Below are 72,089 nucleotides of genomic sequence, written 5' to 3'. Positions count from 1 at the left end.
AGTCACCCAATGCTATTCTCTGAGAATGACCCTGGAGATAGGATCAGAACCACTGTAAAACAGTGCCTCCAATACCCATCTCACCAAGTTGGCCCAGAAGGATACCATGGTCAATGGTATCAAAAGCCACCGAGAGATCAAGTAAGAACAACAGGGTCGCACTCCCCCTGTCCTTCTCCTGATAAAGGTCATCTATCAGGGTGACCAAGGCTGATTCAGTCCCATAACCAGACCTGAACCTGTAAAACACCCTCAAAGCAATTTACAGAATGGCCTGTGTTGGTATAAGGCAGATTCCTTTGTTCCTAAAAGAGGAAAAAGACTCTGAAATTTATTTATGTATTTCACTTACAACCACTTTATTGTAAAAAACCTCAAAGCAATTTACAGAAGAAATTAAAATAATAAAATTAGTAGCAAAAACAGTTAGACAGGTATTTAAAAACATTCAAAATAATAAAACCAACAATGAGTTAAAAACAGATAAAAAACGCAATAGCTCCTACATGCCTGGGTAGGCTAAACAAACATGTTTTTGCAGGTGCTGGAAAGAATACAATGAAGGCATCTGCCTAATGTCAATAGGCAGGGAGTTTCAAAGTGTAGGTACTGCCACACTAAAGGATTGATTTCTATGTAGCACCCATAACATGGAAAGCACACCTGGAACTTGGCCTGGTAGCAAATCGACAACCAGTGCAGATTTCAGAGCAGAGATATTATGTGCTGATAGGGTCTCACTCATGCCAGCAATTGTGCCACACCATTCTGCATTAACTGCAGTCCCCAGGTCAGGTTGTGCTGCATGGGGATTTATGTGACATTGGATGATGGGCTGCCAGGTTTTTTTTAGTTTTGGTTTTTGGTTGGGAACCCCGACTGGTTGAGGGATGCTGAGTTTTCTGCCTTACTCATAGGAATCTTGTTGTGGTTGGTATGGTATTGCATTTAGGAAATCATCACTGTCTTTTCTTTTTCTTTTTGTATTTGCATTTCATTTACCTCTTGCCTCACTCCCTTAAATCCATAGAAGCAAGTGGTTGTTGCTTCATAGAAGCACAGTGGTTCCATGCACTCAGCTCAACCCCCTTAAACCCACTGATGATGCACCTTGTTGGTTGCATGATGGCTCGTTCCTTGCCCAATACTGAAAAAAGAGAATTCACATACTGGAAAGTGTGGCTTCAATTGCTGTTGTTCCCAGGCTGCTGCCTGTGAAAGTAGACCAAACCATGTGTGTTTTCTCTCTGTCAATTATTACTCACTGGAATTGGGTTGGCTGTCAAAGTGAGTTTATAGCAGCCCATGGGGTAGGTAGGAAAGGGTACAGAATCTTCTTAACTCTTAATTATTTCTCAAACATCTCTCTGCAGTGAAGGGTCAAGTCTGTAAAGACGTTTGGAGCAGCTACGTTAAAAGGCAGGTAGTGCATTCCAGGCAGGCGTTTGCCAACCCTGCTTTGATATCAATATCTTTGCAGAGGATCCCTAGTCAAGCCTTACCAACAATACAATCCTAACCATATCTACTCAGAAGGAAGTCCTGTTGAGTTCTATGGGGCTTACTTACTAAGTGTGTTTAGAACTGCAACCTCCAGGGGTATCCATCTTTAGTCCTGAGTGCTCCTGTTTAACATCTCTACAACACTAGGCTCCCTTCTTCCTACAATGGCCTTCTGGTGAATGGCCTGGCCTGAGGGCACTTAAACCCTTCTTGCTAGAAGCAAGTAGGCTAGATTAAATGTTCCCTACCCAGGCTCCCTAAGCAGGTGAGAAGGAATGATTCTGTCATTTCAGCTGGACCTGGGAATACCCTTATTTAGCTAAGATTTCTATCTTAACTTCCAATCAGAGAAATGTTTTCATTTGAGTGGTATGCTCCAAGCAACTGTGGTTGATGCTTAACGTATCATGCTTAATGACATCACTAGGGCCCGCCCTGTGGCATCAATAGGGCCCACCTCATAACATCACTAGGACCTGCACCATGACATGACTAGGACTCATCCCTAAAATCTCAGGGTTTGGGATGCTTCTGACCTGGCAACCTATGTGAGCACCTTAAATTGGGCCTGGAGATGAACTAGCAACCAATGTAGCTGTTTTAAAACAAAGTTCATATGAGATCTAAATGAAACCCCAGCCAGTAATGTGGCTGCTGTGCTTTGGACCAGTTGAAGTTTCTGACTCGTCTTCAGAGGCAGCCCCATGCAGAACGCATTGCAATAACCCAATCTTGAAGTTACCAGAGCATGGAGTACTGTGGCCAAGTCATTTCTGTCCAAAAGGGGCTGAAGCTGCCAAAAGCCTTCCTGATTCACAGCAATAAATAGGTATCTACTGTCAATGTATTACATAATAATCACTGGGAAAGATCCCAATTTTAATGCCTTTACACCATAGAACCAACATAACTGGACCAGAGCTTGGAAAAGTTACTTTTTTGAACTATAACTCCCATCAGCCCAATCCAATGGCCATGCTGGCTGGGGCTGATGGGAGTTGTAGTTTTAAAAAGTAACTTTTCCAAGCTCTGCTTTCAACACATCATGTTTTATTTTCTATTTAAGGCACATTGGAAGTCAGTAAGTTATGAAAATAAACATAGGCTATTCTTAAAAAGATAACCAATTAGTAACAACTAGACATATGTAATGATTTCTTTAAAAAAATCAGGCTATATATCAATTTCATATGCATTGCAGTTCTCCCCCTCAGTGAAAACAATAAATTCCAGGAAGACAAAAATTCTTCCCTATTCAAATTCAATCATCAAAACAAAAATAACGTAGACAGGAAAAACAATCCGCTAAACACTCATAGCAATTAACCTTCATGAGGTTGAATTTATCATCCTTATTATTTCTTAACAGAAGTGCTTAATAAACATTCCATCAGAATATATTATCTTCTGTGAAGTTAAATCTTATTCTGATTTACACTATCTGACAAAAGTCTAACTATGTCTAATTAAGACTGATTAACCTCATGGAAAATGACTTGTGCAGGAAAAGCATTTTCTGATTTAGTTTTGCCTCCACAGTCATTTGAACATTCTTGGCTTTTTAAAAAAAAATAAAACTTACTGTGCAATCCTAGACATGTTTACTCAGAAGTATGTCAAGAAGTGCAATGAAGAAGTTCAATGGAGCTTATTCCCAGATTAGTGGATATAAGAGTGCAGCCTTAATTTCTGCAGCCTTTACATAAATTTAAAAGCACGAACCTAAAGAGACATATTTATGGCACATATGGATAGTTATCACATTTTCGTTGTAGGTTTTCACCTTCAGAGAAGTGCACTTTTACAGATATGATTTACAGTGCAATTCTAACCATTCCTGTTCAGAAAAAAGTCTTATTGAATTCAATGGAGCTTATTCCAGGTAAATGGGTTAAGATTACACACACATGTTGTATTCTGTGAATAATAAATTTGAGTCATAAAATTGGTCTGAACAGGGCCCTGTAGAAAGGGGGCGGGGAGAGAAGGAAGAAAAGGGAGGAGAGAGGAAAGTGAAAGAGTGCAGAAGAATAAAAGCTCTTTAAGACTCCACAGTGGTTTTGTCTCATGAATAAAAATGGGGTAATTACTAAACAAATGGCAATGAGCTTTACAAACAGCCCACAGTAACATCTGCTGCTTCTACTTCAATCCACTCAGTCTCGGTTTCTGCTGCTGCTTCCTACTCACCACAGTGGTAGGCCTCCAGCGGGATCTCTGAAGTTTGGGCAACTACTGCTGCTTCCAGGTACTTCAGTTCTTGTGCCAGAGCATTTTCCTTTGCTGCAGCCTCTCCTCACTATGTATCCTGTACCTCCACCACCTTTCTTCCTGCCTACCCCAGGGGACCCTCCTCTTCCGTGGAAACAGTGGAAGGCCTACTTTTGCAATTATCTTCTTACCATCCAGACTACAGATATAACCCCTGCAAAACAGAAGGCCTTACTGCTTCATTGTTTAGGTCCAGAGGGCCAGAGAATCTACACTCATCTACCCTCCCCTACTCAAGTAGCTCAGGATGTAAATCCTTACGAAGTAGCTCTCCAAATCTTGGATGATCACTTTAATCCTCCTTTAAATGTAATTGCTGAAAGGTATAAATTTTATTCAAGGATTCAATTGCCAGGAGAGCCAATAGATCAATATGTCACTGCATTACGTGCACTGAGTGCTACTTGTGAGTTTGGCAACATGGCTGCAGAAATGATTAGAGACCAAATTGTCATGAAAACCTCTTCTTCCAAACTTCAAGAAAAACTGTTAATGGAAAGGAAGCTTACTTTGACTACTGCAGTTGAAATAGCTAGAAGGGTTGAGACTGCCATTCACTATGCTAAATCACTCTCCTCAACTCCAAATACTTCTCAGGCTCCTCAAACCATAGAGGTGCAAGCTGTTCAAGACAATATTTCCAAGAACAAGACTTTCACTTCCGTTCTGTCTCGCAAGGCACATGTACAGGGCAAACAAAGTTATGTTTGCTACCGATGTGGGGATCCAAACCATAAAGCTGATTTTCAAAGGTGCCCTGTCCAAAAGGTGACTTGCAATAAGTGCCACAAGAAAGAACATTTTGCCAAAGTATGCAAGTCTACTAGACCAGTTGTGGCAGAAGTGTACTCTGAGGGTGAAGGTGATGCACAGCCTCAGGACAGTATTTTAAGTGTGACAATGCCCCATCACATGCCTCCATACTGTCAGTTGAAAATAAATGGACATGAACTAAGAATGTTAGCTGACCCCGGATCACCTTATACTATAATTCCTGCTCAGCTATACCAGGTACTATTTTCCAAGCCAGGCTTTACCTTGGAAGCTCCAGATATAAACCCAGGGGGTTATGGAGGATCTCCTATTGTCATCAATGGATATTTCCTAGCTACTTTGAACTACAAGGTCGCACTGTAGAAGGTAAAATGTATGTTGCAAAAAAAGGAGTCTCCATAATAGGATGGAATCATCAACGAGAACTTCACATGATTTTGGATCCCAATAGCAACGATCCTGTATTACAAATGAACAATGAGCCATATACAGACATGATCACTCAATTTTCAGATGTTTTCTCTGACTCTCCAGGTGTTGCCAAGCATTTCAAACATAAAATTCAACTGAAAGCTAATGCAGTCCCTGTACAACATAAAGTGAGGAAAGTCCCCATAGCATTGCAGCAAACACTAAAAGAAGAGATATTGAAGTTATGTAAAACTGACATCATAGAGCCTGTTGACTCATCTGAATGGGTTTCTCCCATTGTCTTGATACGGAAATAGAATGGATCTCTTCGCATGTGCATAGATCTGAGAGATGTAAACTCCAACATTGTAGCAGATTGTCATCCCTTACCCAATATCAATGAGATGTTGCTTACCTTGAAGGAGGCTTCAGTGTTTACAACTTTGCATATGTCTTCAGCATATCATCAGATTCCTTTGGTTACACGTTCTCGTAAATACACAACATTCATAACTCCTGAAGGACTGTTTCAACTCAAAAGAATGCCATTTGAATTAGTCTCAGCAGCCTCGGTTTTTCAAAGAATGATGCATGCAATATTTGGCAATATGTCAGGTGTCACATATTTTCAAGATGATATTTTAATATATGGAAAAACAGTTGCAGAACATGATGCTATTTTGAGAGTTGTTTTGGGAAAACTTCAACAACATGGTCTTACGGTCAATGCACAAAAGTGCCAATTCTGTACTAACTCAGTGACATATTTAGGACACACAATATCTCAGAAGGGTATACAACCTAAGTTGGACTTAGTGGAAGCTATAAAAGAAGCACCAGAACCCAAGAATAAAGACATGCTTCGGTCCTTCCTAGGCCTTTGTGAGTATTACTCCAAGTTTGTGAAACAATTTGCCATGAAAGTTGCTCCTTTACGTCTTCTCTTTAAAAAGGATATAGCCTTTCAATGGGATGAAATTTGCAGGGGCAGTTTTCGGGAAATCAAAATGGCTATATCAGAGTGTCCTGCACTTACTTCCTTTGATACTGGCAGAAAAACAATTCTCACCACTGATACTTCTGAGTATGGTTTAGGTTCAGTCTTAAGCCAGTTAAAAAATGGAAGAGAAGTTACAATTGCATTTGCTTCCAGGGCACTTACTGAATCAGAAAAAAAGTTTTCTGTTATAGAAAAAGAAGCTCTGGCATGTTTTTGGGCTGTACGGCACTTCCGGACATATTTGTGGGGTAGGAAGTTTATATTGCGTTCGGATCATAAACCATTATCTGCTTTGTTCACCACTCGAAGTTCTGGCCAAGCAACACCAAGAATTGCTAAGTGGACTGCTAAACTGATGGATTTTGATTTCCAAATGGAATATTTACCAGGTGCTCGGAACACCACTGCTGATTGCTTATCACGTCTCCCAATCCCAAACCAAAAGGACAATGTGATTGTTGATGATGACGATGGAGAAATAGTTATTGCACAAATAACCTCATCTACCCAAGGTGCAATCACTCCTTCTGAATGGAGGACATCCATAAGTGATGACCCGACACTTACTGATCTCAAAGCTTTTATACTGAATGGATGGCCATGTGTGCAAAGGACACCTGAACATCTTCTTTCGTATAGGCAAGTAGCCAGTGAATTATATCTCATTGATGATTGGATTATGAGAACAGACCGGCTGGTTGTCCCAACATCATTGCAAACAAAATTGATTAACTTAGCCCATGAAGGTCACCTGGATATGAGTTTGACTAAAAGACAACTCAGACAAACTTTTTGGTGGCCAGGAATGGACAAACAAGTTGAAGAAAGCATTTGGCATTGCATGGTTTGTGCTGCAAGTGATAACTCCCAGAAGGTCTTTTGTACTCCGTTAACTCCCGCCGGTCCATGGGAGAAATTGGCATTGGATATAATGGGTCCTTATGACGATCAACCTGTCTATCAACGATTTGTTATAGTAATGGTTGACTATTATTCTAAGTGGCCGGAACTTTCATTTTCTGATAAAGTGACCACAGATAAAGTGATTCAATTCATGGCATCTATTTTTGCTAGGGAAGGTCTTCCTAAAGAAATAATGACTGATAATGGGCAGCAGTTGACCTCTGATGACATGGAACAATATTTCTGCAATAATGGAATAAATCATAAACTGTTTCCTTGTATCATCCACGGGGAAATGGGTTAGTGGAAAGAATGAATACACTAATGAAGGAGAGTTTGTAATTAGCCAGTTTCCAACAACGACCCTGGAAGGAAGCAATTCGGGAAACTCTGTTTGTTTACAGAACTACTCCTCATTCTACTACAGGAGCATCACCTTTTGAATTGCTGAGAGGACGCAGAGCTAACACTAAACTTACAAAATGGAAAGACATCAAGGGTTCCTTTATCCAATTCAAATCTACAGATGAGGAGATTCGCAATCGAGTGAGGGAAAAGCAACATAAATACAAAGTGTATGTAGATAAAAAGAAGGGTGCCAAACCTCATACCTTTCAAAGAGGAGATTTAGTTTGAGTGCAACTGCCCTATAGGGTTAGGAAAGGACAATCCAAATATTCGGAACCCAAACAAATTAAAGAGATTATAGGACATTCTGTAATATTGAACGATGGCAAGAAATGGAATATGTCAAGATTGTCCAAAGTAAACATGCCAAAAAAAGTAGATGAGGAGTTTGATTTTTACTCTGATGTGGACCTATCCCATGAAACAGAAAAGATCTGAGAATCTGTCAGGACAAGCAGATCAATTGTCTGGTCTTGATCCCGATACAGGTGTCAGGAGAAGTTGCAGAGATAGAAGACCACCAAAAAGATTTCAGGACTTTGTTACCCAGTTTTCAGCAGGCAACTTATATAATGTTGGTTAATATAAAAAGGGAAGATGTGTTGTATTCTGTGAATAATAAGTTTGAGTCATAAAATTGGTCTGAACAGGGCCCTGTAGAAAGGGGGCAGGGAGAGAAGGAAGAAAAGGGAGGAGAGAGGAAAGTGAAAGAGTGCAGAAGAATAAAAGCTCTTTAAGACTCCACAGTGGTTTTGTCTCATGAATAAAAATGGGGTAATTACTAAACCACACACAAACTATTTTAGACCTCAGCCTTTGGCACTGTACTGCTAAGGTGGTGATATTGTCCAGTAAATTAACACAAAACAGGAGTTAGAAATTGGGGGTTATCTGGGGGGTTGTGTGTGTGGAATCCCAATGTTTGGCAAGAAAGCAGATCTCTTCATGATCCCATGCTATTCTGAACTGTCCTCACTGAATGTATTGGTGGGGTGAGAGGGTGAGAGGAACGCTGTATTGCATAGTGTTCAACTGTTTAGTTTTTTTAAAAGAAATGTTATACATGCCAGTGCCAGAAAGAAAGGAGCCCACAGTTCATACCAAATTTTAAGAGGGAAAAGGCAACTAAACAGTGGGTGATGCTGGACAGGTGCAAATAATTATAGCTTCCAACCCAAAAGTTAAATTTCCACAGTCTGCCTGAGCATTCACGCTGGAATACATATTCCTCAGCCTCAGGGGGGAAAAAGTAAAAAACAACAACAACACTACAGAGTGATGCAGACCTTGCAGTCTCTGGACTCTCTTAACAGCCTTACAATGATGAAGCATGGCTTCTGTCTCCAGTGATGCCACATACACCTGTGACTAGGCCCATCACAGGAAATACTCTACTTCAAAAGGAAAAAGGCAGGGCAAGGGAGAAGAAAAGCAACTTTTTCTCCAGCAACAAAATAATAAGAGTATGATCGCTGTTTGGAAATACAAGGTTTCCATGACCTTAGCGCTGATTAAAAAAAGACTGGATTCGCCACTAATTGAGAGAAGAGGGGAAACCCAGTTCTTCAGTAAGTTTCATCCAGAAAAAGCCTAAGTTGCTGAACGATAGCTTCTTGTGACATTATTGTACTGAAATATTAGCAAACACTTCAAGCTATTGGCCATCTAGAGATTGGCATACTCTGTGAGGGTTTACAGTTATTCGAAGTATCCCAAACTGTCAGCTACTATCTTACTGTCAACTAGAAGCTTGGTTAGGTGTATGGTCCAAACCATGTAAGACTGTTAAGAGAGTCCAGAGACTGTTCTCACAATAATACTTTTAAAAAATCATATCCAAGGCAAGTGGCTGAGAAAGCGATCTTTGAGAAGCACAGGTAGCCAGGCTGTAATTCTCACTCATTATGGATATTATTTTCTCCCACACAAGATTGATTATATATTGGCTTCTCACCTGATCTGCGTGCTCTTCATTCTTTTTGAAGAACAAATGAGATTTCTAAGGGAGCTGGCCAGATGGCAGTTTCTTTGCTATCGGTTAACAAAATGGCTGACATGAACAGAGGCAGCAGCAACTTAATCTGCAGCTTTTTTGACCTGTGTTTAAATAAGGGGCTTTCAAATGTTGTCACATTGACTACTGTCTTTAAAATATCTGCAAGATTCAAATGTTATCAGGTCTGAGAAAGAGCTAGCACCTTAGCAGTACCGTGCCTTCAGGGCTGGCCCTAGGATAAATAGCACCCTGGTCAAGGAGTGCCTTTGCCATCCCCACATGGTCAGCTTTGCAGGGCTACCCAGAGGGTGTATGGGGCCTGGTGCAGGTGTGATGTGGGCTCTGCTGCTGCTCCTTACAAGGACCCATGCATGTGTGTACAAAGCTGGGGGCCATGTGTGAGAATTATTATCTGCAGTTCCCCCTTGCCCTGGGATCAAGCAGAATGATGTATGTGCTTAATTTCTATCTTACAAGGGGACAGTACTTTTTTGCAATGGTACTCTTTGGTACTTGTATGGAGTACTGGCTCCTGGTTTTGTTTGTTTGTTGCCTATGGCAGCTATTTTGTGCTGCTGCTCATGGTGCTTTTATAAAGATATAAGTACTGGCACCTCATTTTTTCCAAAAAAAAAGTAAGCCCTGCATGGAGATAAGGGATCAGGTTGTGCTACTCCTGAGTACCACCCTGCAAATTCCAAACCCCTTCTGGCAGAGCTTCTTTCTGCTTCCTGGGCCTCAGTCTCACAGGTCTTCTGGTTGTGGCCTGCTGCTGGGTTTCTCCGCTACTCAGGAAAGAAGGAACTCTCCCTTAATGCCTGGCCTCACACCTATGCCTTTCCCTGTGGTAACTACCATAGAAATTACTCTCCAGTGGCACCTTGCCTGGAAATCTTAGGTGGTGTTCACTCACTCACTACTTGATTTTTTTTCCTGGTGGCCCTGGACAACCTCCACAGGTTTTTCTCCCTTTGAACTGATATACAGAAGGCACCCTCAAGGAGTATTGGATCCAGTGAGGGAAGAGTGGGAGAAAGACCCTCCCACAGTTAAGTCTCAATTGCAAAACATCCTGGAGTTGCAGCAGAAACTCAAGGACTTCAGCAGCTGGGCCTCAGAGCCTTCAGCAAATCCAGAAACAACAAAAATACTATTATGAGCAAAAGGTAAAAGCTAGGGAATTCCAACCTGGACAGCAGGTGCTACTGTTGTGGCCCTCAGGGACAGGTAAATGTCCACAGTGGTAGGGACATATGAGGTGCTACACCAAGTAGGCCCAGTGGACTATGAAATCTGGATCCCTGGCAAGAGGAAAGAAACCAAACTCTACTATATTAATTTATTGAAGGAGTGGTAGGCCTGGGAGGGTGTTGGTGGAAGAGGAAGATACCTTTGGTCCTAGCCCTATGCCTACAGAGAAGATACCCCCCCCCAGCCCTGGCCTTACTCCAAAGCAGTAAGGCCAGGAAAGACAAAATGAAGCCCAGTTCAGGGATGTATTTTCAACCCGCCCTGCTCTGACACATATGATAATTCACCATCTAGAGACTCTGCCAGGGGCTCTGGTGCATGTCCCAAACTGTGCAAGCAATGCTAGAGGTAGGGGTTATAGAGGAGTCCCAAAGTCCCAGGTGGAGTCAGCCTTTCCTGGTACCAAAACCAGAAGGGTTGCTATGCTTCTGTATTGACTTTTGGAAAGTGAATTCTGAGTCCAAATTTAATGCTTATCCAATGCCCAGGGTGGATGAGCTATTAGAGCTGTTCAGGCAAACCCAGTATTTAACCACCTTAGACTTAATGAAGGGTTACTATCAGATACCCTTGACCCTGGAATCATGGGAGAAAACCGCCTTTGTCACTCTAACAGGGTTGTACCACTTTACTTTCATGCCCTTTGGTTTGCACAGGATGGTGGTAACCTTCCAGGACCTCACGGATAGAGTTTTGCGGCCAGTGCAAGATTATGCAGCCACATATATAGATGAGATTGTCATTTACAGCCAAACCTGGCCAGAACATCTTTGCCATCTTCGGAGGGTTCTGGCCACCTTGAGGCAAGCAGGTTTAACAGCTAACCCAGTCAAGTACACTGTAGCTCAGTCACAGTGCAGTACTTAGGATTCATCGTGGAGAATGGCAGGGTGCGACTGTACCGGCCAAAGTAGAAGCAGTCAGCCAGTGGCAGCTACCCTGCACATAAAAAAAGTCCAACAACTTTTGGGTCTGACAGGTTATTATCGACAGCTCATTCTGCATTTTGCCACCTTTGCTGCACCCCTCCCTCACGGATATGGTTAAAAAGACAGTCCAGAAATATTTGATGGTCAGCCCTGGCTGAGTGGGCCTTCCAAATCCTGAAGTGACAGTTATGTACCACCCCAGTACTACACAACACTGACTTCCAGCAGCCTTTCATGTTTCAGATGCCTCAGATGCAAGATTAGCAGTTTTGTCTCAGGGACAAGGGGATGATGAATGGCCCATACTATACCTGAGCCGCCAGCTGGCTTTCCGTGAGCAATGCTATTCTACCATTGAAAGGGAGGCCCCGGCAGTCAGCCGGGATGTTAAAGCTTTCAAACAGTACATGTGGGGGACTCCCTTTGGTCACAGACCATGCACCCTTACAGTGACTCCAACCTCCATTTGACCCAATGGTAACCTTTTGCCTTCTCCATCCATCACTGCAACCTTTTGCCTTCTCCATCCATCACTGCAAGGGCAAGGATCATGCTAATGTGGATTTTTTTCTCTCTCAACAGGGTCCTTGGACAGGGGATCAGTGGGGCGATCCCCTCTTGGTGGGGGGGACATGTGAGAGACCATCACGGGCTGCCCCATTGCCCCCTTCAATCCTGTGTGGATGCAGGATCAGGTTTCCGGTCATGAACTGGCCCAGGAAGGGTTGGGAGACAAGCCAAATGAAGAACAGGTGGGGAGAAACCCAGCTGTGGGTATGAAGCCTTCAGAAGTGCACATAAGAGAAAGTCTGAATGAAGCTGAGGGGGTCTTCAGCCTGAGAAGGCACTGTCAAAGATCTTGAGGGTCTGGAAGGCTACACGATGAGGATTGAGGCCTCAGGACCCTCACTGGAGAAATGTGGAGTGATATAACTGCCTGTCCCCAATAAAATATAAGAAGCCAAGCTGCCTTGGGGTTGTGATTTCCCCATCCCTCAGCAAGAGAGACTCATGCCATGGAAACTGGGCCTTTTGATGTTCTCCTACCCATGGACGCCCAACAGTAAACTATTTCTTATTTGCTGCTCTGGTTTCAGTACACTCCTGCTCCAGCTCTGGCACAGGTTTTACTTTTAGTATTTTTCATTTTGTAGCAGTTCCTGTATTTTGGTAAGCATTCTTTACTTTAGAATATCTATTATTTTTATTTGTAAAAATAATAAAGAAATGTTTTAAATAAAAAAATATCAAGCTAACCTCTTACAGCTTTATTTTATTATTATTTATATACTGTTCATAGCATTTGAAGTAATAAGTGCTTGGTAACATTTCCTCAAAAGTAAAACTGTGTTCCAATGATTTTTACCTAGCACAAATGACATCAAAGTAGAAACTGAAAAAGCAGCATACTATACAGCTAACTGAAGGAGCATCGTTTTTGCAGTTAGTACCCAAACAACTTGTAGAACCTTGGAAAAAAGGTTATAGACACTTGCTTTTTGCAACCCTAGCTCACTGAAGCTAATACAGTAAAAAAGCACAGCCCCTTAGGTTCAGCATGACCCACCCCCCACTCAACATTCTGGGTGACCGCCCAGCTTACCTTCCACTGAGACTGGCCCTGTCTTCTCCTTACCCTAGAACAGCCTCTCCCAACCAGTGTGCCTCCAGATGTTGTTGGACCACAACACCCATCTTCCTGACCATTGGCAATGCTGGCTGAGGCTGATGGGAGTTGTGGTCCAACAACATCTGGAAGCACACTGGTTGGGAAAGGCTGCCCTAGAAGCACCTGTCTTAACCAAGTTCATTCACATGGTAACAAATTTATTTTGGGACTGTTTCTGATAAAGTATTTTTATGTATTAAATGTATATCCCACCCTTCCTCCCAAAGGAGGTCAGGGCAGCAAACACAACCAATAAAACAAAGCATCTAAAAACAATTCCAATACAAATGCAGACTGGAAAAGAGGAAGGTCTTCAGTAAGCACTGAAAAGACAAGAGACATCAAATATTTAACAGGAGGGAATTCCAAAAGGTAGGTGTTGTAACACCTGTATTGTAGGAACAGACCTCCTGATGTCTGCAAGAGACCCTCCTGCAGAACACAGTGATCAATTGTATATAGAAGGGGTGAGATGATTAAAAAAAAACTTGGGTAGATACCAGAGTGGAAAATATGTATTCCTTCAATTATAAAGGGTGAGCATACTTCTCTTACAAAATATATAAAACAACTTACACATGCACCTTTCATGACATACATAATTGGTAATTTAGTATTGTGGCCCCTGACTAGCAGATGTCTCACAAACAGCCACCCTCATTTTCTTTAACTATGAGGCATTTGTCCCAACAAGCTTCAGATATATAGGTCAAATTCATGCAGTATTTTGAAATTTATATGTATAATCTATGTGAACCGTCCTGATCTTAAAAGTTTACTTGGAAGTCCCTGTTTTTAATTCATTAGCTTCAAATCAAATGCACGTATTGTTGCAGCCAAAAAAATTCCACAAAGAAGTGACAAAGGATCTCATTTTAATTTTTTTTATTGCACAGTGAAAGAGAAAACAGGGAAGCATGTTTACAATGAAAAATTGTATACCATAGATCTAAAATTCTAACACAAGTTAGAAGCGATTAAGAACACATCTGCTTAGAACCCCTTGAAAAGTCTATTTCCTCCTTTAATACTGTAACTACACAATCATTCATATGAACTTCCCTTATGCAGTCAGAACATTGGTCCATCTAGCTCAGTTATTTATTTATTACATTTATATACTGCCCCATAGCCAAAGTTCTCTGGGGGGTTTACAAACATTAAATACAGTTGTATCTAATCTGACTGGCAGTGGCTTTCCAAGGTAAGGAGATATTTTGCAGTACTATTACCTGCAACGTTTGTAGCTGGAGATTCCACCGACTGAACCCAGGACCTTCTGCATGCAGCGTATACATGTTGAACTATGCTCTTATTTCTCTCATGTTAAACCATTGCTTCCAACTTTTCAAGCCATCCTTTCTGAATAAATATGCAGCAAATTGTTTTTCTTCTCTGAGCCTGGTTCTAATAAAACTAAAGCTATTTAAGTGGCTATTTATGCAACAATCCTCAAATGACTTCACCACAAGGTCACTGCATTAAAGCAAACTTGACCTTAGTGCAATAGGCCTACTCCAGAATTAAGGGGTTTATAAATAGAAGTCAACCCTGATTACTATGGGATAGATAACTTACAAATTGTGCACTTGGGAGACCAGTTTCAGCTGGGAAGGCAGTGATGGAAGGAATTTTAAGATACCTTTAAATCCTAGGTTCTCAAATGGGGGGGGGATGAGACCTCCAAAGGGGGAGGTTCCAAGACACATTAGTTAAGATTTGGCACTGCAATTATTTCTGCCTGTAAGGAAGAAATATAACAACGCTAATGAAACAGACTATAAATAAGCATGACAATCCCACAGCATCCAGACTGCTTCTTTTGGCAGCTGAAGCTTAGTGTTCCAACCACTGGTGTCTCTGTCCCATTGTCTTAAGCCAAATAGGGGACAAATTAAATTCAGGAAGCACTACTGCTTTGTTCTAACATTTCTCTGTGTTTTAGGGGGTTGAAAATATGTTATATTCCACGTCTGAATTAGTGCCCCAGTACAGTCTTGTATGTGGAAAGAAGGCTGCCCAATGCACATACACACTGTGTATGATCTCAGTATGTTCACATAAGAGCGGACTAGTGTTCCATTAGGAAGCAGAAAGAAGAATAATTTTAGAAGGTGGGGCAGAGTTTTGGGAATACTGCCCAAAGGAACCTTTCCTATCAACTTTTTGTAACATCTGTGAAAAGAGTCAGTCCAGCAACTTTCAAGGCCATTGTATCTAAATAATTTTAAGTAAATTGAAAGGCAAGCAATGAAAACAATGTATCAAGACATAAGTATCCCTGACAAAATTGCATACATCATACAAAGAAACTGCAGGAGAGAACCACTTTTATTGCTTACCTCACTGGTGTAATTTCAACTTTAAGGCAGCCTTAGTTACTTAACTGTTAGCAATAAAATGGGCACAATATTTATCTTCTAATATTAAAAAAACATACAACAGTATCTAAGTTATTTTGTAGTTGTTTTAACTATATGTTCTACCATGTGTCTTTTAAACAGCTGTGGCACAGCTCAATTCGAAAGTTGGTACTAAATTAATCTTAATCATTTGTTAAACAGTTCAGGAAAGAAAAAAAATACATGCGTGTTTAAATCCCCTAGAGACAATAGCTTTTCTTCCTTCACAGGAGACGTACAAAACCTCTGCACAAGGTTTCTTTACAGTGAATAGAGTCAAATATTCTTCACAGCAAAGGTTTAAGTTCAGGAAGAGAATACTTCCTTAAAACTGATAATAAAGCCATCAGTATGTTTGTGGCTTCTAAAAGGAATTTGACATTAGCCTTTGCTGCTGGGGGCAAGATCCAGTGTCTGGGTCTGAGCAGTGACAGAGAAGCAACTCACAGGTCTCCTGAGCCAAGGGCCCCAGACATAATCTCTGATGCACCATTGTGCAAATATATATGCGACATCAGGATAAAGAAGCAGAACCCATTAGATGGGATCCAATAGGTCTTTTTGGCCCTGTAATCAAGAGACAGATGATGCAGCACTGTATAGGTCAGAGGTTTAAAAGGAATGGTCTACCCAGGACTTTCATACAGCCCACATATCAGGGAGAGGACACAGTGGTAATAAGGATGATACAAACCACTGCTTGAGCCACTGCTACTTTGTCACACTGTTTACTTAAAACGTGTGCTTTGTGAACAATGTGATGTGTAAAAAAAATATTATTATTGCTTGGTGCTTTGGAAATGTTTACAATGTCTGACTCTTAAAGGTGCCATAAGACTCTTCACTGATTTTGCTTCAACAGACTAAAACAGCTACCTCTTCATGTTTGTGATGAAGTTGTGCAATAGAAAGTTCACATGCTACCTCTTTAGAACATTGTCTTTGCCCACCTGCCCCCACCCCCACTTTGGATAGAATTAGGCATGGCCAGCCCAGATGTGTCAGATAAGTCCATGCCTCTTTTTCCCCCAACTTATGGCCCTGCTTTCAATTTTTTTAATGTAACAAGCAGCCCTGGAAGGCTGTGATCAGGAGCAAAAGAGCAGTAGGGGAAGAAGGAACCTTTAGTCTTACTGTGAATTTCCTTTCCTATTTGTTCTAGGAGGAGGAAAAGGTGGGAAGAGAAGCAACCAGGGCAACTTCTAGTGGACAAACAGCACAGGGAAAAGTGTCTACACCTGTCAAATCCCTCCAATACTTTTTTCATATATATGGAACACAGAACTTGGCATCATTTCTAATTTGGCCCTGCATTATTCTCTAGTGAATACAATTCTCCTAAAGATAAAAATAATGTACGTACACTGAAACTGCACTATATAGACAGGAAATTAGTGTGATGAAACTTTGTCATAGCAGCAAAGTTAGGCCAGGTTGTACAGTTTGAACTACATCTTATCGATACCAAACTCTGTAAGTATAAACCTAACCCAAACCATACTGAGGCACTAAATCAAGAACATGTAATCTGTTCTTTATCTAACCATCGCATTCTAAGTGGCTAGTATTTTAAAATACTGAGCATCAAGCAGAAATAGAAACACCTAAGGTTAATCTAACTGTATCCACCAAACTTCTATTCATGTTCTGTCCAAGTTAAAGGCAAAAAAAGAAACAATTTGTTGATGGAAAATCCTGCCCATCTCATTGTTAGATTCAGGTACCATGATATGATGACTTCCCAAGAAGAGTGGCAGTCTTTACACACTAATAAATTAGGAGTTCTAGATGCTGGTCGTATTTGTATACAGTTATTATATTTTGTCATTCTACCAGTTTGATCACCATCCTAAAACTGATTTCCCTTTAATTAAATTATGTCACTGAGAGTGCATGAGAATTCATGTATGAGAATTCATTTTTTCAGTTTAAAGATTGAATGTGTTGCTCTGAAAGACATATATGTAGATGTGATCACTGCAAACATTCATAAACATGTTTAAAATTCATGCATATAAAAGCCACCAATAAAAGGATGTGCAAACTCAGTAAGTTTAAAAAACAATGCTTTCACATGTCTGTTGGAATTAGGGCATTCAGATTTAGTTGCTAATAAATGCATCCTACTGTGTTTGAGTAAAGAACGGTATAGAAGCTTTTACAAACTACTTGGAAATCTATCATGCCTTTCTCTTCGTCTACCTTACAGACCAAACTGCATTTAATTAGAAATTTTGTTCATAGTCTCTTACTGTCAAAGCAATTTACATAAAAATACAATACACGGACAGCGAGGAATGTGTTTTGGTGTTCTGATGCCCTCGCTCCCACTCTACCTTTGCTCCTGTGAAAAGATGTTGCTAGAACTCTTGCTTCCTAAGTCATACTCTCTTTAGAGCCATAATATCAGATGCAGTAATTGACAATAACTCATTCAAGCAACTCTTCAGATTTCAGCATGAGGCCTTTTTGTTTCCCCTTACTTTTAAAAAAACACCTTTCCTTCTTGGAAGAAACTATTTTTTAAAGACAGCTATTTCAGTGTTTCAAACGTTTAGTCCATTAATGTTTCACATTATTTTTGCAATCCTCTTGCCAATTATTTAGTTTTAATATTAAATGGGTTTGAAATGACCAAATTTTAAAGTCAGTCCCCTTATATTACTAACTGGCTGGATTCTTGGCATGCTTTCCTAAAACAAAGTATGCTTGATGTGATGAATCCCACACTCCAAATTAATTCTCTCTTCTAAGTCAGTAGAAATTCTTTCAGATATACAAAACTGATGAATGTGTTATTGTTCTTTATTACTTTTGGTTTACTAAGAGAAACATTTTGCAAACCCATAACTTAAAAAAAAAACCCACTTCAGGATAGCTACTGCAAAGTGAAAATTTCAGTGCCTTATAAGAAAGTATGGTAAACACTGAAGAAATGAGCTTTTAGAATTGTGGAAAGAATAGCTTTAAAGCACAGTAATGTTTAGAAGAACTAAGCACGTATGCTGATGTTAGTGGTAAGACCAGAAAAGCTCCCATAGTTTTTTTTTAAATGAAGGGTTACACTATATCATATAAAAATGCAGCAATGTGAATTTAAGCACACATTCAGCTACAGTAGAATATGTCTGTTACAATATATTGCTGTGTAAATAAGGAGTCAAAACAATTTCACAGATTCTTACTGATCTTTAAAAAATAGTACCCTTTTACTATACAATTGTATAATCTAACTGCAGTCACAGTGCAACCCCTTTTGTCACTTGTGACTCAACTAACCAAGCATGTTTTGGCAAAGTTGTTAGAATAACACACACCAAAAATGCATGATGTCAGTCTTTTAAAATGCCCTCTGTTCTTGCTATTTCAGTCCCATAACAGATCTTTCTAGGGAAACAATTGACTAGTGTGGATTACAGGATTTTGGAATTTGGAACAAAGGAGAGACTCGTTTCTGAATGCAAGTGTCACCACCAAGATAGAAAACATTGGTGAGTTATCGATTTGCTTTATATTTGGAAGCATCCCTGGGTTCGCTGCTAGGGTTGCTCCAGTCATCAGCTTCTGGAGTGGTCTTGTAATGCCGCCAGGCTGACTTATTAAAAACTGGCAATCTTTCAAATGATTCACTGGAAAGAGCCTAAAGAAAGGGAATAGTAGAAACAAGATCAGGCTTCAGATCCCCACAAAAGCAACATACAATGAGAACATTCTGATTATAGAAATGGATTGCTGTATTTAATTGAAGAAAGAGTGTATAAGCTTGAGACACATTGGAACTTACTCTTTATTCTCATTAATTTGTTTTTCTAGCCACTGAGGTATGTGGATATGGATTTATTTTCTTCTGCCATACATAATAAGCCTATTATATAATATTTTATACTGAATTCCTTTAAGCTGCTGACCTAGGTGGGCAACAGTCTGATTCAAGCCTGTCACGAAAGACATACGAGGAGGAAAAATCTGCTTCAGGTATGCAATGTTCCATTATCTGTTAGCTGGGGCTACCGTTTGCGATGCTAGTGCTTCCAGTAGGAAACATTTTGCTACCTGCCTAGGAGTTAGCAGAAAGATTAGACAAAGGAGTTTAACAAAGCAAAGGACAAGCGAACTTTGCTACAAAAAAGGTACTGCAGTTCCAGTTTCAAAGGTCTAACACTTATCTAGGAAAATGTTCAAAGAATGGTGAAGAAATCTTTAGTTTCATGATTTATGACACACCAAGAGCAACACACATCTTTCCTAATGCTGGATAGTGCAAGACCTATTTTGTTAAACTAAAGTCCTATTTATGACTTCTAATACAAAAACTTAAGCATCAGTACAGGAGCTGAGTCCTTAGCTAGTTGTGAGGCTTTTACAATCATGGGGCAGCCGGAGTAACTACAGCTTACTTATATAGCATTCCTTATAAAGAAGTCAAGGTAGTTACCTTCAAATAAATTACAGCATCAGTACCCACACCTTCCATTGAGTAGAGTTTGAGATCTCCTTGAAAGTATCTAGCATAAAGACGCGAGATTGGCAGACCATACCCATAGCCAGCCTAAAGAAGAAATCAATAGTGTGAGAGTTAAAAATCAGTTACACTTACAGAATGCCTTCACCAGAATACCTCTCTTTGGACTCTCGGAATTGAGAACGACATCGCTCTCTGAATGCTGTCTATCAAACAGCATGAAGGAGCAAAGGATTTGCTGTAGAGGGCCCTACTCTATGCCATCTGTCGCCATGTTTCACTGGAGAGTGAATACCTTTTTTATTTCTGTAACACATTTCCAGGTTGTTATGATGGACATCCTTTAATCTCTGCTGGCTTTAAATATGATTACTTTATTGCAGCTTTCATTTGTCATTTTAAAATTTTTATTTATTTATTTATTACATTTATATACCGCCCCATAGTCGAAGCTCTCTGGGCGGTTTACAGCAATTAAAAACATTAAAAACAAATATACAAATTTAAAAACACATTTTTTAAAAAACAATCTAAAATGTGGTTGTACAGAAAGGCAACCAAAAACAGAGTGAGTGTTCGTGTTTTTTCCTTTCAAAGTTTAGATAGCTTACTAGCATTAAAGGTTTCAGGCCATAAAAACATTTTTTTGAATGTGGAAGAGAGAGAAAAATCACAATAGTACGAAACTATTTTTGACAACATGCACAAATGAACAACAAATCAGATTGCAGAGGCTTTAGAAGGAAGTAGATTTTGTTGTGCTCACAAGGATGCAGTTACATTAGCAGAACTGACAGTGATCTACAAGCCATCCAAGCAAGTTGATAATCTTTCAGAAGTCTCTACAGTGGCAGTTAGTGCTGAAATATCCCAGTAACTGCTCAGTGGTGCTGAGATTCTGATGGTAGTTTATTACTTGGGATTGTTATTCACAGCAGTCTCTACACATAGGAGATGTGAAAAAAGCAGGAGCTGGAACTGCATCCTTCAGTTAGTTTACTTTACTAGATCAATTATTGTTGATAGCTTGAAGCAATGAAAGAAAGAAGTTGTAGAGAAAATAAGGCTTGCAATTTTGTCAACAGAAAAAGTATTACTAGATGTTTAGAATCCTAACTGTGCTCCAAGTATGTCTGATAGAACACAATGCCTTTCGAATAAACAAAAAATGGCCACCATATAGACTACTTGCAAGGGAACTAAAGCAATTATTCTCAAAGGATTCTTTTCTCATAGCATGGTCTCCAAGGCAACTGGGACATGGCCACCTCATGACCTAAAACTATGCGTATATCACAGAGGTGTTCCCAAAAAGGACAATTATTTCTTTATTAAAGTTCCTTCTCCCATCCTTAGGCTTGAAGTCAGAGCTGCTTAATAAAATGGTTTTTGAAGCAACCCTAGTCTAAGTCATTCAACTGCACACAAACCTGACAGGCCTTTTAATATGGCTCTGTCTTGATTCTACTACAGAAAGAGAATTGTATCTTACTTGCTTAGTAAAACTCCATAATAGAGTAAAAGCCCTATCCGTGTAGATTTCCAACTTAATAATGTATTTGTTTATACACCACAATTTTATTTTTTAAATTTTATTTACATTTATTACAAAGCCAACCTACCATTCTTCAGGTGGCACACATGATTCTCTCCCCCTACCTCACATGCCCAGCTTGATTTTTTTCTCACAACAACCCTAAGAGTTTTGCTTGGCTACAAAAGAGTGACTGACCCAAGATCGCATAGGAGCAACATGGATATATATTTTTTAAAAAATAGGTTGGCTTTAAGCATAGAACCCAAACAAGGTGGCTTACAGAATAAAAAGAAAGATACCAAAACAATGACAATTGATTAATAAAAGTCAAAACACCCATTCGAGCAATAAATATTAAAATCCAATACAAAACTAGAGCAAAAAGCCATCCAATAAAACAGGAGTTGCAGTCTTTTGGGGCCAATGGGCACATTTAGAATACTGAGATATTTGAATCTGGGACTCCCTAGTCTAAGCTCAGCATTCCAACCATTATAACACACTGGATCTCTCCATTGCTTTAATGTTTTATCTATAAAAACATCAGACCCATTCACAGGAAAAAGGAAAATAGACATGAGCAGAGGGCAAAAATACATGCATGTATATGAAACAAAAACTTAAATACTCTCCCTGATATTTTCATCAGTATTCTGTAATGTTCCCAACAATCACCAGGCTTTCCCCCTCTGAATTCCATCTATTACTGTGTGTCTTCTTGTATTTCTCACCTTGTGAGCCAACTTCAGTGTCTTTTATGGACAGAAATATTTTTAACCAGTAAAAAAATAGGGAAGAATATCACATGGTTTTGCCTTCTACAGTGTACTAAGTTCTGCTCCATCTCCCAGCAAATACCACAGTCAAGGAAAGAGTTCACGAAACCAGGATTCCCTGGATCATACCCAAAATGTAATATCTATACAGCATTATTAAAGAGAGGGAAAGGATGGAAATACATAACCAAATACTTAAGCAGGCAAGTAATATAAGGCTAAGGTCCAGTCCAGCAGTGTTCCCACTGGGAGCATGCTAGATGTTCAAATGCTTCCTCCACCCACCACAGGAATATTTAAAGCCCTCTTCATGGTTGAACACTAACCAGATTGCCTTTGCAACCAGAGTAATGAACCAGTGACTGAAATGGGTTTCCAAATGGTGATCAGGAAGACAATCCTGGTTAGCTTTCCCTCTGTGTTCAAAGCCACCCCACTACTAATCTATAAACTTTTGACAAGTTATACAAATTTCGCTTTTTCCATACGAAACATCTAGTATACAGTATATGAAATCATACAATATATCAAACAAGCTTTCATAAATATTCTGCATGTCATAGATTAAACTATTTTAATTAGTCATCAATATTATTTAATCAAGGCTCTACTACAAATATATTATGTCACTTGTAATGAAAGAAGGATTTGTGTTTACTTATTATGAACTGTTGTTCCTAGACAAGGGTTGTGTCAGGAAAAGGCAAAAATAGACTGAGGCTATAAGAAACATTGCTGGGAACATTAGCCTATAGAACAGGACTTACCAAAGGTACAGCTCTTGATGGCTCCAAACTAGGCCTGGGGGCAGTTGAATACATATAGTTAAATAGACGGTCTATTTTTCTGAGTGGCACGCCACCACCTTTATCACTTATCTATAGAACAAAATCAAAGTTTCATTTAGACAAAATGCTCTCCAAAGATCTGACAGTTTATAGTATTAGGAATAGAGAAGCAATTATTTAACACTTGCATAAATGAACACTTGCATAACTTTCCTTTTCAAAGGGCTCCTGCTGGGAGGAAGGGCGGGATATAAATCAAATAAATAAATAAACAACAACACAAACAAACAAAGGAAAGGATGTCTGTCTATAAGCAGTATTCATCATGTGACCTATGAATCACCATCAAATCACTACAGATATACAGAATAGAGCTCTAGGGCTCAAAGCAAACTCAGGATAAGCTATTCCAAATCTTAAAGGTTAGATCTTCCATGCATTCTACTATACAAAAATCAAGTTTCCTTAGATTAAGAAACATTCCCGATTACAGAGCTGGAAGCATAGATCAGGAATGAACAAGATGGCCCATGTAAGGGGTGCTTGCTCAATTCATGGAATAGCTCAAAGTTACAAGGAAATGGAAAAGTTACTCAGAACTTCTAGTCAGAAGGACAGCGGGGATGGGGTGGAGATTCCTCTCCAAGAGAACCTTTTTAAAGAGCCTACTTTATTCACTATCTCCAACCTGAGTCATTATCATAGTTGATATTCTCTTCCTCATTATTTGAACTAGCCCATTGACAATCAAGTCCCAAACCCAGCAAACAAATACACATATGGTTGTGTGTTCTTATCCCATTTCCACATAAAACTGTTTTTTCAAGATGTTGTAGCAGACATTCAAGATGTTATTTGGCAAGTTATTTACCTTTATTGATAGATCTTCTTTACCCAAAGTGACTAAGGTTTTAACTGATGGATAGCTTTCACATTTACCCTCATGTAACTCCACTGTAGCTCGCATTGAGTTCTGAAAACGAAAAATAAATGTTAACATTTTCAAAGCTTTTAGTTAACAGTATCAACAATATTAGAGCATTTACAAGTCTCTGATCACCACTATTTATTATATATATATATACTGCCCCAGAGCTGAAGCTCTCTTGTCAGTTTACAACAATTAAAAACATTAAAAACAAATATACAAATTTTAAAAAACATTTTTTTAAAAAGCAATTTAAAAAGCAATTTTAAATTTCTTTACTGTAAAAGATGACTGTATGAACTCGCCTAAAATATATACATAGGATTAATAAAAATAAAATTAAAAAAAGAACTTGAGAAATGGTTTTATACTTTGGTTACTTGTGGTATGATCTCCAGTACACAAACAAAACATGGGCTTCCTTGATCAGGGCAACGTGAGCTGTTGGTCCATGTATGAACAGGGCTGCCCCAACATGGCACTGAATGAAGAAATCTATATTGTTAAGCCCCGAAATACCCACAGAGCTTTGCAATGTGTGTTTTTATTGGATATTTTAATTTTAGCTCAACAGATTAATGTAAAATGTAGATCGTAACTATTTCTACAAAGTGATAAAAACTAGAATGTTTGCTTGGTACTAGAAACTGTTAAACCTTTTGCCTGATCGCATTATACACTAATACAATCATACATCCTAGCAATGTGAAAGAAACAGAACAAGGGGGGGGAGCCTTCCCTATAAACAGATAAACATTAGGTTTCCAGATTTGCCAGAGTTGACATATAATAATCCACTAGAAGTGACTTTTAATGAGAAAACATTGGCATCAAATATCTGTGTCAATCTTCTATCATTAATTCCGTATTTCGTATACCTGTTTATACCATCACTTTCCAAATCCTCATCTTCTATATGAAAAGGAGAACAGACTTTTCTGTTCAAGTGTAACACAAATTTCCTTTATTTATTTATAGATTTTGCCAAACACATGAATTATAAAAACCAAACACTCTGTGTGAGAGTACAAGGAAGAATGTTACATGCTACTTTTATAAACTGAGGCCATTTGGTCACAAGGGAACCATATGCAACAATTTCACAAAAATAAGCAGACAGAGCAATCTTCAAGACTAAGCTTGATTACATTATTTTTCCAGTGCGCTCAAAATGAGCAGCCAAGCAAAATTAACCTCCTTCCCATATGACTATTCTACTTACCTTGAACAATTCGAAAAGCATATGAAACAGATGTGAGGGTACATAGACTACTTGAATAGGCTTGCCTGGTGCTTTAGCTAGAAAACATAAACCATTTATTTAACTGAAAATTCAATCCAAGATGCCCATGATGTCTTTGTGCTAATTTTTTAAACTACGATTTTCTAGTATAAGAGATAACTTCATAATTTTTTTTGTCTTCCTTTCAGATGCCTAGAAATATTGAGCCCCAGCTACATCAAGCCAATGCAGACATGGTAATCAAGGCACAGCATCTTCAAGAAGTCTAGCGTGAACAAATAAGAGAATGCTGCCTTGTAGTATGCTTAGCCCAGATTCTTCACCTGTAAAACAGTTGTGTAGACACCCTATTTAGCTAGCTACACTGTGCAGTCTAAGAAGATCCAGTGACTACAAGGCTGTATTCTCAATGACCTGGATCCAAAGAAGCACATAACACCACACACACAAGAGAGCTCTACACTTGCATTACCTGTTACATGCTAAACCTTTTTTGAAACAAAGGAAAGCTAGGGGTTTACCAAAGAAAAGGAAAAAGTAAAACATTCCACTGGACATGTCCAACCCTCTGAGTATGTTTAAAACCTCTGTGAATCCTAGCCTATGAGATGTATTTTAAAAAGGCCACCTCTATTTCCAAGGATCTCTGATGCTGCAGTTTTACTAGCAATCTTTTAAAGCTGTGGCCAAAAGAAGAGAAAGTTGAAAAACAGAATACACTATTTTCTTCCCTCATTTTAGCTGTACATAGAATAATAGAATAGTAGAGCTGGAAGGGGCCTATAAGGCCATCAACCTTCTGCTCAATGCAAGAAACCAAGTTAAACCATACCCAACAGATGGCTGTCCAACTGCCTCTTGAATGCCTCCAGTGTTGGAGAGCCCACCCCCTCCAGGTAATTGGTTCCATTGTCAGACTACTCAAACAGTTAGGAAGTTTTTCCTGATGTTCAGCCAAAATTGGCTTCCTGTAACTTGAGACTATTATTCTGTGTCCTGCACTCTGAGATGATTGAGAACAGATTCTGGTCCTCCTCTGTGTGACAACCTTTCAAGTACTTGACGAGCACTATCATATATCGCTCAGTCTTCTCTTCTCAAGGCTGAACATGCCCAGTTCTTTTAAAGAGAGCCAGCATGGTGTAGTGGTCAAAATACTGGACTAGGACTTGGGAGACCAGGGTTCAAATCCCCACTCTGCCATGAAGATTGCTGGGTGACCTTGGGCCAGTCACAGCCGCTCAGCCTAACCTTCCTCACAGGGTTGTTGTGAGGATAAAAGGAGAGGGAGGAGAGCCATATGCACCACCTTGTGCTCCTTGGAGGAAAGGTGGGATATAAATGTAATAAATGTATGTATGTATGTATGTATGTCTCTCTTTGTTTCCAGTCCCCTGATCATCCTTGTTGCCCTCCTCTGAACCTGTTCAAATTTATCTGCATCCTTCTTAAAGCACAGTGTCCATAAATGAAGTACCTATAATGTTGGCATAGCTCTCAATCAAAATGAATGCTGTGATTAAATTCTATAAAAATAAAAAGACCCTTGCAATATACAAAGTAATACAGAAAGTCCCAGATACTTATAAGAATAAAAAGGAATGAACTTCAATGTTACCATTGAACTCTTCAATTTCCAACTCAGGTGATACCTGATAATACTGTTCACACAACATCTTAGCAGTTGCAAAGGCATCTGTGAGGGAAGAAAACACAGACTTATAGAACTATGCAACAGTGTAACAAAACTCAAAACTTATAGATATTTCTTATTTTTAGACAATGTTCACGAGGACCAAGCTACAGGTGATATGGGAGACCCATAATCAGATCTCCCAATGCCTTTTTCTTTAAAGTAGCTGAGGGAGGGGCTACTAATTTGAATTGAGAGTGGGGACTGAAGAAGGGAGAATTTACACCTTTCCCCTGCACAATTTCTGAGATCCTCAGTCTTGCCCCCAAGCTGATATTAGAGCCACAACGAGGGAAATGTACACCATTCACCTTAAACACACAATTTTTAAAAAGCATTAACTCTCCTGTGTTTGCTCAGTGATTACCAATCAGCAAGACGGACTAGTCCCTGCCAGAAGTGAGGTTCTACTTTTGCTCTGCAGCTTTAAGACTTTGTTTTAAAGATAATCGTAAATATTATTTTCACATCCTTTGCCAGATCTACATAAAAAAGTAAGGATCAAGTTCTACGTCTTATATAAAAAAGCAAAGCATGTGATGTATTCACTAGATATGAGTATTTACAGACACAGATCTCACACTCATCAACCAATAAGTGTTAGTTACAATTACAACCAATAAGTGAAATTGTTGCCCATGCTGTTAAATCCATCAAAAAGTCACTCCAGCAATTGTTAACAATGCTACCCTTCGAGACTGTGCGCAAAAGTTTAATTAGGATATTTCTTGCTATCTGGAAGTACAGTTTACAGGGACACTTCTAGAAATAAAGTCATATAATATTAAGCATTTCAGGTACAGCCTCAAAGTTGACAAACTTATTTGAACAAGCACATACACTACCAAGCTTGTTTTCAGCACACAATGAATGATATTGTTGTACTTGAAGTGCAAACAATTGAGTTTATTGACTCTTATAAACATAACACACTGGAACAAAATAAAAATAGAGCTTCAGAAATGTCTTGAAGATTATATTTCCTGTAACTTAACTATGCTATACCTCCATCTAGTGACAAGCAATGTCACCACACCACAGAAGCATCTCTCTCCATAATCACTGGGGCTAAGCTATTTATTTATTGAATAGAGAAGTCACAGTTTCCTCTTGTGTATACCAGGGACTTAACTCGTTAAACACAGATTGAATAAAATGCAGCTTGCAATTATTTTGTGATGCAGCAACCAAATGGAAAAAGTCTGTAAAAGGTTTACATATTTGGAACTACATAAAGTATTGAAGGAAAGAAGTGAAGAGAAGGTCTGGGATCATTATAACCTCAACAACTGGCAAAAATGGAAATGTGAAGTCTCAGATCCACACTAATGTTCCAGCACAACCTGTTGTACAGTGCAAAAGCAATGCTGGCTCCTTGCAAATCACAGCTCGCAGATCAAGAGCTAGTCTTGGGGATTGATGGTCCCACTTCTTTTCTGGAACCAATATTCTTTCCCTTCCCTTGTCCATTTTAACCATGATTTAGTTATACCTGCTCCACCACTGACTAGGACCCCAACTTAACCAGGATTTTAAGTAGGTTTGCAAATCTTGGTCTGATGGAGGCTGATTAACCTTAACTCACATATGCACTGATGCTAACCATGGCTAAATCGTAAGTAAAGCCTACAAGGGAAGGGAGAGGTGAACAAGTATCTATCGGCTTATTAGAAATAGTTCCTATATTACAAACATACTCTACAACTGATGTGTTTATTCTTACCTTCTACTACATCAGCCACATTACAAGTAGGATCAATGCTTCCAATATGTTTGGGATGAGCAGGATTAGTTACCCCACCAAAAAGCAGTGCTGTAAGGGGGGAAAAGGTAGAAATTAATTGAAGTAACATTATTTTTTAAACAGTAAATTATCATCTGATTATAAGCAACACTCAGCTTCTATAAGGCAAAAAATACTAGTGCTGTGCTGCATTTTTTATGGCAAAAAGTATGTTTTTGATGGGTATGGAAAGCATACCAAAAACACCCAAACAAAAAAATACCTAGTGTAGACAGGATATGCATTTGGCCATGTCTTCTATTTCCCTGTTCTGCCATTCTGAGATGCAGTAATTTTTATTTTTAACTTAGTTTAAAAATAAATGTATAACTTACACATATAAGTTTTATTTTATTACCGCAGTGGAGTGTAGCAAAGCAGAATACCTTGGCCAGATTGTTGAGTCAGTATAGATTGATGTTCTTCTCCCACCCCATGAACAAAAATGGAAGGTGTTTTTTGAGGGGTGCAAAAACATTAGCAGAACTCAGTCTTTCACTTTGACTCAGCTCTAGAAAATATTGCTGGACAATCACTATAACCCTAGCCTGGGGTGGTGGAAAGAGTATAATATGAATTTGGCAGCATCTTAGTTAATGCAACTAGCAGACGACAGCTGCAGCCCGATATCCTCTAGGAGTAAGCCACACTGGGACGTACTTCTGAGTAGACATATACAGCCTCAAACTAGAGTGTGACAAAATTTAAAGGAATTGTATGAACAGTATTCAGGAAACTGAATGTGAACTGCAATGCATTTAAGAATACCACAAAACATAAAATCTGCCACAGCAGCATAAGCTTTAAAGTTTTCTTGTACATTATTACAAGAAAAAGCACAAATCTCTAGAGATGTTTCTGTCTCCTTCAGACTCAGAGGAAATTATTTTAACATATAAAAAGCAAGGCTGGTTTTGTGCAATTCAGCACTTAAGGAAAGATATCAAAACTGTTCATCTAGCCTCAAGATGCACAAGTCTTATTATGCCTACTGCATCAGGATCCATCACTCCCCATGATTTGCTCATTTCTGCCTGCCCTATACCTCCCCATTTCCTGCCATCTGACTCTGTAGGCTATTCCCAGCTAGCCATGCAGCTTTCGTATCAAGTCTGTTAATACTTTTCTGCAAGTCCTGCAAGCATTAAATGGGATGGTGCTGTCCCATCTCTGCTAGCCTGGATAAGCTCAGTCCTACCTTCAGCTCCCTCGGCAACACATGCAGACTTATCAAGTATAAATAAAATATACAAGTTTCATGCTAAAAGTGTGCATTGTGCATGGGGAAAACCCACCAATTTCAACAGTGAGAAACAGGTTAATTCAGCCTTCACCAACTTGGTGCCCTCCAGCTGTTGCAGACTACCATTAGCCAGGCAGGCTGGGGCTGATGGGAGTTAAAGCCCAAAACAGCTGCAGGGCACCAGGTTGGCAAAGGCACAGTTAACTGATTGGAGAACATTTACAGCTGTACAAAGATCAGCAAACAAAAGCTATTTGCAATCACCGCAGCGATACTGATAAGGAGGATGATTTGCACAGAGTAATTTCAGAAGCTGAGGTCGTCTACGATGCATTTGACAGATATTAAGCAAATGTCACTTTTACAGCAGCAAAAATGATTCCTTTTGTATGTTTGCTAACTAGGTTGGGTGAAGCTAGTATAGTCACACTGACAAAACAATGCAGACCAGATTTCCTTAATTGATGGGCAGTGTACGAGTCAGACGCAACTCACGTGGTTTGTTTTTTTCACAGCCTGCCGAGTACTGACTTGGCACTCAGCTCTTGGAGACACCCTGCATGGCATTGCTCTTTGACGAATGCACAGGCTGCAATACTATTTTGTGCCAAAACAAGCACAGCATTAAGTGTTCCTTTCTGACTTTTCTGGATGAAGGATGCAGAAATCTAAATTCAGCCTTCTATCTTTTTTTTTAATCCATACCATCTCTTGCCCAGTTATTTTCTGAGGAAACTATTCTCCAGACTCCCTCACCCCACTCCGTCTCAAGCAGCTGACAGAAAAATATTCAGGTGAAGCCTGCTTCATACAGGATGTCCCCCCCCTTAATCCACCTCTGCTTTTCCCTTTATGCCAAATAAAATTCCAGATCTTCCCCCATCCCTCATTTATCTTTCAGTCCCTTTACACCCAGATCCTTTCAGAAGTTTAATTAGCTCTGTTTAGTCACCCAAACACATTTTTTGAGCGACCAAAAAGATGATTGTACATGTGGACATCACCAAATGGTCAATATAGAAAACAAATTGATTATATAATTGGTAGCAGAAGATGGAGACGTTCCATACTTTCTGTGAAAACAAGACCAGGAGCAGACTGTGGTACAGATCATGAACTGGTCGTATCAAAAATCAGAGGAAAGCTAAAGAAGAACAACAAAGCAATCATAATGCCAAAATATAATTTATATAACATCCCAGAAGAATATAAAGATCAAATAAGAAACAGATTTGAGGCATTAAACTTAGTTGACAGAGAACCAGAAGAACTATAGAGTGGTCAGAAACATCATCAGGGAAGAATGCAAAAAGACAATACCTCTAGTTAAAAAGACAGAAAGACCTCAATGGATGACTGACAAAACTCTTAAAATGGTTAGAGAAGGAAAGCAAAAGCAAAAGGAGATAGAAACACGGTTAGAACCCTAAATGAAATAATACAGCAACTAGTACGTAGGGACAAAGAGAACTATTACAATAGTTACTGTATAGAAATAGGACAACAAACAGGGTAGAACAAGAGCCCTATTCCGAAAGATTAGAAAAATTAAAGGGAAATGTAAACCAAGAGTAGGAATGCTGAATAATCAACAGGGGAACACACTGACTGAACGAGATGAAATAAAAGGAAGATGGAAGCAATACACTGAAGAACTCTATAAAAGAGATGCAAGGATGACAGATTCATTTATGGAGGAACCATATGATGAAGAACCAGAAATTTTAGAATGCGAGGTGAAAGCTGCTCTTAAAATACTTGGAAGAAACAAATCACCAGGAACAGATGGCATACCAACAGAGTTGCTACAAGCTACTGAGACTGAATCTGTCCAAATTTTGACAAAAATTTGTCAAGAAATACGGAAAATGAAACAATGGCCCACAGACTGGAAGTGCTCAATATACATCCCAATTCCAAAGAAAGGAGATCCAAGGGAATGCAGTAATTACTGAACTTTTGCCTCAATATGCCATGCAAGCAGAGTAATGCCCAAGATTCAACAACAAATGCTCTTACCATATATGGAGCAAGAAATGTCCAAGCTGGATTTAGAAAGGGAAGAGGCACCAGAGATCACATTGCAAACATACATTGGATAATGGAATGGACCAAGGAATTTCAGAAGGAAATCACTCTGTGCTTTATAGATTACAGCTATCTGGACAGGGATAACCCGGCTTCAGTTGCTCATGCTCTGGTAACCTCCAAGTTAGATTACTGCAATGCACTCTATGTGGGGCTGCCTTTGAAGACGGTTTAGAAACTGCAGCTTGTGCAAAATGCAGCGGCCAGATTGGTAACAAGGACCAGATGGTTCGAACATGTAAAACCGATTCTGGCCTGCTTGCATTGGCTGCCTGAATGTTTCCAAGCTTGTTCAAGGTGCTGGTTTTAATCTATAAATCCTCACACGGCTTAGGACCACAATACCTGATGGAACGCCTACCCCGACATGAACCCACCCGTATACTACGCTCAGCATCCAAGGCCCTCCTCCAGGTGCCTACTCCGTGAGAATCTGGGAGTCTGGCAACAAGACAGAGGGCCTTCTCAGTGGTGGCCCCCAAATTATGGAATGATCTTCTTGATGAGGTGTGCCTGGCGCCAACACTGTTATCTTTTTGGCACCAGGTCAAGACTTTCCCTCTTCTCCAGGCATTTTAGTATGTGTTTTTATTTTTTTTAAATTGTGTTTTTAAATTGTTTTTGAGTTTTAAAATTTGTATATTTGTTTTTAATGTTTTTAACTGCTGCAAACTGTCCAGAGAGCTTCAGCTATGGGGCGGTATATAAATGTTAATAAATAAATACAACAAAGCCTTTGATTGTGTAGATAATGAAAAACTATGGAATGCTTTAAAAGAAATGGGGGTGCCACAGGATCTGATTGCCCTGATGCACAACATATACTATCGACAAGAGGCTAATGTAAGGACAGAATATAGAGAAACTGATTGGTTCCCCAATAGGAAAGGGTATGAGACAGAGATATATTTTATCACCCTATTTGTTTAATCTATACGCAGAGCGTATCATACAGAAAGCAGGATTAGACCAAGATGAAGGAGGTGTGAACAATGGAGGGAGAAATATCAGTAATTTAATATACGCAGACAATACCATACTCTAAGCAGAAACCAGTAATGATTTGAAACGAATGCTGATGAAAGTTAAAGAGGAAAGCATAAAAGCAGGACTACAGCTGAACATCAAGAAGACTAAAATAATGACAACAGAAGATTTATGTAGCTTTAAAGTTGACAATGACATTGAATTTGTCAAGGATTATCAATACCCCGGCACAGTCATTAACCAAAATGGAGACAATAGTCAAGAAATCAGAAGAAGGCTAGGACTGGGGAGGGCAGCTGTGAGAGAACTAGAAAAGGTTCTCAAATGCAAAGATGTATCACTGAACACTAAAGTCAGGATCAATTGAGACCATGGTATTCCTGATCTCTGTGTATGGATGTGAAAGTTGGACAGTGAAAAAAGTGGGTAAGATAAAAATCAACTCACTTGAAATGTGGTGTTGGAAGAGAGCTTTACACATACCATGGACCGTGAAAAAGACAAATAATTGGGTGTCAGAACAAATTAAACCAGAACTATCACTAGAAGCTAAAATGATGAAACTGAGGTTATCATACTTTGGAAACATAATGGGAAGACATGATTCACTAGAAAAGACAATAATAGAAAAAGAAGAAGGCCAAACAAGAGATGGGTTGATTCCATAAAAGAAGCCACAGACCTGAACTTACAACATCTGAACAGGGTGGTTTGTGACAGATGCTCTTGGAGGTCACTGATTCTTCAGGCAGGCCTTTGGGGTGGGTTAGGTTTTAGTGTTACTGTTGGAATTTTAAGGTTTTAATGTGAATTTTATGTTTTATGTTGTGCGTCGCCAAGAGTGGCTGGAGAACCAGCCAGATGGGCGACTAATAAATTTAATAAATAAATAAAATAAATAAAATTCATAGGGTCGCCATAACTTGTAATCGATTTGAAGGCACATAACAACAACAGTCACCCTTGAATTAATCACTCTTGAATTAAGAGTGATAAGATTTATATATTATTTATTTATTTGTTGCTTTTCTTCATAAAAATGAACCCAAAGTGACATACAATAAAAAGATTAAAACCAATATAAAACTAACACAAATAAAAAGTAAAAAAAAATACTACACAGTACATAGATAAGATGGTAGAACAACCCACCCCCTAAAAGAGGCTACAACGTCAAAAGATAGGACCTGGGAGACCAATTAAGCTCATTGGATGGGTTTGGGCCAATCCTTGCCTCTCACCCTAAAATACCTAATAGGACTGTTGCAAGGATAAAGAAAGAGGTGAGAGGAAGACAACCTTTTACGACATCCTGAACTCCTTGGAGGAAGGTTGGTATAAAAACATAATAAAATCTAAAGCGAGAGTTTGAGAATATAGAATCCCAGTATGTTTTTTTAAAAAAAGTACACTAATTGAAATATTCATTAGAACTAGTTAGTGATATTGCAAAAACCAGACCTGTACTGTCTCTTTTGTTTTAAAAGCAAGAACTCCAACTTCCACTCCAAAATTAATTACAAAGCAGATACTTACTGTGCTGATTAATCAGCATGCGGAACGAGATGCGGTTGGTGTAAAACCTATCTAGAAAATATTGGATGTTACTGCTCACAAAAGGGTCAAAGCCGTATTTTTCCTTGTATTCAATCACTCCTTGAGCCATGGTAGGAACAACATCATTGTGTCTGTTCCTGACTTTAATTAAGACATCTAAAAAGCTGGAGAGATCAGAAACAAAATGTTATAGTAACTCCAAAATGTTACAGTTAACTGCAAAATCTGGATTTTAGATGACAGTTTTAAAATATTCATTCACAATACGAAACTGTTTCAGTACTATCATATTGAAGTAAAATATTTGGCTTCGCTAAAGATTTGATTAGCTGTTTCATATAGTTTTTTGAATTTCTGCCTTCCTTACCTCTGCAACTCATGGCCACATACACCTCAGCTTCCTGTCCACGATCCCTCCAGTCTGCCCTTTCTTTTCAGATCTTCCCCTGCATTCATATTCTTTTGAACCACTCCCTGTCCCAACTTCCTTCCTTAGGCCCCTCTGCTTTTCTGGGTCTTACTGGTCCTTAGGCCCCTCCACCCCCTCCTTCCTTAAGCCCTTCTGTCCCTTTCCAGGATCTGAGCAATTCATTCAATGGAGCCAGAGATTTTCTGTCTGCCCTGCCCCCCTTTAATATTAGGGCACCTCAGCCAATCACTACTAGAGCATTCACCATCATATATCTTAGTGTATTGCAATATAGATAACATGCCAGAAAATTAACTGTATTCCAAAAAAGCCAGTCTATTGAATAATTAGGTCTTGAATTAGAGTCACATATGCATATTTTAAATTGTACTGCTGCTGAATGTTTTGCTCAAGCAAGTCAAAACAGTAAATAAAATAGCTCTTCAAGCCTTGGCTTTGAGCCACCATCATACCTTGCTTTGTGTGAGGGGCTGGAAAAATAAGGGAGAGATGCCTCACAACAGGCAATCTGCCTAACCCTCCTCAATGCAGAAGGGCTCCAAAGAGCAGCTACTGCAGTTTGACTGTATCTAAATTTGGTAGCATTATATGGAAGACATTTATCATGATGGCTGTGTTTAAGAGCAAGATACAAGTGAAGCATTTTTAAACCACTGTAGTGGGGTTTTCTTCATTTTCTTGAAACCTTTGGTAGCCAAATAGGTTGGACTGGCCTAGAAGTAATGCTGCCTGACCTTCTATCATTGGTCTTCAATTGATAGGTCAGGACCCACCACTGAATCACATCCTGATCTATGGCAGGTCCCACCAGGATATTAACCACCATTATTTTAAGAGAAAGAGAACAACGGGGAAGGAAGAACGATGGGAAAGTGAAAAGGAAATGGAAAGGCAATGGCGAAGACAAATATACAATACAAAGTTAAATGTGGATCTCATATTACCAAGCCGGGGTCAAAGGTTGATCTTGGGTCTGAAAAGATTGAAAATGACTATCCTGTACCATAGTTAAAACCAGTGAGGTATAGTGCTGTGCAGTGGGGTATCGAGTGAGGCTGGAACAGGTTAGCGTAGATTCAAATGTTACTTAGGTTGCAATCCAATACACATTTACCTAGGAGTAAGTCCCACTGAATCCAATGGAGCTTACTTCTGGGTAGACATGTATTGGATTGCAGCCTTAGTGACTTGGAATAGTAACACACTTTCAGTCTAACTACCTCATCAGTCTCTCACACCTCATAAATCTACCTTTCATTTTCAGAGCTAACAATGGGTAACAGTGCATTTTTTGTGATGGTACTCACTGATACAGAGTCCCGCCACCTCTTTTTTTGCTGCCTATGATAGTTATTTTGTGCTGGCATCACAGCACTTTTATCAAGGTATGGGTACCAACACCTCATTTTTTTTAACCAAAAAAGCACTGGGTAACATTATATCTGCCCAGCAATGTTTGCTAATCACCATGAGCTCAAACCTTCAATTTCTAACCATGACTACAAACTGGTTTAAATCTAACCATGGCTAATGAAAATGCTAGCTCAAACATAATCCATTGTTAGCTTTGAAAATGAAAGGCAGAAAGTCATGTGCAACAGAAGAGAGACGCCTGCAGTCAGGAGATTGGACAGTGTGAAGATTTTGCACTGCACTTTTGAAGCCCTACTTTTGATTCTTAAATAGATGGTAAAGTAAACATTACAGCCAACATACATATTCATGCTGTAAGAACAAGCAAAAGCTTCAATATACTAGTTAACCATTAACCACTCTTTATATACAGCACTGACACAACTGTTTGAGCTGTAACCCTTTAAACAAAGTTGAAAACAAACTATTAATTAATATTTAAAGCATCAGAAAGTCACCTTTACTTCTGCTATTTTTTTAAAAAATGACAATACAACTATTTACTTAACATAAACGCACAACAAAAAAGACAATTTCAAAGAGCGATAGAAGGAGAGTTTTGTTCGATTCCATCTATAAAAGCCAACCTTTTTATATGTAACATAAAAAAAGAATGGAAGGACACTATGTGATATATTAAATTGATCACAGTGGAACCTACATAGCACATTTAGAAAAAACATATACAAATTCAACAAATATGCCATTGCTGGGGGGGGGGGAAGGAGTATAGATAAGGATTTAATAATTAGAAAGACATTAAGGTTTAGATAATACTTAAGTTAATATAATATATGTTTTCAAGGTAAAACAGAAATGAAGTATCTTTTTTATTTTTATTCTTTTATCAGGAAGATAAGAAATTCTGTAAGTAGAATGTACCTGAATGTTGATTCTATTTAAAGACATGTAAAATTTCAAAACTCAATAAAAAGTATATTAAAAAAGAAAAAACTTCATATAATATATTAGACTATCTATATAAAAAGCGCTCAGATGATCAGTTAGTAAAAGCTAGCATGAAATTCTTTCAAAAAGAGGATCTGAAAACAAATATAAGCTATTTCAAAGTCCAATAAAAATGCGCAAAAAGATTTTGAGGTAATGTGCATACAAGCATATTTGACTGCTATCACTATTTAAGGTTCAATACAAATATACCTGCAAATAGGAGCAGATGCAGGTTTTTCTGTTTCCTTCCTCACACCAGTACCTCCAAGGCCACACCAACATGTACAGCCTACGAATCTGCTGCTGATTGCCTCTTCCTCTTCATCAGTTCCCACCAAGATTCACGTGTGCTGTCTGCTTAATTTTTTTCTTAAGTGCTTGGAATGTTTATAAGGTCAAACATTTGTTTGCCACTTTTTGTAATTTTAAAGTGTAAAATCTCTATTTTTCAAACAGTGGTTTTACGTTTCAAAATATGACTCAGGAGCAAGGGCTTTGTGTCCAACATAAGGGCCAGCCAATCAGCACTGTGTATAGCCCTGCTCCAAAGAGGAGGATGGCGTCTTCATGACTGAAAGAAGGGCTCATCAGCATTGTGCAAATCTGGCTTCTGCTGCCCACCAGAAGACAGGTTTCCTCCAAGCTTGATCCAGGAGAGAAGACTGAACGTCTAGCCAACATGTGGTACACACACTACCACAGTAGATTCAACTAAAATGATGTATGGTTGTACATATCCCAACATTCATTTAGTACCAGTACTGTTAGCAGCAATATAACAAAGATTATAAAATTGCTGAGGGCGTGGCTGTCTAATCTATATTTATGGAGAAAGGGGACAAGAAGGCTTAATGAGGACTTGATTAAAAAAGTAGGAAGAGTTAAAGGAACCTCATTTCACCAAACTCTCAAATACCCAAGACAACCAGACAGATACAAACCCCCTTTCTTGCATCATGCAATTTAGTACTGGACCAGGCAATCAGCATTATGAGAATCTCAGCTTTTTCTTTTCATGCTGGTCTGTAGCCCCTTAGGATGGGGAAAACAGGCAACTGAAGCAGAAATTTAGTGCTGCATAGTCCTTTTCCATCCCCTTGCCAAGCAAAAACAGGAAGAGGCAAAATAAGCAAATATGTACAAGTCTACTTAAATTCATAGGCCTTCCCAGTACAGAATGCACAAAGTCCTGCCTTCTGAGAGGAGCAGCGCATTTTCATTTTGAAGGTCCAACTTGGCAGTGATGCTCTCATTTCCAGGAAGTTTTGAACAGTATGGTGAGAACACTAAATATCTGACACAGCAGGAGTCTGGCTTCCATTATCTATGCAATGCGCCACATGTTGTTATCAATTTTCTCCCTATATCTTGTACTGGGAATTTTTTATAGTCCAGAAGGCTGCCAAAATGTAAATATAGCCTTTCCTATCAAGTAATAAAATCATGTCCATTTTCCTTGCAGGTACTTTTCTAACATACATTTCTGATTGTGAAAGAGTGTTCTTTTTAAAGATACCTTACTTGCCATTTTCTTGTCTAATCAGGAATGCTTAAAGTACCTCTGCAAATTCGTCATGCAGTTTTCAAATGATCCATTACTCTAAAAATAATAACTCAGAAATCTGAACAGTAACAACCTAATCCCAAATCTCAAAACCTTCAAATTGCACAAGGAGGGTTTTAACCTACTCACCTGCCTTGCTGATTGGACAAGTACCCCTTCTTGAAAATTATTTAATGCTTAAAAGCTTCAGCTAGATTAGATCCTACTGATTCTATGAGGATCTGAGAGTTAAGGCCAGGAGAAGTCCATCCTTCTATTTTGCTGCTTCAAATGAAACACTCTTTTTTTTTTGTACATGAGGAGATCTGAGTATCAAAGAGCATCCTATTTAACATATAGACAAGTGGCAAATAAAGATATAATACATAAAAATAAAGTTGGCTTTCTTGATATTTGCTCTCTTTTATCAACCACCTTCAAAGGTACACTATGAAGAACACTCTCCCTTTTATTTGTTTGTTTGTTTGTTTATACTTGTATACCGCCCCATAGCCGAAGCTCTCTGGGCAGTTTACAGTAACTAAAAACATTAAAACAAATACAATTTAAAACAGATCTTATAAAAACAATTTAAAAATTCAAACAGTATAAAACACATGCTAAAATGCCTGGGAGAAGAGGAAAGTCTGGCGCCGAAAAGATAACAGTGTTGGCGCCAGGCGCACCTCATCAAAATCATCATTCCATAATTTGGGGGCCACCACTGAGAAGGCCCTCTCCCTTGTTGCCACCCTACCAGCTTCCCTCCGAGTAGGCACCCGGTGGAGGGCCTTTGATCTTGAACGTAGTGTACGGGTGGGTTTGTATCAGGAGAGGTGTTCCATTAGATATTATGGTCCCAAGCCGTGTAAGGCTTTATAGGTCAAAACCAGCACCTTGAATCGAGCTCGGAAACATACAGGCAGCCAGTGCAAGCGGGCCAGAATCGGTTTTATATGTTCGGACCATCTGGTCCCTGTTACCAATCTGGCCGCTGCATTTTGCACAAGCTGGTTTCTGAACCATCTTGAAAGGCAGCCCCACGTAGAGTGCATTGCAGTAATCTAATTTGGAGGTTACCAGAGCATGGACAACTGAAGCCAGGTTATCCCTGTCCAGATAGGGACGTAGTTGGGCCACCAACCGAAGTTGGTACAAGGCACTCTGTGCCACCGAGGCTACCTGAGCCTCAAGTGACAGAGATGGTTCTAGGAGAACCCCCAAGCTACGAACCTGCTCTTTCAGGGGGAGTGCAACCCCATCCAGAACAGGTTGGACATCCACCATCCGGTCAGAAGAACCACCCACTAGCAGCATCTCAGTCTTGTCTGGATTGAGCCTCAGTTTATTAGCCCTCATCCAGTCCATTGTCGCAGCCAGACACTGGTTTAGCACATTGACAGCCTCACCTGAAGAGGATGAAAAGGAGAAATAGAGCTGCGTGTCATCAGCATACTGATGACAAAGCACTCCAAAGCTCCGGATGACCGCACCCAACGGTTTCATGTAGATGTTGAACAGCATGGGGGACAGAACTGACCCCTGCGGAACCCCATACTGGACAGTCCAGGGTGCCAAGCAATGTTTCCCAAGCACCACCTTCTGGAGGCGACCTGCCAAGTAGGAGTGGAACCACTGCAATGCAGTACCTCCCACTCCCAACTCAGCCAGTCTCCCCAGAAGGATACCATGGTTGATGGTATCGAAAGCCGCTGAGAGATCAAGGGGAATCAACAGAGTCACACTTCCCCTGTCTCTCTCCCGACAAAGGTCATCATACAGGGCGACCAAGGCTATTTCTGTGCCAAAACCAGGCCTGAAACCTGACTGAAATGGATCCAGATAATCGGTCTCATCCAAGAGTGTCAGGAGCTGGCCCGCAACCACTCGTTCCAGGACCTTGCCCAGGAATGAAACATTTGCTACCGGCCTATAGTTATTAAGATTTTCTGGGTCCAGGGAGGGTCTCTTCAGGAGTGGTCTCACTACTGCCTCTTTCAGGCAGCCAGGGACCACCCCCTCTCGTAGAGAGGCATTAATCACCTCCCTGGCCCAGCCGGATGTTCCATCCCTGCTAGCTTTTATTAGCCAAGAAGTGGTTGCACGAATCTGTCCAAGCATCTTGTCAACGTCCTCAAGCTGCACCAACTGAAACTCATCCAATAAATCGGGACAAGGATGTGCTCTGGATACCTCGCTTGATTCATCTGCTATAACACTGGAGTCTAAGTCCTGGCGGATGCTAAAGATTTTATCCTGGAAGTGCCTAGCAAATTCATTACAGCGGGCCTCAGATGGTTCTACCTTGTCCCTGGGGCCAGAGTGTAATAGCCCCCGGACAATTCTGAAGAGCTCTGCTGGGCGGCAGAGTGATGATTCGATAGTGGCAGCAAAATATTTTAGCAGTGAAAAATCTGGGTTTATTTTCAGGACTCCATTTGAGCCTCAAGTATCACCAAGGTGAATTCATGCCGTTTAATCCTACAAGCCCACATACATCACATTGCCTCTAACTAACTTTATTATTTACCTTGCCTGCTTGAATGTTTTGTGAACCATACCTGTCCAAATCACTTTGTTTGATGCTTGTCAGATCTGACGCTTGATCACAGAGAAAAAATCAAATATTCCTCTTTGTGATCCACATGTACTCCCAAATACGGGTTCTGCACCTGTTCCATTCTAGCAAGCTAGTACTCTCTTCATCTGCACAAAATGCTAACAATATTTTTCACTGCTTTACATAGATCCAAAATATCATTAAGATGAATCCATTTCTTATGTGGTTCTTGAGGCAATCTAATTTATCACTGCCAGTACCAAATATGTTATGCATGCTCAGATGCAGTATTCTTATACCTTCAAAATGTTCCCAATTAGTCCCCTTGCTATTAGTCAATGCCACACATTATAGTTCCAAGCAGTCCAGAACTTGAAATCCGTTCTGCATCTTAAACCAACCATCAGCACATAATAAAAAACACTTTAAATGTAAATCAAACGGTCCTGTTACAGGCCAGAAAAGGACTATTTAGGCTGCAGTCTCAAAAAACTACCTGTACACATGTGGAGGTCCTGCTTATGGGCTTCCCATAGGCATCTGGTTGGCTACTGTGAGAACAGGATGCTGGACTAGATGGACCATTGGCCTGATCCAACAGGTTTTTCTTATGTTCTTGTGGGTACATTTGACCTTTCATCAGAAGCTGCTCACAGAGCTAGGCAGGAAAGCTACATTTTTTAAAGCTGCTTTGCTCATTTAGCAAAACAAGCGATTGCAGAAGATAACTTCCAAGACACATCAAGCTGTATATATAGTGCATTTGCTTTTGTATATTACAGCATTTTTCTATCTTGTTATTAAAGAGGAGGTTAAGGCTTAACGTTTAACTTTCACCTTAAACTACTACAGGCTGGGTATAAAAGACAGATACCTGATCAATTCTTTAGTATGTACAGTAAAACATTAGGAAATTAGAAGTCTTTTCAATAGAGTAAGTTATCTGTTCTAATAAAAATTACTTTTTTCAATAAAAAGGTTTTCATTAAATAATAGCATGTTTTGTGGACTGACATTGTGATTTTATCTACATAATGGCAGAAGACCATTATACTGTTTCCATAGTGTTAACCTGTTTAAAACAGCTGTTACTTACTTATCTAGGATATGTGGATCTTCAGGACTTTTATTTTCATATTCTAAAAGTTCAAGAAAACTCTGCATATACCTGAAACATACATGAAGAGCAAAGTTAACACCAAACCACCTGGAGGAAATATTTGAAAAATATACTGAGCTCCATGAAGAGACAAGCTAATCTCTTAACCAGTAAGTTGACTGTCTGTTAAAGGAATTAGTTCTGAATCACTGGAAGGCACTAGAACCTACAAAAATTGTCAACTGAAGAATGCAAGGCTAAAACATTTTTGAAACATGATGAAAATATTGTAAATTTTGCCCAGCAAAAATTAAGTAAAATATAAAAGATTACTAATTAAACAATGGTTGAATGTTCTGTTAAAGGCTGCCCCATTTATTATGTATTTCTACCCCCAAGAGCTCTTATTAGTATGATAAATGCATGTCATGTATCATATGCAAGAACTGTTATGCTGGGTTAAACCAGCTTAGTCTTCGGCCTGATTTTCAATTTCCAGGCATTCTGCCAAGGTTAGTAGTAAATAAAAGGCAAGACAGCTGGGAATGAAGTCAACAGTGTAGAAGTGAACTAGTTCTACCACTTGAATTTCTTTTAGAGACCTTTTTGGGAACGCAAATTAACCTCTCTCTGAGGCATACAATGGATGATCCCCTGTAGCTTGGAAAGATGGTATCTGTAGATAACTTAGAGAGCTGTAAGTATGTGAAGAACACAATGCCATTTACCAGTGCTTTTAAGCCTGGTCAAAGATTCTGCAGCTGCTGCCAAAAGTCTGAGGTTTGACTCCCACATGGGGTGAATTAATTATTCATTTTCTTTCTCGATAAGCAGTAGAGGAATCTAATACATGTAAGAGAACACTGGAGGATAAAGATATATTTCACAGTAACTTATCTGATTTTGATTTATTGGCTACAGCTATGTAAAATGTTAGCATGTTAAGATGTTTGAGAAATAAATGTTTTAAAGATGTTCCACTGTTGGACTCCCATTTATTTTCCTGATATTTCCCAAGTCCCAAGAATTCTTGCGAAGGATCTCCAACCACTAACCTGCCTATACAGACAACTGATGTTCATAAATGTGCAAGCTTAGGCAAGAACAATGTCTGACATAAAAAGAATCTGGATAGCCTCAGGGCAAAGGGGAGAACATGAGAACTTCAATCATGCATATTCATATGATAGAGGCCATCTTCAAGGTTTCAGTTCTTCAGTGCAATATTTTTTCCTGTGCATCAGAATGTTCTCTTCCTCTCCTCCCCGCACAAGCCGCTAAATCTGTTCTGGGAATTCCCCTAACTCTCCAGAGCATGGTGCACACATGGGGGAGGCAACCCCCTTGAGCTAGTTGAAGTTGTTCCACTAAAATTTCCCTCCCTTTGAATATTAGGCAGGCGCCATCTCTGCTATCTTTTCGGCATCTTTTGACTTTCCTCTTTCAACAAGCCTTTTAAGTTGAGACCTATCCCAGTCTGGATCTGTGTCAGAATTGTTTAATATGTTTTTTAAAAATGTTTTTAACCCTTTTTTAAGATTGTTTTTTAAAAATGTTTTTAATGCTGTTTTGTTTTAATGTATTTTAAGATCTGTTTTTATGATGTTTTAAAGTATTTTAGTGCTTTGTTTGCCGCCCTGGGCTCCTGCTGGGAGGAAGGGCGGGATACAAATTGCATAAATAAATAATAAATAATAAAATGTAGTTGAATACCACCCATTATCTCATCACAGGAAATTCTATAGTCAATTTAAATTTGCTAAACCCAGGAAGGTCCTCCAAGCCCCACCTCTCCTCTTTTAACTGAGCTTTGAAACCTTTACTGTTCTGCAAGACTTTTTATAATTTGTTTGTTATTTTTATGATGGATTCTTGGGGCTTCCTTGATGCATCTTCTATCTTTACTTTTGAGATTTGATTGTTTTCATGGCTGTATCTTCTGACTTTGTAATCTACTATGGGGGAAATATTGCAAAATTATGTTGCACAAATAAAAATGATTAAAATAATAAAAACAAACTTATTTTCAACTCTTCTCTTCATTAAAGGTAAGACATTTCACATATTTTTATAGCACGTCTACAAGAGTTCAAATAGAATGTGAGAAATGGAACATATTTAGTATCAGCAATCCTATCCATATATGTCTGCTTAGAAGTCTCATCAAGTTCAATGAAACTTACTCTCAGACAAGTGCGTATGGAACTGGAGCCCAAATAGGTGAAATGGCATTGCCACACCCATTCCTCCCCTCCCACTATAATCTGTTAGATGTAGATTGTAGTCTGCTTGAATAGAACCTTTCCCCCACAATCACCACAGATCTTCTTCATGACTAAGGGATCTTCATGTATTGCAAAAACTCACTAAAGGATATATTTATATACACACATGTAAATTTAAGTTTATTCTTACATGAATCATTTTTGTTGTACGAGAATAAGACTCATGAGCTGGAACATGTGAATTGAAAAAAGAAAGAAAGAGGATTTAGAGCATTCAGATGGGACCAGGGGGTGCAGGGAAGAGGAAGGGAAAAGAAATTAAAAGCTTGTGAGTAAGAAAGGGCCAACTGGAATGTACACAGTGGGGGAAGAGCCCAAGCAAATAGAGTATGGGACAGAAGCCCAACTCCTGAATTCTTACATGCAAGGTTGCTATAGCTGCCCAAAATGCACAGCTAGACTACTCTTGCCTGCTCTATACCTACCAACTTTGGACTAGCTTAACTGAAGGTCTATTCAGCAAGTTGTCAGGCAACAAATTGACTTCTCTCATAGTGTTAGCAAGCCGCACAGGAAGTTCTTTCCGCAGAAACATATAGGATGTTTTCTCACATGCATTATCACGTCCTGTGGAAAGAAAAGACAAAGTAGATCTTACTTAATTTTTTTTCCTGTTCATGAAACATTTTTACAAAATGCAAATATGATGTAAAAGACAAATATGCTTTATTTAGCAACACTGTGGACTTAGAGGGTAAGCTTTCTTCTTGTTTTACGAAATCCGAATTCAAGAATGAAACAATTTAACATCCACTGTAAAGTTGCTGATGCCAATTGGTTGCACTAATCAAAGATCAGCTAGTCTCCAACTTGTGTCCATATGCTTATTATTTTCCTCACTGTGAGTTACACACCACCAAACAATATTTGTGACTCACAGCATCATAAATAGGACTCTGAATGAAGGATTTCATCCCTATAAAAAGGAAGTGACTGTGCCATTGTTTCCATGTACAGCCGCTGTTTATATGCCTAATGGTCTGTTTCTACGGTTAGGATTCCCAGTTCTTACCTTCCTTTTCCCATCCTAACAAGGTCTTTAACAGCTGAGTGGAAGTTTAAAATGAATCAAACAGCACAATCCTATGCATATTCGATTGGAAGCAAGTCCCACTATGGTCAGTGGGGATTACTCCTAGTAAATGTGTTTAAGCTTGAAGATGAGTATTATGATAACTAAGTGTCCTCTGTAATCTGGGGTATGCAAAGAACCCATTATCCATGAAGTCTTACCAAGACAGGTCTGTAGCGTAACCATATTTTATTTAGTGGACAGGTATGGTGTTTCATACTAGCTTCATTTGTCACACAGGCTACGTCTTTTTGTACAGGATGAAGTCATTTGTCATGAACATCCCTATAACTATCACACACTGATATGCTCTACGTAAGTATATCCTATAAGAAAGTTTAGAAGCATCAGCTACTACAAAATACTGCTCAGAGGGGGTTTTTTTGGTAGGGATTTATGCTCCACTCTTCAATAAAGCTCTGATGATGGCTGAGAACAATAATGGCCTCAATGTGCTGAGGACCTTCTAGTATTAATCAAACATTTGAAATGTTATGAAGATTTGCAACAAACTATTATCAACCTCTGACTGGAAACACAGTCAACATCATATTTTATCTTTTTAAAGCATTGCTTGCATCCAGCACGAGTAAAGTAACTAACAAAATGAATCTGAGTAGCTTTAAAAAAAAAGTAGTGATTTTTAATGGTATATTGTCATTATTAATTACATTTTTGTCTCAATTTGTTTAGTACAGTATTTGGATGGTTTTAGGAAGGGTCAGGGCTATCTTGTTCTATTCCCCTTTCTAATGCCAGTGATAGGTTAGTGTCACAATATACATATGTGCATATAGTAGCACTTGGGAAAGGGAGTAAGTATGGAAAGGAGGCTGAAGCCCAAAACATTGGACAAAACCCTGATAAGACATTGTCCAATGGAATTGTGTGAGAATGAAGGTTTTACTTGTGAGCTTTATGTTCACTGATTTCAATGGGAGCTTGGCATGTGCAGCTTTCACCTCATTACATGGTAGCAAACTTCTTAAGGATAAAAAGTCTATTGCACTGCACTGGAAAAAGCATTATCACAACCTCCTTAATCGTAATTCTATTGTGGCTGGTGAGGTCTTCTCGCAAATTCCACAACAACAAACTAGAGACGAGCTTGCAGTATCCCCTAATTTGGATGAAGTCAGTAAAGCCATCAATCAAACGAACAAAGCTAGTGGACCTGATGGGATTCCTGCTGAAGTCTTTAAAGAAGGTGGGCCTGAATTTAGACAGCAACTTCTTAAGCTCATCGAAAAAAATCTGGATGAGGGAGGAGATCCCGGAAGACTTCAGGGATGCCATAATCATCACCCTTTTTAAGAAAGGTGATAAAACAGATTGCGGGAACTATTGAGGTATCTCTCTTCTTGCTACCACAGGTAAAATCCTTGCAAGGCTCCTCGCAAATAGCCTCCTGCCAATCTCAGAGGATGTCCACCCGAATCTCAAAATGGTTTCTGCCCTTCCAGGGGGACAGTGGACATGATCTTCACTGCACAACAGCTTCAAGAAAAATGCCAGGAGCAGAATCAACCTTTATATATGGCGTTTATTGATCTGACTAAGGCCTTTGACACTGTGAATCAAACCGCTCTGTGGACCATCCTTCTAAAAACTGGATGCTCCGATAAATTTGTGAATATTTTGCGACTCCTTCATGACAACACGACAGCAACAATTTTGGACAATGGCTATCAAAGCGATCCATTCAGTGTCAGATCAGGCATAAAACAGGGATGCGTCATTGCTCCTATCTTATTTGCTTTCTTCATTGCTATGATTCTACACCTTATTGAAGGGAAACTCCTTACTGGTGTGGAAATCATATATCGAACAGATGGAAAGCTTTTAAACCTCAGTAGGCTGACAGCAAACAGTAAGGTAATGTCAACCTCTGTCGCAGAACTTCAATATGCCGATGATAATGTAGTCTCTGCACATTCAGAGAACGATCTTCAAACTATCCTAAATGTCTCTGCAGAAGCATATGGAAACCTTGGGCTCTCACTTAATATTAAAAAACCAAAGTGCTTCATCAACAGATGCGAACTTCGTCCCTCTGTAGCACCATCAATCCAGCTTAATGGTGTGACGCTGGAGAACGCTAATCACTTCCCCTATCTTGGCAACCATCTCTCTGTAAAAGCTGACATCAATGCTGAAATTCAACATCGTCTGAGCTCTGCGAGTGCCGCATTCGCCCAAAAGAAGCGTAGAGTGTTCGAGGATCAGGATATTCACAGGGAGACCAAAATGCTTATTTACAAAGCCATCGTACTACCTACCTTACTGTATCCCTGTGAAACATGGACCATTTATAAATGCCACTCCCAACTTCTTGAAAGATTCCACCAACGCTGCCTCCGGAAAATCCTGCAAATTACTTGGGAAGACAGGCGGCCTAATGTTAGCATTTTGGAAGAAGCAAAGACTAGCAGTGTTGAAACAATGATCCTTCAACATCAACTTCGCTGGACTGGCCATGTTGTTCGAATGCCTAATCACTGTCTTCCAAAGCAGCTACTTTACTCCCAACTTAAGGATGGAAAATGGAACATCGGTGGACAGCAAAAGAGGTTTAAAGATGTTCTTAAAGTGAATCTAAAAAAATGTAACATGAACATCAACAACTGGGAAGTCTTGGCCCATGAACGTCCCAAATGGAGGTCAGCTATTATCAAAGGTGCTGTGCACTTTGAAGAAGCACAAATACAGGGCAAACAAGACAAACAAGCTAAGTGGAAGGCATGTCAAACAAATTCTCATTGCCACCATCTTACATCTGGAAACCTATGTCCTCACTGTGGGAGGCTGTGTGGATCCAGAATTGGCCTCCACAGTCACTTACGAACCCACTGTTAAAGAACTTATCGTGAAAGACAATCTTACTCAGCCACCAGTGATCGCCAATGATGAATGACACAATCCTATACATAGTAGTTAGTTTAAAGGAACTTGGATGTTCTAGACAGTACCCAATAGCCAGACATCAAGGCTTCAGACTGGAGACTATACATATTTTCCTTTCTCTCACCCCCTCCCTAGGAGCAGACAACTCCACAGTAATATTCAAAAAGGCCAGGTAAACTCACAGACCTGTGTTTTACCTGTAATGAGCTGTCAGTATTCCACTTTAGGCAAGAGAAAGATTGCAAATGTGTTAGTCATGGTCACAAAAGACAACCGCCTGCAAAATGAACAAGTGCTGCAAGGTACTGATTAAGTTATGTTCATGCAGCCCTGGAAATAATGTTAAAAGCATTGCTATGCATATAATAACTAAGATTTGCAATTTGAAAAATCCTTAAGTGTAGTGCAACTGGCACAATCAAGGTCATACTTTTTAAGGCAGTCCCATTATAATCAGTTCAACAGCACATCATTCAGCATCTGTTCACAGATAATGTACATTGACAGGATAGAGCCCAATCAGCTTTCCCCCTCCCCTTAAGTGCTTACGTTTTTCTCACTCCTTTAAAGGCATGCCTGACAATGGCTTGTTATAGCTTAGTAATTTTTTGTTTTAGATATGATCCTGCAAGTATTTATTGATGTATGTCTTTGCCTGTTCACCTGCATGCATGTACATGGGGGGGGGGGGGGCTAGAGGTCTTTTTCTCAAGAATTAGAAAATGGAAGCCTTGTTCTGTCATATAATTAATCTGTAAAAAGTGTTTAGAACCACTAGAGCTATTGGCAATAATTTAAGCTCTGCATTTCAGCACAACTAACTTGGAACTCAACTAGTTATCCATATGGTTGAGTTAGGCGGACCATTTCTGACTACTGAAATAGAAATGGACTGCCTTCAAGTTGATCCCAACTTATGGCGACCCTACAAATAGGGTTTTCACTGTAAGCGATATTCAGAGGTGGTTCACCATTGCTTTCCTCTGAGGCTAGTCCTCCTAAGCTGGCTACGGGCTGCTCAGCTTGCCACAGCTGCACAAGCCAGCCAACCCTGTGTCTGCAACTGCCAGCTGAGAGGCAACTGGGCTCCTTGGGACTATGCAGCTTGCCCATGGCTGCACAGGCGGCAGGGCACATAACCCCTAAGCCACTCACTGTGGGGTGATCTTTAGCTGCCCCTCGACACCCAGGAGACACGAGCGGGGATTTGAACTTGCAAACTCTGGACTCCCAGCCAGGCTCTCCTCCCCACTGTGCTATACCAGCTGTTTCTGACTACTACAAAATGTCAAATTTTCATTAGAGTTATCTTGAAACTATTACAGGGAACAGGTCAGAAGATGCTTACTCTTCTCTGTTAGAATTTCAAGTCTTCCAAACTGCAAGAGGCATTCTGCCATCACCAGGGATGAATCACTGCAGAAGACTGAGACACTGGCACTGGATCAGCAAGGTTGGCTTGCTGTGTGTTTGTGCACGCACATGCACGCACACACAGAGTAGTCATTCATCTCTGTTGGCAACCACCACTCTCCACAATAGCCAGGAAAAGGCTCATGGGATCACTTGCAGAAGCAAATTCTCCTTCCCTTCCTTAATTGTAATTGAGCATCATATCCGTACCAATGTTAACAGCATTTAATCCTAACCAGGATTCCCTTTCAACAAGAATTTGAAACCAGGAGCTAAAACTGATTATTAAACCCCCATTAAGAAGGAACCTAGTTAATGCTAATGTAATGCCCAACTGTGGTTAGAATGAGTAGGGAAATATAGGAAGAATTCACTCCCGAGAGGGACTCTACTTCCAATGCTTAATTTTATTTTAGTCATCCTAAGTGTTAAGCCTTCAATAGCCCAATGTGATTAAGACAACACTAAAACACTGTGCTACAAAAGAGGAGGAAAGACTGTTACGCACATGAATTCTAGTTACAAAAGTCTTATTTTTTATCCTTTTTTGTTTGTTTTTTCCATTTAACCTGTGCTGTAAAATGAGTTCTGAGCAACTTCAAAGGTTACTGCTCTCCAGAACGTGTAGGCCTAATATAACATATGATCACAAACATTTTCTTGAAAAGCAGATAGAGGTCACCAAGGATAGGGAGAGGTTTGTGGATACACTCCTGAGTGAAATTAACAGTGTCAGCAACAGCCTCAATTTGAACTCTGTTAAGCAGCCAGTTTACCTGCTGCAAAGTGAAAACTTATGCCCTGGAGTTGCAGTCTGATTCAATTAACCAGTTGCAGGCTGTTTTTTTTAAAGCCAAATGATTCATTTATAGATGAACAAAAAGAAACCATGTAAAAATGTAACCAAATGCAGCCAGGAGCTCATCTGGGAGCAAGATCTGAAACATCATGACATTTCTGGCATCTCTTTTATTCCACTAGGACTAGAGATATAAAAAGTTATCTACCATCCCTCATGTACCTGGGGTCACTATACATTAACAAGGAGAGCCATGAATGGATCTTTAGGAGCCATGGAGGGAAGCCTCCAAATTTGATTAGAGCTCTGGCCCTGCAGAAAGAGGGTGTGTTCCCTCTGCAGTTTTTCCTGATCTAAATTGCCCTTTCTGCTGCCAATAAAAAAATAAATTGTGTATGATAACAGCAGCTTCAGAGGAGTGGGCAAAACTTAAAATCAGGCAAACAGCATATGGGAAAGGGTTACACACTCTCTCAACTTAGTGTCATCCCTTTGATTGAATTCTGCCCCATTTTAAAGTAAAAATGAAAAAGCTAGGGGATCCAATCACAGATCTGCTTCTTAATTTGTAATTTAGCCCTAACAGTAAATGTTCTCATGCTTTCATATAAGTGTCTGCATTTCTCTCTACAGTACAAATCACTGTGCCAGAGTTCGTGATATGGCAGCAAAGGAATATTGTATTTATCACTCGAGAGAAGCAAATTTCACAGAGCAGTTTGGTGAATTTTATTTCAGAAGCATGGGGGTGGAAAAGTTGTAAATAGTAAAAACAAGGTAAGTTAAATTGTTGTGAATAACAACTTAATAAAATAAAAAAGGGTAAACTAGATTTGGGCATAACATAAAACTACGTTTTAACTTGTTCATAATCTAGAGTTAGGGGTGAGCAGTGAGGTAGCCAAGTTTGATGAAAAGGGGATTGTAAAGAGGTCTAAAAGGACCTCTCCAAACTGAGTGAATGGGTAGTAAAATGACAAATACAATTCAATGTAAACAAATGTAAAGTAATGCATATTGGAGCAAAAAAACTTAATTTCATATATTCATGGGGTCTGAACTGGCAGTGAATGACCAGGAACAAGACCTTGGGGTCATAGTGGATAGCTCGATGAAGATGTTGATCCAGTGTGCGGCAGCTGTGAAAAAGGCAAATTCCATGCTACAAATCATTAGGAAAGGTACTGAAAATAAAACTGCAGATATAATAATGCCATTATGTAAATCTATGGTGCAGCTACATTTGGAATACTGTGTACATTTCTGGTCACCTCAACTCATAAAGGATATTGTAGAGCTGGAAAAAGTTCAGAAAAGGGCAACCAAAATGATCAGAAGGGTGGAGCAACTTCCTTATGAGGAAATGTTGAAGCATTTAGGCCTTAGAAAAGGCAAGTGAGAGATGACAGGATACAGGTGCATAAAATTATGCATGGCATGGAGAAAGTGCATAGAGAAAAGCTTTTCTCCCTCTCTCATCACACTAGAACTCATGGACATCTAATGAAGCTGAATGTTGGAAGATTTAGGACAGACAAAAGAAAGTACTTCTTCATGCACTGCATATGTAAACTATGGAATTCGCTCCCAGAAAAAACAGTGATAGCCACCAACTTGTATGGCTTTAAAAGAGGATTAAACAAATTCCTGGAGGAGACTATCCATGGCTACCACCATGATGGCTATGCTCTGCCTCCATGGGTGGAGGCAGTATGCTTCCAAATACCAGTTGCTGGAAACTGCAGGAGGTACTTGCAATTGCTGCGCCACAACCCTCTCAATCACCTTCCCTAAAAAGGGGTTATTTGCAACCGGTGAGTAATTGTCGCAGACCAATGGGTCCAGGGTGGGCTTTTTCAGGAATGGTCAGATCACTGCCTCTTTCAGGATGGCTGGAACCACTCTCTCCTGCAATGATGTGTTGACCACACCCTGGATCCACTCAGTCTAACCCCCTCTGCAAGCTTTAATAAGCCAAGAAGGGCAAGCGTTGAGAGAACATGTTGCTGGCCGCATCATCGCAAGCACCTTGTCTACATCATCAGGCCGCATCAGTTGAAACCGTTCCCAAGAAGTTGCAGCAGATGTTGCACTGGACATCTCACTGGGGACTATGGTAGATGTGGATGGGGCATCAAGACTGCTATGGAGGCAAGCAACTTTACCCTCAAAGTGCTTTGCAAACAATTCACAGTGGGCCTCCGAAGGGTCTAAGACTCCATTTCCTGGAGCTGATGTAACAGACCCTTGACAATATGGAAAAGCTCCACTGGACGGCTACTTGAGGATGCAATGGGCACAGAAATGGGCCTTCTTCACCCCCTCACCACCACACAATAGGCACAGTTATGATGTTTACTCGGTGCCCAATCAGCCTCATAGCACGTCTTTCGCCACTTGCTCTCTAGGAATAGCATCCTTGACATTTCTAGTCCTCCCAGAGCTTAAGATGATGTTAAATTCTGCTGCAGAGTAGGCATGTGTATATATGAAAAATCACATTCGTTACTTGGTATCTAATATTGAAGTCATCAGAAGTAAAAGGCGGGAAGAGAAACATTTTTGCTCACACCTACATGTTTACTGCATGACAACTAAATGCAATACATGCCTACCACTCTGAATATTTTTTCACAAAAAATTCATTCATTTGACAAGACTGTTCAAGAGATTACTGTCATATAAAACAAGCAAGTCACAGTAATAAGACAATCTAAACTGTCAGTTTTATACATAAATCCATTTTATAATTTTTGGTGAAAAAACAAAAACTGTAAAGCAATTTGATATTCTTGTGAGAATGATTTTCCATAATGAATGTGTCTAATTCAAAGCTACTAACTAAAACAAGACAAGCATAGGCAGTGTGTTCTTCAATTTCTCTTACATAAATACACTCATTTTTTTCACTTTAGTTTGTGATGTGTCTGCTTTTCTAGGGTGACATCCAACTAAGTCATATTCTGAGTAAATCCACTGAAATCAATGGGTCTACTCTAATTAATATTGGCTATCACCCCGAATGTTTAAGTAATAATATCATACATAGAGTACACAGCTAGCTGGACTAATTTAATAAATATTACAATTCAAGCAATCTATTATGTTTGTTAATAAATTATAAGTTTGTTAACTTTCAAGGCTATCATAATTTATTACCAATAATGAATAATATTGTTAGAATAGTTATCAGCAGCATACAACCATTATTTCTGCTCTGTCATTCACTTTGAACACTCTTCAAGGGCACATGAAAGGAAAAAGTATCAGTCAAATATGCTGATACTCTCAAAAGTAAAGTGAAACTGTACAATATGGAGCATTTGCTTCTGATTAAAGATAATTTGGAAATAGTGTTTGGTTAATTTTTTATGACAACTCAGATGATGTAAGATTATTTAACATACGTTTCAATCTTGCTGGATCTTCAGACGTTCCAGGAGTTTTCAAAGTAATCTGCCCAAATTCCTAGGGATGGGATGTTCAAGATTTTTTTTAATAAAACCTTGCATCTTCCATTTTTATATTTTAACATTGGTGGTGAACCTTTTTCAGTCTAGAGCAGCCTTTCCCAACTGGTGTGCCTCCAGATGTTGTTGAACCACAGCTCCCATCAGCCTCAGCCATTGGCAATGCTGGCTGAGGCTGATGGGAGTTGTGGTCAACAACATCTGGAGGGACATTGGTTGGGAAAGCTGGTCTAGAGACTGTTCCTCTTCGACAATCCTTCAAGGCCACATGCCTGGGGTGGGTGTGGCCATCCAAACTCACACATATACAGACTGCCACTCTCCCCCGCCCCCCTGCAATTAGGCTCCACAAAACCAGTCTTTTTTCAAGCCTAATACTTGCAGGGGGCGATGAGGAGACATCACTGAGGGCTGGATGTGGAGGCCCATAGGCTACATCTGGCCTATTGGCTACCATATCCTACCTCTGTTTAAATGGTTAATTAAGTAAACACAAGCTCAAAGTCAACATTAATTAAAACTTATTATAATAATCAATATAATGAACTATGATTGATTTCTTGTGTTGAAGTAACCACCCAGCAGCACTTTACACTGGATATATAAACTAATACCGTATGCTAGGAACTTAAATAACTAGCCTATGTATTGTGGGGTGCTACCCTCAATTATTGAAATTCATGTTCAATTCATGTTCTATTACTGGATAATTCCAACCTCCTGATCCAAGTTTGCTGGGTGATATAAAGAGATGTATTTACATTTAAAAAAAAAAGCTTTTTTGGGGGGAAAATTATCTTTGGATGACTTCGTTTCTTGCTGCTATCTGCGTTGCTCTCGCATGCTTTGACAATCTGAAGGCTTCAGGCCTACCATCTAGTAGGTAACTATATCTTTCTTTATTCCAATATTCTAGGAAACCTAGAATAATAATATACAAGTACTAGCTGGAGGGAATTAAGAGGAAAATACGTAATTTATTCTGTTAGTAAAAATATAGTTTTAATTAAATATATCACATATATATCACAGCTTATGTAAATATATATATATCACATCACTTTAAGATATTTTCAAGTTGCTTTGCTGCTGTAATGTCAAAGTATTATCTTCGTTTTGTTTTCTATCAATCCCATAATACCAATGGGAATTTCAGTTATTTTATTTTGTTTCATCATTTATGAATGTATCATGATTTTTCATTACAAAATCTATTTCCTGAGAATGTTATACCTTTAATAAACCAGTGTATTTGTTTCAGTTATAATTTGGAGTTTGGTAATAAATTGTGTTTACCTCCTGTTCCACTGGGTTGCTGTTGAGCAAACAGAACCAGGAGATGTATACAATGAAGGTTGATGCATTGGCCAGAACTGGCATGTCATGCATGGGCCTTGACTGGATCCACTAATTTAGAACCTAATTTTCACTACATACACCTATTAGCTCCACAATAACTACGATACTGTTTGCTAAACTGCTCTTCAGAACTGTTAGCTATTTTACTGGTTAAAACCTGCAGAACTACAAGCAACAGGTGTTTCTACATCAATGACAAACAGTTAATTTTATCTCAATCTTTTAATCACAATTTTTAAATGTACAAGGAGTTTCAGTGCTGATGGCACTGTTGTAAACAATCAATTTGAGGAAATGTTTTAAAGATAAATTTATTACAGACAGATAGTGACAGAAAACAACAATTTTATCCAGTTACTAACATCTCTTTCCCACCCTTTTACAGTCTAGGAACTCGAAAGGGGCACATGACTGTTTAATAGTCAGATAATCTAATCTAACGTTTAAATTTAGATTATGTTAGCACTAGATAGTTGAAACTTGAAGCCTTTACAAACAGTTTTCACTACTTTTTGCCTGTAATTGCACTCAATTGAGATAAAGAAACCAGACCACACTGTTTGAATTTCAGGGTTTCAAGGATTTCAAAGGGATTGACCAACAGAAAGATGAACAGTAATATAATGTTTTCGGCCATTAAATATATATTTTAGATTACTTTATCTTTCCCTATATGCATTTACACCAAACATAAAATCAGATACCCAATTTTTTCTTGAATTTATTATTGTCCATCATCATCACTCACATAAAAATACCTGATACGTGCATAAATGAGCATTCCTTATGGACTGTATATAGGTAAAAAGTCATTGTAAATTAATAAACACAGATTATACATCTTGTTTCATAATAAATTTCTTAGTTAGCAGTGCATACTGTTTTCAAACCAAATATTTTAAGTAGCAACCATCATTCTATAAATCAATTTCAGGTCTTTCACAAAAAGTTAATATCTAACTTTGGTCAGCTATGTCCCAGTTTATATGAAATCACAAAGTCAAGATACCTACAAGAGATCCATTTTTTTTCAAAGAACAAAAACAGAACAAGACAAAAAGTAATGAACATTTTTGCTAGGTATCTTTTATGACTACTCCACATTCAACTCAATGCATCCTCAGGGATTACTATTTCCAATTCCCTTTCCCATTTTTTATAAAAAATCACTAGTTCTCCTTTTCTTTACTGACTAATGCTTGTATTCCCCCTTTTCAATATCCTGAAGAAAATATTTTTCAAATTTGTGAAGAGTGTCTGGGCCATATGCTGTCATTATGGATAGATCACATGCCAAATTTCAAATTATTCTCTTGATTTACTATTGATTGATTGAATTTATTAAGTCGCCCATCTGGCTGGCTGTCCAGCCACTCTGGGCGACGTACAAAATAGGCATACAATACCTAGACATTAAAAATCTAAAAACAGTGAAGATAAAATCTAGCCCACCCCAAAAGCCTGCCTGAAGAGCCAGGTCTTCAAGGCCCAGCGGAAACTCATCATGGAAGGGGCATGACGGAGATCATTTGGGAGGGAGTTCCACAGGGTGGGGGCCACAACTGAAAAAGCCCTCTCTATTCTTGCTATCTGTTCCTATCAAATTATTGAGCCATTTAATACCTTCTAAATCCAGACAGGCCTTTTGCTCTTGCCAATACATCTCCTGGCATTAATGTATTAATCATATAACATTATGTCACTGAGGAGGGGGAGGGCCTAAGCATAGAAATACTTTACATTCCCCCCCCCAAAAAAAACTTGTGTTTACACAGTTATTACAGCAAAATTCTCATTTCTTTCACATCATCAAGCTTTTCTCAAGGGAGGGGAAATGCCTTTTTGTTTTATTTTAACTGGATTCAGTTCCTTCTACCATTCCTTAATCATTGCTAATTTAGCTCTGTAGTAATATTCAACACAATGTTGAGAACTTCATGTCTCCTTCATTCAATGGTTTACAGAATTTGAAAATCACTATTCTTGCATTATTTCCTATTCCAAACAAACTTACCACATGTTTTATTGTACTTGCTAAATTTGTCACTTATAATGGAACATCTATAAGTAGAAATAAAAGTTTTTTGGCTGAAACTTCCATTTATTTATTGTTATGCGCTTTCTAGATTTTTCAGTGACCAAGAGATCATTATGATTTATATATTATTTTCAAAAAAGACAGATCTATATTCCTAAATATTTCACCAAGTATTGAAAAAGTATCCCTCAAAGTTTGAACCTAACAATTCTGAGTTATTTAAGCTCACTTCAAAATCTGATACAGGCACAGGAAAATGTTGTAGAGTATTAGTTCCTTATAATTACTAGTTGTTGTTTCAAAAAAATTACTCTCTATATAAAAAGGCACAATGTACAAAACAACTGAAGACACTAAACTGTTAAATTTAACACACACAGCATTTTATAACAAAACAATCTTATCTTTAAAAATAAAATAAACGAGAGACAAGAAAATCAACGTTTCACTTATCCTTGGCCAACAAAACCAAGTCAAAATAAAATCTCAGTATATCACCTTAAAACATCTAGCCAGGCAAAGGCTCAAGCTGGCTTCCAACAGGAAAGAGGATACAGAAGCCAACAGTGCTTGGTACAGAGCCAGGGGGAGCCTATGGCCCTCCAGACGTTGCTCGTTCCTGACCACTGGCCATGCTGGCTGGGGCTGACAGGAGCCGGACTCCAAAAACATCTGGAAGGCTACAGGTTTCCCACCTCTGCCACCAAGTGTGTACATCTAGGCTGGTACATCTGGTGCAGATGTAATGCTGCCTGACTGTCATTGCCAGCCTTCAACAGTTCCACTCGCCACAGCTAATGTGGAGCTGACTTCTGCTAAGCATGACAAGCAGCCAGAATTGCTCCCAACTTTAAAGGTGCAGAGGGGGGCAGCAATTGTCTCAGCATTCGCCTAGCAATCCCAACTACATCCCCAGCACTGAAGTTGGGCAACAGATTAGGGATTGTATGGCAACTGCATGGCCAAGGCACCTGGAGAATCTTAGCTATGAACAGCCAAAATGGTAATCCCCACAAGACTTCCCTACTCCAGGAAAGGCTGTGAGGGTGGTGTTGGGTACTGCTGTTTGAAGGTACTTAGAGCACCTTCACACAGTAGCACATATCCACTGCCCTCTCCCTAAGAATCTACCACGTAGCTTGTGTTTTTTGAAAGTAGCTATTAGGAAAAAGTTAGGATTGTTTTTATATGCTAAGGTAAAGATGGGAAAAGTCACTGTTTGGAGATTCCACACCATGAAGATGTCATTAACTGGATGCCATCTATTTGTTTTTCAAGAGGAAAAGATAACCACATTTGTTTTTCAAGATAACCACTTCTTAAGCATACGATTCCCACAGTTTTCACATTCATGTTGTTTTCTGGGAAGAATGTGTTTAACCTTCAAAACCCTTAGTGACCACCTCCCTCTGAGTGTCCCCCTGACAAACTGATGTCAGTGAAGCACAATCTTTTGGTGATGCCCTGAATGAAGGCAGATATGAAAACTCCTACTGTTGCAGCTGCTTCTCAAAGCATCCCAGAACTCTTCTATAGTTTACAGAACAGTAGGCATATGGTATTTATGAAGAGTTATCTGTGTGGAAACTTGAGCGCTGCATTTGTCCTAGAGGTATTCAATATGAGTCAAGTTCATATATTGTCCCTCGTACATCTTCTGTAGGCCTTTTGCTAGGGAGCTTGGCTGACAAACATCCTGGCTGCTAAGTAGATTAACTCATATTTTCATTCATTATAAAAGATCTATCTAAAAGCCCCAGGCCCCTTCCTCTCAACAGTACATTATAAGCTTTGCTCACTCATACAAAGTGGTATCCCTAGAATCTGTTTATTCCATTTTGGTACTATGCGTCCTCTTGCCAATGAGGTACAAATGGGTGTACATAGAAAACGGTGTACATCATCTCAGCTGGTAATAATTAAAACAAGACCCAGAAATTTACCAAAAATTATGAATGCCAATGAGTTTAGAGACATCGCACAACAGTTTCACAATAAGGGTTGTGGTGATACCGAATAGCACTAAAGAAAAGGATAAAGGGCTTTTTAAAACCCAAGGTGAATTCTAAGTGCTAATGGCAATGAAATGTTAAATAACAAAATCATAAAACTAAGAAAAATAATGGACTAGGTCAGTGGTTCCCAAACTTTTTTCTCCGTGGACCATTTGCAAATTGCTGGTGGTCTTAGTGGACCATGTAATGAATGTTCTGCCTCTTGTAGCAATTGTAATGAGCTGTGCTAGATGCTGTATGATTTTAATTGTATTTTTATTGCTTTGTTTATTTCTTATATATTGCATTTTATTATATTACCATTTGCATTCCATAGAATTCAAATGATGATACAATAAAATACAATATAAGAAACAAAGCAATAACAATACAATTAAAATCAATGTGCGTATTTAATACAGGCATGCCGCAGACCACCTGAATGAAAAGAAATTCATCTGCTGGCCCACTTGAATACAAGCCACTGCTGCAGAGGAATAATCAGAAGCTCATTTAGAATGCTCCATCATCTCCTTTGAAGTTGAGTTACCTGCTGTCAGGTTGGCCTGTGACTGACAGGTGGGCAGCCTGTCAAAGTGGCCCACTGAGGTTGGGGGATGCTCAGGAACTAGGCTGCTAGACAGATCCTGTTCCCCACCCCTGCTGCAAAGAGAAAAGCAGCCAATGGCTTAATTCATACGATTCTTCATGGGCCAACTTGTTCCTTCCTCTCCCTCCTCTTATCGTGTATGTTCTAATTCCCTCTTTATTGGCAGATTTCTTCTAATGCACTGTTTTCAACTGATGGGTCAGGATCCACTACTGGATTGTTATCTAAGATGGATCACAACTGTAGCGCTACCACTGTAGAAATATATGGTAAAATATTAAAAAGGGGGTCACCAAATGCCCTGAGTTGGAAAAAAATTGAAGACAACTGCATGATCAGATCTAAAGGACGGCTTAAAGGTACATGAGACCACCACCTTGCTGAAGTTAAGCAGGTCTGGGTCCAGTTAATGCCTAGAAGGATGATTACTTGGCAACCACATGTACACTGTCTTGGGTTTCATGATGGAGGAAAGACAGGATATCAATCAATCAATCAATCAATGGCTGAATTATGAAACAGTGTTTTTGCAGTTAAAATATGGTTCTGAAGTTAGTATTAAGTTGCCAGGATAGGATGGCATCGTAAATTGCTATTAGAGGAAACTTGGAAATATGAGAGTGTTGGAGCATAAGGAAGTGAGAAAAGAGGATGACAGCATGTGTCTGTCGCCTGCTCCTAATAACCCATGATTTGGAGAGTGAAAACGTAGCATATAAATTGGTCCAAAAAATGTGTGAAGGCACTTGATGCAGCCACCTTGCTAATACTACAAAGTCTGGATCTATTCAGTACATGGAAAGGAAATCTTGTGTATGTCACCTTGAGCTCCTGGGAGAATATAATGAATGCTTAAATAGACTGATCTACAGAAGCTGGTCAACTTTCCCAGGGTCCTCGCCTTGTTTTCCTGGTAGAGAACTTATATGTTAACAGCTACAGGACACACAGAAATTAAACATGTGGAACTTTCCTCATTCTCACATGTGGGGGGAAAGCGTCATGGTATTGACCTTCTGCCTGCAGCTGAGCCCAATCTTCCCTACAGTTTCCCCAACCATCTTTACGGCCCTGCTCAGTACGCTCCTAAAAAACATTCCCCTTCCTCCTGAAATGCTGTCAACTAATCGTTTTATAGTGGCTGTTCTCCACGGGCCCTTCTCCAGTCTTGACCCTTTGGGGAAGCGCCTAAGAAGCGATTCAGATTCTTCCGTTTGTTTGGGGGCCCAGGCTCGACACACACACACACACACACACACACAGGCCCTGGGAACGGCAATGCCGTGACGTCACATGCAGACCGCTCAGCGGGAGCTTCCTCCTCCATCCGCCCCCCCCAAATACTCCGCGTCTGTTTTTTGTGTCGCGCTGCGTACAGGTGCTGTTTCGTCACTCACCGAAGTCTAGGAACTGCTTGATCGAGAGCGGCGACGGGGAAAAGCGAGAGTAGTACTCGATCTGTTTGGGGATGGGGCTCTTCAGAAGCGCCCCGCATAGCCGCATGGCTCTGGTGGGTAGGTTGGTAAGTGAGTGAGAGAGGGAAGGAAGGACTGGGGGGGGGGAGCGCGTGTGCGCACGGACACGCCAAGCAATGGCAATACCGGCAGCGCCGGCAGGTCTCTGGACTAACCAGCCGAGCAACTGTCTGGTGGCGCGTGGGAGACTCACACAGACAAACACCGGGGGCGGAGGACGGGGAAGGCGCTCGCAACTGTCACAACGGTCCACCCGCTCCTCGCTGCCAGTCTACTGGGGGCGGGAGCAGCAGCTACTGCTACCGCCTCCTTGTCCTCCACACGACCGTCCCTCTGGCATATTAGGTGGCTGGGGACATTGCGCCGCCTCCCCACTTTCCGGAGCACTTCGACCTGACCCGTCTCTGCCGGCTATTTGGTATTCCTCCTTAGCCCAGCAACGACAGCAAGCGCCCGCCTTCCGAGCGTACGCAGGCTTCTAACTGGGTAACGAGCAGCTAGCGCCTCCACCCCCTTTCCTTTTCTTGGACGCCCGAGCAAGCGCCGCCTGCCATCACCATGACACCAAAAAGGATGCGCACGCGCCGCCGGCCGCGAATTGCTTTTCCGGCCTACAGCTCGATTTGAAAGTTGAGGAGACGGACATCCGCAGACCCGTGGGAGGCCACATGTTTTTCCTGCACCTCCTCTCATACCACAGATCAGTGCCTGAGGGTATCCCGCGCTTCTTCCGTCTGCTTGTCATTGCTTTCCAAAAGCCTGGCCTGCGGCCATTAAAACAAAAAGGAATGGGGAACTGATGGCTGTCTAGATACTTTTGAACTACAGTTCCCATCATCCCCGACCATTGGCCATGCTGGAGTTAACAGCAAACAGCCGGAGAACACCAATTTCTCCATCCTTGATTAAAACGTTTAATCTCAACATGGATCTGATTGTACTTAAAGTGGAATAGCTGCAACTCAAAATACATTATTTATGGAAATAGGCAGAAATGGCAGGAATATAAGAGAATAAGAGTGCTGACATTTTATGTTTATGTATAATGTACATGCGTGTGCGCTAGAAATCAAGCTTCATTCATTCATGCTCTTTTCTTACTCACATGCACAGACTCTTAAATATTTGAAATGGGACTGCCTTCAAGTTGATTTTGACTTATGGTGATCCTATGAATAGGGTTTTCATGGTACATGGTATTCAAAGGTTTACCATTGCTTTCCTCTGAACCTGAGAGGCAGTGACCAGCCCAAGGTCACCCAGTGAGCTTCATGGCTATGTGGAGATTCAAACCCTGTCTTCCAGGCCGTAGTCCAACACTCTAACCACTAAGGCCACGCTGGCTCTCCTTAAATATTTAATGGCTATGAATTTGGGGGAGGGAGCAGAAACTTACAAGAACCCTAGAACAAATGTGCACACACTAGCAGCATCTTAAGAAAGGTAGCTCTTAAAAGGTGAAGACCACCTCAGAGCCTGCTCCAGGACTATTCCCTCCTTCACACAAGGCCAGTCTACCACCAACTACTCTGTGGGAGCAAATGATTTTTTATTTGTTGACACATTGTTTATTATGGGTTTTAAAGTGTTGCTTAATGTTACTTGTATGCCACATTGCAAGGTTTTGTATCCTGAAAGGTGGGATATACATACAGTAGGGCCCCGCTTATACGGCGGGTTAGGGACGAGGCCCCCGCCGTAAAGCGGAAATCACCGTAAAGTGGAACCCAATGACTATAATGGGTCACGTTGCGTGAAAATGCTGCAAAAATGCTGCAAAATCGGCTTTAAAACGGGTAATTTCCCCTAATTGAAAGCCGCTGCATCAGTGGAACACCAGAAAATGGAACGCCGTAAAGCGGGGCCCTACTGTAACTGTAATAAATAAATCACCCTAATACCAAAATAGGGCCAGTGATTTACTAGGCAACTCTGTGGAAAAGGGGTTGTTGGAGGGATTGGTTGAATGGTTGCTGCTCTGGGCTCTCTCAAGAGGAGGGGCTGGATATAAATTGATTAAATAATAATAACAACAACAACAACTCATCTAACACATCCTCCAGCAAAAATGTACAAAGCAAAACAGGGAGGTTCCAAGTCTAATGCACTCAGCTTCACAGGGAACGCAAAATGGGAAATTACTCAGAGTCAAAATCACATATGCATTTTCAAACACTTGTATCAGTAGGAATTGCCATTAGTCACTCGCAAGTGCTTTTTGTTTTTAAATATCACCAAACCTATTGACTCAGGCTGCCCTATGATTAGTCTAGAATGCACTGCATCAGGCTTCACCAACCTGGTGCCCTCCAGATGTTTTGGACTACAACTCCCATCATTCCTGATCATTCACCATGCTGGCTGGGGCTGATTGGAACAGAAGTACAAAACATCTGCACCAGGTTGGGGAAACCTGCACTACGTCATAATTATTGGTGACTACCTGACAAAGTGTAACCTCCCAGACATGTCTCCATTGAAATGGACAAGATTCTGTGAAAGTGTTAATTTCACTCCAAAACTATTCTGTTCTCTGGATTCCATTAAAAGTGTCAAGGTAGTAGTAAATCTTTACCACTTTCACCAGCTTTTCTTAAAAAAAGGTTTATACTATATAGGCACTTTAATAATATTTTATTTAAAATCTCCTTGCCTTGTGCCAAAAGCTGATAACCACCAACCCTAATATGATTAAAAAATAGAGCAATCTTCTCTTAAGGAGGAACAGAAGTTTTCCACCCATATCCTCAATAACCCAAGCTAAAATAATGAAGACATTAAAGAGGTGTGAAAAAATCCTGTTTATTTGAATTAAGTTTTAATGGGTACTATGTATTCTGTTGTTTGTATTGTAATGTACATTGTAATGGGTTTGATGAGAAAAGTCTTTCTGGTCAGGTGAAAGTTGGTTTAACTGTCACAGGGGAACCTTAACTAACAGCTAATATATACATTTTGTCAAAGCAATTTCCCTGCTATAATGCATTTTAGTGTTATTTTCACCTAATTTATTCATCTATGTACATTTCACCTAAGTTAGTTTTGTACACATTACTTGACTGGAGAACTGCATTGCAAAAGTCAGAGGTGCAAATTTGGAAATTGAGAATTAGGTAGGTTTCCCTTTAAATGCAAACAATCATATTTATCCTCCATCACTAACTACAGCATGAGGGCTGATTTTGTCAGGATTGCACCTGGGGAGGAATGAGTTAAACCTTCCCTCATGCACTGCAATTGTGAAAACTGGGAGGGTCCCACACCTAGGATTACATTTTTAAATCCACTGATGTGGCTGCTCGCCATACAATTAAAGTAACATGAGATTAGACCCTCAGAGAGAAAGAAAAGAACCAGAAGAGAAAGAGACTATGTGCTTAGGCAGAGAGAAATAACACACACTGAGAAGTTTGTCAGTATGCCTAATATAGACAATCTGTGTGTAGATTATGCTGAGCTTCTTGCAGACTGCTGCTAGTGCAGACAAATTTAGCAAGATCAGCATAGGTAACATAGCGATGGTGGCCCAAACTAGAGGCACTGTATCATCAGACCCTTGAGCTGATGGGTAGCTTTTGACATTCTTCCTGTTTCATTCCCTGTATTCATACCAGGACGAGCTTGGAAAAGTTACTTTTTTGAACTACAACTCCCATCAGCCCAATCCAGTGGCCATGCTGGCTGGGGCTGATGGGAGTTGTAGTTCAAAAAAGTAACTTTGCCAAGCTCTAGACTATAATGAGGCAAGCTGAAACAATTGTGCCAGGCAGCAGGTGTGGAGGAGTTGGTGTAAAGCTGGAAGGGAACTGGATGGAGCGGGCCCTTTATAAAAGAAATTGATGCCAAAAACACTTGATGTATTAGAGACACTTGAGAATAATTTTTAAGAACCAAAACTGCCTGGAAAAGCAACTTCCCAGTGAGCCAGACCTACCAAAGTTACCAGCCACACATGACTAGAAGGGATTGATGAAATAAGCCACAAAACTGCTATGATGACACAAATGAATAACTATAAAGAGTGGAAGACATACAGATGGTCTAAAAATAGCCATAAGATAAAACAGATAAAATATTTCAAATACCTGAGTGTTGTCTTCCAAGCAGTCAGAAGGCACATGCAGAATATGTTGCCCAGACAGCTCAAAGGAGCTCTGCTTCCATATTCCACTTTTTTAACACCAGAGAAGGTCACTATGTACCAGCTGCAGTTAAGCTGCCAACCCTGGCACTGCTAAAGTAGTGCAGGGGTCAGGGGAGTAGACAAGGAGAAGGGGGGAGGGGAGGAATAGGGTGATGGGGGAAGAGCCACTACCTGCCTCAGACAGTGTAATCTTTTATGCTGGCCCTGGTTGACCCTATTGTAGTGGCATCATGGTGGAGGGGAGTTTGAGGATTCTCAGCGGACACCTGCCTGTAATGGAACGCATTCCCCATGAAAACTCACCATAGCCGAAGCTTGAACATTTTACAGAAGTGCTACAAGGTGTTTGTGTTGGCTTCAAGTGGTAGAGTTAACCTGGCAGAGTACTAGGCCTTTAGTACTGTGTTTTATCAGTTTAACTAATCTTAACTCAGATTGTAAATAGTTTTCAAAGTATTCTTTCATCCAGCAAAAGCTACTGTATATGTGAGCAGAAATAGGCTTTTGGGCACAGGATTGTGGGAGGGGCAGAAGGTGCAACAGGTTGTTGCACAGAGTTTGTATTGGGGGGGGGGACTTGCATCTGAGGATGGAGGAAGGCATGCAGAAACCAGCTTAGATATAACTGTCTTATTCTGAGTAGACCTTTGCCTGCATTTGGTGTTTTGTGGATCAGGGAAAATAAGAGAGAATATGGGTGGCATCCAATGCATTTGTTCTGTTAGTACAAGGATGTATGCTTGCGCAATGGAACTTCCCCCCTCTCCCCTGCATGCCACACACCTTCCCCAAATCTGCTCTGGACAGTTGGGTGAACCCATAGAACAGATTTAGTGGGTGCCTATGGGGAGGATAGGGAGGAAGTTGTATTCTGCGAGTGTAAATCATTGTATTAACAGAACATGTTCCTTGGTGTTACATTGGATACAAGTCTTTAACTTTATACTGTATATCCAGGGGTGGGCTAGTCTATGCATCTGAATAAGTGTAGCATATAGACTTACAGGTAGGTGTAAGTCATGGCTAAAATGAGAAGGATATAGAAGTTTTACTGTGTATTTTAGCTGAAGTTTCTTCTCAGCAGCATCCTACCAGCCTTTCAAGTACCATAGGCAAAAGGATAAGTGATTGAAAATAGTAATAGGTTTTAAAGTTGGGAGAGCATGAATAATGACATTGTCTCCTCTCTTCAGAAAACACATAAGAAGTGATCTCCTGGTGGCTCTTATACTTTTTGACCATCTATTGCTATAATCCAGCTGAAAAGAACTATATTTTTCCTAGCAGCTTTTCTTAGAATATTGTTGAGAAAAATGAACACTGTGAAGATATAATTTGTAAGAGACAGATGCTCTAGATGGGCAACTGTATAATTCCCTGGTATCTTGTTTCTCTTGCTCTATTTCTGTAATTTTGTAAAATGCAGTTTCAGACTGCAATTCCTTCTTCTTGGTCTGATTCTGCCCCTTTCTCCCTCCCTTTCCCCCTTCAGCATGTTATTGGTCAGTATTATTAACTTTTCAAATGTATTTTCTATTCTCAATATTGCAGAGAGCCTGAACTCGATGATTCTCAAGGGGAATTACAATAATTTTAAGAATAACCTTCTTCTCAAGATGTTATGTACTAAACCATTTGACAAGAGCTAGAGTAAAATGTTCAGCACTTGTTCCTTGTTTTGTGATTTAACCTACAATTTAACCCCTTTGACATACCTCTAAAATTTATTATTTGGAAGTTTACAACATTAAATGCCTACTGTCAGCTTGCAATGCCACTTGGAGCTTTATGATAAAGGCAAAAATGTGTTTCTTCAGAGCTTACAGAAGGCAATCTTACATCTTAAATGTTTGGTTCAGAACATAAATAAATAAATAAACTACTCAAAGCTAGGATACTGTTGCAGCAATTAGACACACACTCCTAAAACCCTTGAGTAGGTTTGACGCGGGGTCTTTCTAGCGTGGGGAAGATGTCACAGAATGGGAATGCATGAGCAAGTGAGCGCTCCTTCAAGTTGGAAAAATGAGGGCCAACTGAGCCTTGTTCCGTCCAGAGCCAGAACTACGAGGCTGAGACGTGGATGCAATTAAATCTCGTTTTATTAAAGTAATGGATACATCAAAGGCATTGCGCTTCATAGAAAAACCTGCACTAACTCACTAAAATCCCTAACTAGATTCTAGACATGCTCTGCAGTGTATGAAGGAAGTTGACTCAGCAGCTCCCCACTGTGAGCGGCAAGCTTAAGTAGGGAACGTTTTCTATTGTAATCTCTGACTCCTTCGCAAGTCCTGTCTCTGCCCTGTCCGTTTCTCAAGGTGGCAGGGGGCGTGTCTCTAATGGCTCATTGGAAGACACCTGCTCCTGAGTAACAGGCTCGAGGTCAGGGGGCTGTGTCATGCTGATGGCACCCTGGGAACTGCTTGGTAAGAGAGGAGTTGGCACTTTTGCTGGAGCTTCCCCCAACAGGTCCTCAGCAGCAACTGGGGGCGGCACGCTCTCCTCCTTGGAGATTGTGCCATCCGTGGGAACTGGCTGGAATTCAGGCTCACTTCCCCCCCCCAAGGTCCCGCTCAGACTCAACAACTCCCAAGTCTTCTGTGTCTTCTGGCAGCGGAGGCGCCTGAAACTCATGCCTCACCCCTTCCTGTCCCTTCTGGGAGAGCTGAGGCTCAACATCATTCCCCCCTCCATGCATTATCCCTTCCCACCCCTGAGGTCTGGGTTTTACAGGGTAAGCCTCATGGAATTCTCTCACCAAAGTCGGGGTGTGCACGTTCTCCTCTGTTTCCCACAAACGTTCTGATGGATTGTAACCCTTCCAATGAATCAAGTACTGAAGGAGCCTGCAGCATTTTTTCGAATCCAATATCTGTTCCACCTCATATTCCTCCTCCCCATCTACCAACAACGGCGGAGTGGGCTCGACCCGTGGGCGGTGAGGGTCAGGAGGAGCGTCCTTCATCAGTAACGCCCGGTGAAAGGCCCTACACACCAATCCTGCAGCTTACGACACTGGCCAGGCATAGGTAAATAACGTGTAGACACCCACACCTTGTCTCCCGCTTGAATGAGGGCTCCCTCTTGCCGATGCTGGTCGGCTGCACATTTGTAATCCACCTTGGCTCGTTCCAGTTGTTCCTGGAGTAGCTGTTGCATAGCGTGAAGTTCTTGCAGGAAATCCTTGGCGGCTGGGACTGAGAGGTTGTCCTTTGGGGCAGGGAACACTTGGGGGTGGTAGCCAAAGTTGGCAAAGAAAGGAGTCTGTTGTGTGTGCGAATGCACAGCATTATTATAGGCAAATTCTGCTAAAGCAGGTAGGACATCCAATTGTCCTGCTGGTAACCCATGTAACAACGTAAATATTATTCCAAAATTGCGTTCACCCTCTCGGTCTGCCCATCCGTTTGAGGATGATGAACGGACGACAGTCTTAATTCACTTTGCAGTAACTTCCACAATGCTTGCCAAAAACGCACGGTAAATTGTGTTCCCCGGTCAGAAACCAAGCTGTCTGGCAGTCCATGCAGCCGGTACACGTTTTGAATGTACAACTTGGCGGTGTCTTGAGCATTTGGGAGCCCAGCGTATGGAATGAAGTGAGCCATTTTCGAGAAGGCATCAACTACCACCAAAACTGTGGTTTTCTCCTGAGAAGGGGGAAGATCTGTAATAAAATCCATAGTAATAATCCGCCAGGGTCCTGGTGGGGTAGGAAGGGGTTCCAACAGCCCCAACGGCTTCCCAGTGGCATGTTTGGCCCTCATGCAAGTGGGACAGGAGTGGACATAATGCTCTAAGTCCTTCTTCACCTTGGGCCACCAGAACTCCCGGGTGACAGCTTGAATGGTCTTAAAGACCCCGAAGTGGTCTGCCGTGGGGGAGTCATGACACTGATGTAGCACTCTGGCTCTCAGTTCTCCAGGGGGCACATAAACAGCCTCCTGATGGTGCAGTATGTCATCCTTCCATGTAAAGTCCTTCTGATCTGTTTTGGGCTGCGTGCCCACTCCGACCCGCTGCCCCTGTGCGAAGGGGTGCTGTTTTTGCGCCTCATGCACTTCAGCCTCCAAGGAGTCTTGGCAGGCCCCAACCACTCCCCTCTAGGGGGGAATAATGTACTGTAACTGTCTTGGGGTGGGATCCCCCAGATACTCCGGTTTCCAGGACAAGGCGTCAGCCCTCTTATTCTGCGCTTGGGATATATAATGGATTTTGCAATGGAACCGTGCAAAAAACTGAGCCCAGCGCACTTGCCATTGATTGAGTTTGCAGGCGGTGTGTAGACTCTCTAGATTACGATGGTCTGTGCGCACCTCAATTTCATGCTGCGCCCCTTCCAGATGGTGTCTCCAGGCTTCAAAGGCATCTCTAATGGCCAACAGCTCCTTTTTCCACACTGTGTAGTTTTGTTCAGAGTCGGTTAACTTTCTCGCAAAAGGACACCTCCGATCACTATGTCTGATACATCTGTCTCTACCACAAAAGGGAGTGCCGGATCTGCATGTTGTAGAATGGGTTCGGTAGCAAACCTTCGCTTCAGGCTCTCGAAGGCCTCCTGGGCAGCTTCTGTCTAGCAGAAAGGTCCTCAGCCCTTCAGGCAATCTGTGAGAGGCACAGTCTGCTTGGAGTAATTGGCTATGAACCGATGGTAATAATTGGCAAACCTCAAGAAGCGCTGCAAATCCTTCTTGGTCTTAGGGGGCTGCCACATGAGTACACAACAGACCTTCTCTGGGTCCATTTCTACTCCTGCCGGAGAGACCCGATACCCCAGAAAGTCCAAAGTGGTCAGGTCAAACCCACATTTTTCCAGCTTAACATAAAGGCGGTGTTCCCATAACTTCTGCAACACTGCACACACATGTGCGTCGTGTTCTTCTGGGGTATCTGAGTAGATCAAGATATCATCCAGGTACACGATCATAAAGCGGTCCACAAAGTCCCTGAAGATGTCATTCATGAAATTCTGGAAGACTCCAGATGCCCCCGACAATCCAAATGGCATGACTAGATACTCATACTGACCGTAACGGGTCTTGAACACAGTCTTCTACTCATCCCCCTCCTTGATCCGCACCAAGTTATAAGCTCCTCTAAAGTCCAGTTTCATGTAAATTTTGGCAGAATGCAGCCGCTCCAGCATTTCCCTGATGAGCGGCAAGGGCTAACTGTTGGGGATCGTGTTCTGGTTGAGGGCTCTATAATCATTACATGGACGGAGCTCCCCCCCTTTTTCTTAACAAACAGCAGGGGTGCGCCGGCTGGGGACTGCGAAGGGTGAATGAAGCCTTTCTTCAAGTTGGTGTCCAGAAACTTGATAAATCATCCACAAAAATTAGAACATATCTATTCTTCCCAAGTGAGGGTACATTAAATGGTCCACAGAGGTCACTGTGTATGAGATCTAGCACCTTGGTGCTTCTCTTTTCAGTCCTTGGTGGAAATGAGGGCCTAACACCCTTTTCCTCAATGCAATTTACACGCCTGCTTGCTTTATCATGGTACTCTTGGTTTACCTTGATGCCTGTGGCAAGGTTCTGTTTTTGTAGTTGTAGGATTGCCTTTGGATCACGATGTCCCAGTTGCCTGTGCCAAAGTTCTAGGCTGGTGTCATCCTTGTCCACCATGGCTGTATTTGCTTGTTCAGCTGAAAGATTTAGTTCATAAACACCATCATTTTCATAAGCTAGTGCAGACAAAGTATTATCTTTGGTCAATGTACACTTTGCATCCTGGAAATGTATTGCATATCCTTTCTTATTTAAAGCAGAGATGCTTAGCATATTGCAACTCAATTCAGGAACAAATAAAACATGATATCCTACATTTTCTATGGTTTCATTAGGTAGCTTGCAGTTTAGAGCAACAGTTCCAGATCCATTAATATTCATATATTGACCATTGGCAGTCTGGATTCTTCCT

The 72,089-nt window shown here is 40.3% G+C and overlaps 1 protein-coding gene across 3 annotated transcripts; it reads right to left on the bottom strand.

Annotated features, from left to right (window-relative positions):
* Positions 1-18,304: 18,304 nt before the first annotated feature.
* On the bottom strand, positions 18,305-62,763 carry PDK3 (pyruvate dehydrogenase kinase 3). Of its 3 annotated transcripts, XM_061627337.1 has the most exons (12): positions 61,940-62,015; positions 48,235-48,332; positions 45,309-45,450; positions 42,596-42,667; positions 34,582-34,766; positions 28,668-28,757; positions 26,870-26,947; positions 25,231-25,307; positions 23,952-24,053; positions 23,060-23,170; positions 19,953-20,066; positions 18,305-19,157 (listed from the first exon to the last, which is right to left on the bottom strand). In XM_061627337.1, the coding sequence occupies exons 3-12, from the start codon at positions 45,416-45,418 to the stop codon at positions 19,014-19,016; spliced, it is 1,083 nt and encodes a 360-aa protein (XP_061483321.1). In that variant the 5' UTR covers positions 45,419-45,450; positions 48,235-48,332; positions 61,940-62,015; the 3' UTR covers positions 18,305-19,013. The 3 variants fall into 3 exon arrangements, with proteins under 3 accessions (XP_061483321.1, XP_061483322.1, XP_061483320.1); XM_061627338.1 differs by lacking the exons at positions 48,235-48,332; positions 61,940-62,015 and adding an exon at positions 62,713-62,763; XM_061627336.1 differs by lacking the exon at positions 48,235-48,332 and having other exon boundaries at positions 61,940-62,592.
* Between the last annotated feature and the right edge of the window lie 9,326 nt (positions 62,764-72,089).

This window comes from Rhineura floridana, chromosome 5 (assembly GCF_030035675.1).
Source record: "Rhineura floridana isolate rRhiFlo1 chromosome 5, rRhiFlo1.hap2, whole genome shotgun sequence".
Lineage (NCBI taxonomy): Eukaryota > Metazoa > Chordata > Lepidosauria > Squamata > Rhineuridae > Rhineura > Rhineura floridana.
Note: the sequence above shows the minus strand (reverse complement) of the source record. Positions and strands in the feature narration are given on the sequence as shown.

Coding starts and splice junctions, on each gene's coding strand:
- PDK3 (XM_061627336.1), bottom strand. CDS start 62,045: ATGCGGCTATGCGGGGCGCTTCTGAAGAGCCCCATCCCCAAACAGATC. Junction 28,758..34,581: donor CATGCTGATTAATCAGCACA/GTAAGTATCTGC, acceptor CCCCCCTTACAG/CACTGCTTTTTGGTGGGGTA. Junction 23,171..23,951: donor AAGAAGATCTATCAATAAAG/GTAAATAACTTG, acceptor TTTGTTCTATAG/ATAAGTGATAAAGGTGGTGG.